Raw genomic sequence first — 72089 nt, 5'->3', positions numbered from 1 at the left:
TTGAGGAAGAATGAAAATGGACAACACAGATGGAATGTTATGGTAAGTACACAACTTCTTTATCTAATATTGTCAATTTTCATTCTGTCCTTAACTGATGGGACAGAGTCCCCAGAACTGGAATCCCAGGGTGGCCTCAAGGAAGGATATTCCTAAGCGCCATTGAGCCAAATGATGCCCTACTTCTAGAAACAAAGTCCAGTTTGTAATAAGAGATGAATGTGTGAGGTAAAGTCCAAGCTGCTGCTGCACAGAGGTTCTTGAATGAAAAGCTGTGGAAGCTCCTATCGATCTTGTTGAGTAAGCACGGAGTTGCTTAGTTAAAGGCAAGTTCAGCTTATCATTACTTAGTTATTTGTTTATTGGGAAAATCTGACTTGGAACGAGCTAATTTTCAGCGAAGGCCCAGGAAGAAATGCTCCAGACGCGTCTTTGTAATGTGGGAGGAAAGGGAGCACCCAGAAGAAACCCACATGAACACAAGGAAAACATGCAGACTCCACATAGAAGGGACCCCAGCCAAGAAACAAACAAGAGAACCTCTTGCTGTGAGGCAACAATGCAAACCGCTGCACCACTGTGCTGTTTGATGCATAAATGAAGGAAATGCAATTAAGTAAGCCATTTGGCTAGGGAAACTCTAGATACTGGCTTGCCCAATTTCCTTTCAGCAAAGGAAACAACTGATCTGAATTTCTAAAGTCTTTTGTTCTGAGTAAACAGAAATGCAATTGCCTATTCACATCTAGTGAATGCAACAAATATTCGCCGTTGCATAATTTGGGGAAAAAAATGGTAGATTGATTGACTGGTTAATGGATTCTGATATTACTTTGGGCAAAAAGGATGCATTAGTTTGGAATGCAACTCTATCCTTATGAACAATTAGGTATGGAGGTTTCACCGACAAGGTTTCAACTTCTGAAATTCGTCTGGCAGAGGTAATGGCCACCAAAAACATCTTTCAAACAGAAATTTTAGATTGCAAATATTTGAAGGGTGGAAGGACCAAAGCTTGCAGTATCAGAGTTAAGTCCCACAGTGGAGTAGAATCTTTAACTACGGGTCTCAACATACGTGTTCCTTGTAGAAAGGTCTTACAAAGTTTATGTGAAGCAAGGGAAAAGCCATCAAGACCAACATTTAAATTGGAAATCGCTGCTAACTGAACCTTTACTGTGGAAGAACTGGCCCCTTGGTTAAAAAGCAATGACAAGAACTCCAGGGTAGTGTGAATCGGTGCAGGAAAGGGGTCCTCATTATTTTGAAGTGCCCAGTGCACAAATCTTTTCCATTTGCTAATATAAGTTCTTCTTGTAGATGGTTTGAGGGAAGATAATTCGGTGCACAGAAGAAATCAGCATAGGCTGCCTGACTATTACTGGAAATAGACAAACCAAGCTGTCAGTTTGAGCTCTGGAAGGTCCAGATGAATCATGTCTGTCAGGTGAGACAGCAGGTCTGGAGCTGGATCCAGAATCCAGGGTTGATGGATCAAATAAGGCCACAGGAATGGGAGCCAAATTTGTAGAGGCCAAAAGGGTGCAACAAGAATGACCTTTCTCTTCAACCCGGCAACTCTCTGAAGGATCTTTGATATCAGAGGGATAAGTAGATATGCATACAGTAACCTGGGGAGACAATCGTGGAGAAGGGCATCCCTCTGGGACTCTCCCTGTGGGGGGGGGGTGAGGAGGGCAAAGTACCTGCTGCACTTGTTTAGGGGAGATGAAAAAGGTCAAAGCAAAGCTGGCCTCCCTTGTGGAAAATCATTTTCACTACTTTCTGGTGGAGAAACCATTCGTGAGGCAATAGAATGCACCTGCTCAGGTCTGCCTGCACATTGATCTTCCCCAGAATGTGCATTACTAAGAAAAAGCAGTTGAAAGAGATTGCCCACTGCCACACCAGTAGTGCTTTGACATAGGGGGCATGACTTGTTCCTCATTGCTTATGTACCAAACCACTGACATTGTCTGTTTATATTGCAATCATTCCCGATGGGAGAACATTCTGAAAGACTTGCAATGCTAAAAGTACTGCTCAACTCCACAACATTGATAGGGTCACTGCTTTGAACTGGCAGTGACCCTAAGAATTTCCTGCTTAATCTGTTTATTTTGATATGATCCTGGAGATCTATTGAGCACATCCAGTCACCTTTTCCAGAAATGGAAGAAAGGACTGAACCATGACCATTTGGAACTTTGTATTCCGAACAAAGTTGTTCAGACTGCTGAGATCCAGAACTGGTCTACAGTCCCGTTTTCTTTGGCACTAAAAAGGAATCGAGTAAGTTCCGGATCCTTTCTGGTCTGGGGGGACCTCATGGATGATTGTTTAGCAGTTTTTGTATTTGACTGCTTGTTCCCTCAGACTGGGTGAAAAATTGGGGATTTTCTTGGAATTTAGAGGAAGATGGGAAAATGGAATTATATATCCTCTGGATATGATCCTGTGCACCCAAGTATCTTTTATTTCTAGCCAGACACTCTGGTGCAGGGACAAATGACCCAGATTGCTTCCAGTGGGGAACAATTGGAACTTCTTTCAGAAGCACTGGAAGGGTTTGCCAAAGAAAGATTCTCTGGACCCTTGATGTTTCGGGCCTCCTCTGCCACATGGGTAGCGTCTACCCATTTGAAATCCCCCCTCTGTCACTGGGGAAGATCCTCCATGTGTGTCCTGAAAAGATCCTTGAGATTTCTTGAATCACATCTTTCCACCACCTCGATGATTCTTTGAAAAGGATCTTTGGGGGGGGGGATATATACCCACGGCAGATAGGGTCTTTCCATCCTTCTCACACCTGGACAATGTAACTTTTTACTTTGGGGCCAAAAACAGAAGTACCGTCAAAAGGAGCATTGATGAATGTAGACTTAAAAGGCTATGCAAAAATCACACAAACACATCTAGGCATGTCTCCTAATGGCTACGCCTGAACCCCACTGCCCTTGAGGATCCTTGTCTCATGGACGAGTTGGAAATAGATTCTAGTACTGTCAGCTGAGAAGTGACAGAATCTTTCACCTCTTCAGCCATGGTTCCTGGGAGGGTATCTGAAAGTTCCTTAATCAGATCTCTCTGAAGTCTGGTAAAATGTGCCAAACAGTTCAGAGACTTTAAGGTAAAGGTCGCTGAAGCATAGACATGTTTTCCAAATCAGTCCATCGCCCATGACTTGGGGGTACGTTCATTAGAAAGTTCCTTTCTGGCCACAGCCACGATGATGGCATCAACAGGGGGACCTCCTGACCAAAACTGTTTACTCTCTGGGGGGGGGGGGCATCTTGTCTGGCTTACTAGGAATGGGCTCAATGGTGTCTGGTTCCTGCCATGAGACCAATTCCAGTAACTCGGTGGTTGGGGTCACCCAGGAAGTAGATGGGACAGTACCAAAAGGCTCCAGTAGCACGCAGATTCCTCCGATGAAGGGTTGCTGGGCTTCCAAACACCTCTGTTTCAGGATCTCAAGGATGTCTCCAAATGAGACATCATCTTGAAATGACCTTGGGGACCCCTTGTCCTCATCAAAATCTGTCTCTTTGGTGACCAATTCAGGGGAATCTATATGCTTCCCCTTGCAGCCATCTGTACCTTAACAGTGGAGAAACTAGAACTGCTGTGGAAAGGTTCAGATGGAAATCCCAACACAGAATAAATGGGGACTGAGAGTCTCTATACCATTCAACACAGCTCAGAAATAAAATCTTTTTCACTTGCATCAGTAAATATTTTTTGTGGATTTGTGGTGCCTAGCAACTGTGGCTACAGTCAAATATGGAGGAACCAAGTGGTTAGTTTCATGGACTTTTGGTCTGGAGGTAGCAATCTGGCCAGGTGAGTTGAAAGATTTGGATACTGCTCCAATAGGTGTCAGGGTGCAATTACTAGTAGAGGCCACAAGAAATGGAACCATGTTTGTTGGAGCCAGAAAGGAGCAATGTGAATCACTCTAGACTTGCAACTTAATTGCACTTGTACTTAATTGTAATCAGGCATAACAGTCAGTATTATTCTTGCCGGGAGTGATAGATGCTGAAGTAATGAAGGGAGAACACACTGGCGTTTGGTAATTCTGTAATTTTGTGAAGATGTGTCCAGGTGGCATCCATTGAATTCTGTTTGGTGTGTTGGGACCATCTGATTCTTGGGCAAGTTTATTGCGATTCTCATGTTTTGCATTAAGTGGAACAGGAGGTCCAGATGATGTAACAGCAGATTCTTGGAGATAGCAATAAGGTGAACTTTCAAACACAAAAGTTACAAATGAACTCTCTCTCACTTGTCTGCATACCAGACCATGAAAATGCTGTCCAAGTGGATGGTACTTGTATCCTGGGGAAGAAATTCCTGAATATCTAGAGGGTCAGATAGACTGCTCATCAACAAAACGCTGATATGCATTTAAGCACTTGAAGAAATCCAAACACAATGAACCTTCTGTTCACTGCCCCCCCCCCCCAACGTTGACGTGTTCCACGGTTAATGTATCAGAGGGAAATTATGGGAAGAAGAAACTGCCTTCTGTAAAATTCAGAAAAGGCATTCACCACTGGAGGTGAGTTTTGCATGCTTTGGAAACACAATCATGAAGAAACACCAGGTCTGATACCAGAAACCACTGCACATGCAGTGTGCACTGCAATATTGATATGTAGCCTGCCATGAAATCATTGCTATTGAGGCTACCATGAGGCAAACTTTAGACAATATGATGAAAACCTGTGAACCTAAGATCGTAGAAACACTCGATTGTGGGATATGCACTCTATCTGCTGGTAAAAGTGCTATGCACGCAAGTTAAGTCCAAACTGCAGTGACCAAATGCAAGCAGCTATAAAGGTTTCAACTAAGACTATTACACCAAAGTATGAGAGATCAGAAACTCCTTTCTTCAACCAGAGTGCCTGAGCCACAGGTACAGCCAGAAACAAACAAAAGTATGGGAATAACTTCACTCCCAGCAATCTCTTAAGGATTTACGGATAAGGGACATACACTCGGCAAGCATCCTGGGAGCTAGAGTCTGAATGGAAGGTCTGGAACCAAATGACTGTGTCCCAAAATCTGAGATAATACCTGATATAGTGAAGACTCACAAAGCACATTCACCAGGACAGTCTCATGAACTTACCATAAAAATAGAAGTTATGTTCTTACCATAACGTTCCATGTTAGTTGTCTTCTTCTCGCCTTCTTCTTGCTGGATGGGTTCGGAGCCGACCTCGGCTCCGACTCGGCCACTCTAAAAGCTCGAGAGTTGGTTCCACCGGCTCGAGGCTCCCCTTATATCCCACAATGCTAGGCGAGAGTTACCTCAGATCTCGTTTGTAAGCTAACCCCAGCTTATAATAGTAACAGATAACTGTAAAACAGAGTCCACCTCTAACAACAGGAAGAAGAAGGGTGACCTATATCCTGAAACAGGAAATATGCATAATAGCATATGTCTAAGAAAGAGGTGGTAGAAAGAGAGGTCACAATCAGAACTCCTCTAGGTCTGTCCAGGCCAGGGGGAAGGAGGGTGGGACGCAAGAAGAAGGCGAGAAGAAGACAACTAACATGGAACGTTATGGTAAGAACATAACTTCTATATGTTAAGTTGTCTATCTTGCCTTCATTCTTGCTGGATGGGACTGCGTCCCTAGCACCTTGTCCCGGGTGGCCTAACGGAACAGACTCCTGAGAACAGTGGAACCAAAGTTAGCTCTATGCCTAGAAGCTAAATCCAACTTATAATGAGAAATGAAAGTATGAGGAGTAGCCCAAGTAGCCGCTGCACAAATGGTGTCGATAGGCAGTCTGTCTTGGAAGGCTAAAGAAGTAGCCAAAGCTCTGGTGGAATGAGCCTTAGGTTTATCAGGCAGCTTTTGATGTCTAATTTCATATACCAGGGAAATCAAAGATGTTAGCCATCTGGATAATGATACCTTTGAAACTGAAAGTCCCTTTCTGCTCTCCGCATAGGAGACAAACAGCTGATCAGATTTTCTGAACTGTTTAGTTCTATCCAAGTAGTACCTCAATTGACGGTGAACATCCAGGCAGTGTAATTTTTGTTCAGACCTATTGGAATATTCTGGAAAAAGACCGTAGATCAATGCTTTGATTCAGATTTGACGTCGAGACCACTTTAGGCAAAAAGGACGGGTTAGTTCGTAAGGATACTCTGTCCTTATGAAACAAAAGATAGGGAGGACGACAGCTGAGTGCTTGAAGCTCTGAAACCCTTCTAGCTGATGTAATAGCTACCAGAAAAAGAGTTTTCCATGATAATAATTTTAAAGAACAGGAGACTGCAGGTTCGAAAGGGGGAAGAATCAAAGAAGCAAGAACTAAATTTAGGTCCCAAGGAGAAGGAGGATTTCTTATAGGAGGTCTGAGAAGAAAAACTCCTTTCAAAAAAGCTTTGCAGAGCTTGTGGGACATTAGGGCAAATTCAGAAATACCCATATGAAAGTTAGAAATAGCTGCCAATTGAACTTTAAGTGTAGAGGGAGATGAACCTGCATGGAAGAGTTCAGCTAGAAAATCGAGGACTAGTTGGATGGAAGCAGTGAAAGGATCTATATCCTTTCCTTGAGCCCAATATGTGAAGCGTTTCCACTTACTCAAATAAATCTTTCGAGTGGAAGATTTATGGGAAGCTATCAAAATATCTCTAACAGAGTGAGATAATTGAGGAAGCCTGGCTAAGGTTGGAAGTGGAGGAACCAAGCAGTGAGGTTCAGCGAGGGGAGGGAGCGATGAAACTGACCCGACTGATGGATCAAAAGATCTGGAACTAGGTCCAGATTCCACGGTCGCTCCAAGAGAAAACGATGTAGAAAGGGGAACCACACTTGTCGAGGCCAGTAAGGAGCAATGAGGATCAATGAGGCGATAGCTTTCTGTATTACTTGAGAGATCAGTGGGAAAGGAGGAAATGCATACAGAAGTCCCCGGGGCCAAACTTGGACTAGAGCGTCTCTGCTGGGTTGGCCTGGTAAAGGGAATAGAGTGAAATATTCTCTGCACTTGCTGTTTTGGGGAGTAGCAAAAAGATCGCAGCAAGGCTGACCCCACTTGAGAAAAATTGCTCTGACTACAGAGTCTTTCAGAGACCACTCGTGAGGCATGAGTATAGCTCTGCTCAACTTGTCCGCAATTTGATTGGACTTCCCGGGAATGTGCGTTGCTATCAGAAACCGCTGAGAAGAAATCGCCCATTGCCACAGTCTGAGTGCTTCTCGACACAGGGGGTATGATCTGGTTCCGCCTTGTTTGTTGATGTACCACACTACAGACATATTGTCTGTTTGGATTGCAATCGTTCCCAAGGGAAGAGAGTCTTGAAGGGCTTGCAACGCTAAAAGCACTGCTCTCATCTCCAGAACATTTATGTGCAAGTGGCATTCGTTTGGTTGCCATGTGCCCTGGACCGTCCTGCCCCGATAATGCCCCCCCCCACCCGATCAGGGAGGCATCCGTTGTCAGAGTAGCAACCGGAGGAGGTGGAACAAAGGGTCTTCCCAACAGGAGCTGAGGGGAAGACATCCACCACATGAGATGATTTTTGCACGCCATGTGATCAAAATGGTGTGAGACATTGGAAGTTCCTGGTATGACCATTGAGTAAAGAGCATCCATTGAAGGATCCGCATGTGGTATCTGGCTAATGGAAGCAGAGGTATGGCCGCTGCCATAATTCCCAACACCTTTAGAACTAACCTGGCTTTGATTCTGTTGTTGTTGAAAAGGAGTGATACCAATTTGTGAATGTCTGTTATTCTCTGATGTGTTAGTCTTGCAGACATGTTTATTGTATCTAGATTTGCGCCTATGTAGGTAATAGTACGACAAGGCGACAAAACAGACTTTTCGCAGTTTATTGAAATACCCAGCTTTTGACAAACGCGAAAAGTGTAATCTCTGGCCATCAGAAGGAGATGCTTGGTGGGAGCTGTGATGAGCCAGTCGTCCAAATATGGAAACACCTGGAATCCTTGTCGTCTCAGGTGAGAAGCTACCACTGCCATGCATTTGGTAAACACCGGGGCAGTGGTGAGACCAAAGGGCAGGGCCCTGAACTGAAAATGACTGGTTCCCAGCCTGAAGCGGAGGAATCTTCTGGAGCGTCTGTTCATCTTTATGTGATAGTACGCATCCCGAAGGTCTATAGAGCACATCCAGTTTCCTTTGCCCAAAAGGGGAAGGATGGATTGCAGCGTGACCATCCGAAATCTTGTTTTCTTGACTGATTTGTTCAAGACACTGAGATCCAAAATTGGTCTCCAGTCCCCTGTTTTCTTTGGAACTAAAAAGAACCTTGAGTAGATTCCGGATCCTTGCTGGTCTGCTGGAACTGGCTGAATTGCTCTTTTTGCAAGCAGTTTTGAAATTTCCAAAACTGCTAGATCCCTTTGAGCGGGTGGCACATCTGGAAGGGATTTTTTTGACTGATTTGGAGAGCGAAGAAAGGGGATAGAATAGCCTTCGGAAATGATGGACTGTACCCATTTGTCTTGAGTCAGGGATAGCCAGGCTTCTGGGTACAGTGACAATCTTCCCCCGACTGCCTCCGAAGATGGGCAGTCGGGCAACACCTCAGGGATGCTGAAAGGGCTTGTCAGGAAAGACTTCCCGATTGCCCTGGTTCTGCGGACCCCCCCTGCCCCTAGGGCGACGTCTACCATTGTTATTTCCGCCTCTGCCTCTGGCGGGAAAACGACTCTGTGCGTCAGGCTAAGTCCCTTGAGATTGTTTACGGAACCACATCTTTCCACCTTTCTGGCCTTTGGGGTAAGGCCTGGAAGGAGTAGAAAAACGGACTCCGACGGCAGAAAGGGTCTTGCCATCAGTCTCGCACCTAGTCAAGGTTTCTTTCACTTGAAGACCAAAGAGGGATGATCCATCAAACGGGGAGTTCGTGAAAGACGTCTTGAAGGGGTCCGCAAAATTGCATAGCCGCATCCAGGCATGCCTACGTAAGGCCACACCTGTCCCTGGGGCTCTGCTCGCTCCATCAGCCGCGTAAGAAAGGAGGCGCATGGAGGAGTTGGTTATGGAATTAAGGGTAGCCAGCTGCGTGTTCATCTTATCTTGGAAACCCGCAGCTGTAGGGTCCTTTAACATTTCACTCGCTTCCTTGATCAAGTCCCTTTGAAGATGAGTAAAATGGCACAAGTAGTTCAGCGAACGCATGGTAAATGTCGCTGACGAAAACATCCGCTTCCCGTACCTATCCATGGACCTAGATTCCTTGTTAGGTGGATGGACAGGTACTGAAGGATCAGCTAGCTCCTTCTTAGTGGCAGCCGCTACCACCATAGCATCCACAGAAACTCCTTTTGTTAAAAACTGTTTGTCTGCTGGAGCTGTTATGAACTTGGAGGGTCTCCTGGGAGTGGGGTCCACTGAATCAGGAGCCGCCCATGCCTTCTTAGCAACCACCTGCATGAGGGGGTCGAAGGGGGGGGGACACCCAGGAGGTGGAAGGACGAGAGCCAAACGCCTCAAGGTACACAGACTCGTCCTCCGAAGGGTTAAGGGCTGGCCAATTTCCCCTCTGTTTCAGGATCTCCAGAATGTCTGCAAATGAGACATCTTCAGAAGGGGAACGGGGGGAACCCTCAGAATCATCCAAATCTGTGTCTGACGTGATGGACTCAGGTGAGTCAATGTGTTTCCTCTTACACTTCCTCTTCCGAGGGGGCTCTTCTGCCAAATCAGGAGAGGCCTCGAAAGAGGATGAAATCCCCACAGGGGGTTCCTGAGGAGCTGGCTCTCTGCGGTCCGGGATGAGGGAGTGAGTCGACTTAGCCTGAGGCACCATAGAGGGAGGGGCGGACGGAGCCGACTGTGGAGTAGAGCCAGGCTCTAACACACTCCGCATGACCTCGAATGCACCCCTGTCAGGCAGAGCCAGAGGTCCCCGCCCGAAGCTAAGAACCCCTCGGCACCGACAGTGATGGCTCCGAGGTCGATGTCGGAGCCGAACTCACCAGCGCCGAAGCACCGAGAGGGAGAGGGGGGTCGGACAAGGGTCCGATGCCACTCACCCCCTCGGAGCCGACGAGGGAAGTCCGGCGCCGAGATTCTTCCAAGGAAGAAGACGGAGCCGACGACGGAGCCGAAGACAATTGTATCGGCTCCGACGCTATCACAGTCTCGGTTCCGACACGACCCGGCTCCGAGCTCAAGAGAGTCGAAGGAGGAATATGTTGATGGACCGGGGCAGGCATCGACTGATGAGTCGGATTCTGAAGCATCTGGGCCAGTGCCTCGGACTTAAGTAGTCGACTCACTACCCTCTGAAGGTCATGATCCGACAGCCTCGATGACCTAGAGGAGTGAGATCTTTGGCTCCGTTCAGACAGCAGGGGAGATCCTGGAGCCGAATGAACGGAGCCAAGAGATGGTGACCTGGACCTCTTCCTAGTTGTCGGCTCCGAAGGTCTGGTCGGAGCCGACACGGGAACTTCTACTACCTCGGCTCCGCCCGGAGCCGAGGGGGCCACAGAAACTGTGGACTGAGACTTATCGGCTCCAGCCGGAGCCGATGAAGGCAGAGGTTGAGAAACCTTAGGTCTCAGCTCAGTTGCCGGAGCCGAAGACCTAGATGCCTTAGAGGGCTTCCCTGTTGAAACAGACAGGGAATCCTCTGGCTTGAGTAAGCCTCTGAGAATCAATTTATTCTTTCTTTCCTGCAGGACCCTGGGGCTGAAGCCATGGCACACAGCACAGGAGTCCTGCAGGTGCAAAGGCCCCAGACAGTAGACACAAGAAGTGTGAGCGCCTGTCAAAGACATTTTCTGACAGCACGCATCACACTTCTTGAATCCGGAGACCTTTGCTTCTTTAGACATTTTTTTGGCTTTGAACAGGTGTACACAAACACACACACAAACACACTAGTTACACCCTGTCAAGTTAAAATATAATAAAAACCAGTACTAGGATTTTAAAATAAAATAAAACACACACACTCCACTAGGGAAGGAAAGGCCTGTAGGCCCAAGGGAAGAACCTAAGGTTCTTGAGGGAAAAAAACGGGAATTTTTTTTAAAAAGGGGATAAATTTACTCTAAACTAAGGGAATTAAGTAAATATATTAAAAATAAAGGGGTTTTGAAAAACTAATCTCACAAGAAAAGTTACTCACCAGGAACCGGTAGAAAAACCAACCTCGAAGCTGTAGCGGCAAACGAGATCTGAGGTAACTCTCGCCTAGCATTGTGGGATATAAGGGGAGCCTCGAGCCGGTGGAACCAACTCTCGAGCTTTTAGAGTGGCCGAGTCGGAGCAGAGGTCGGCTCCGAACCCATCCAGCAAGAATGAAGGCGAGATAGACAACTTAACATCCCTTGTTTCTCCTCAATTTGCTCTCGGCAAACATGAACATATACAGTTACTGATTATACAAGTCTCTGTTGCACCACCTTTTTAATCTCAATGTAACTAAATGCTGTCTTTTACACATCTGAGTATACAACTGGTCACATTGTGACCAGTACCCTACTCCAGTAACAAATACAAATAAATGTGTTTAGGCCACTTGCGCCTACAGCTGGTCACAGGTCCTTCATATCTGTTGGCACTAAAAAGAAATGCTTACTCATCCATCTTCAGGATGGTCAAAAGTGTGTTCAAGGAACTCACTAGGGTACCATCTCTAGTCCAGAACAGTGATCACAGATATAAGTGTATTCAAACAGTGGAAAACTACTTAATCACGTTGAAAACAGCAATTGTATACCATTAAACTTTTTGTCTACAAATAAGCATATGTATAGGAACAGTTGGGGTATAAAGAAAAAACTCTCCATTACAGATGGCAGCTCTGCTCAGAGTACTTTCTGCCTTCAACTCCAGGAAATGAATTGGCCATAGGGCTTTAACTCAGAGATAAAAGACAGCTCGACATATAATCATATTTAAATAATCTAGAAAAAAACATTTATCTCTGAGTAGATGGAAAAGAAAACTAGTACATGTACAGATTACTTCAGCTTACTTTACTTAGATATTCAAAGCCCTAAAGGAAGAAGTAATGCACAAGAATGCTCATTCTTCATGACAGGTTCAATAACATGGCACATCTGAATGAGCTTACAATTCAGAAATTCTTTTAGTGGATGTTATGGCTATAGTGCTTTTCAGGACAATAATGTCAGTTCTGGTGATGAAATGTACTCAAATACTCAGCTTTTCTAGTAGAAAATATACACACCAAATACAGACACAATATCCTTGATAATATGAAAATGGGACCTCAAAAGAAAAGGCTTTGCAGACCTTTAAAATGGCTAACGATTGTGCACTTTACTTGGTGATTAAGGTCTGAACATTACTGGAGCTTAAATTCAGCCCTATTTAAGTAACTGGAGCTGACAAACGATTAAGGCCTTCTGATGAAGCCCACAAAGAAACATTGGTCCACTGTTCCTTTTACATTTTCAAAACATCAGATTTATGAGAAGATGCAATAAAGACTACCAGGGATGGGAAGGCAGGGTTATTGGTCAAGAATGGTAGGGAAACCACCCAGTTATATGATGCTGATGTCCAGAATAGTAGGGTCTTGAATGGACGCACAGAAGCTTCTCTAATAGCGGTCAACAGCAAGTGAAAAGATACATGTTAAGGCCAAAATAGGGCCATCAGAATGAGTCTGGATTTGAGCATTTTTGCTTTCTGGGGGATCACCACCAGCAAAAGTAATGGAATAAAAGCCCAGAAGAGCCCAAGTGAACCATTTATTGATGGCAAAATCCCTTGGACATTATGTGGAGGAATATCAAAATATAAAATGTCAACCTTTGTGATTGTTAGCAAGACAAGAAGATTGCAGCAAAGCTTGTCCAGTTTCCATGCTACTGGTGAGATGAGAGCCCGTAGTGTATCACCAACAGACAACTAAGCCTCTCTATAAGCGAACTTGTTTTGCCTGGAATTTGGTTGATCAACAAGTGGTTGGATGACACAGTCTAGTCATAAACCCTCAATAAATCACAACATTAAAATAGCAGCGAGCCCCCTCCCCACCTTCCTTTATAATATACTACACCTGTCACATTGTTGGAATGGATGGTTATCAAACCATAAGACAGGGTATACTATTAAATGTGCACAAGGAGTGCCATCTCCCGAGCACTATTGTAAAGCCTGACTTCTGTTTGTATTCAGAAATCTTGGACAATTTGCCCTTGACAATGCACCTAACCTAGGGAAGTAGTATCTGTGATGGCTGTGAGCACTAGAGTGGGAAGTTGGAATGGACCGACACATACTAAAGTGGGTAGCTGTAACCAATGTAGATGAGATGTGATATGCGGACTCTAGAAAATGACCTCTGCCACAGAATCTGTTATCTGAGAAACTGTGCATGCACTGTAATACTGTTATGTGGTACCTGGGGAAGGTCAGCATGGAAAAACTGTTACATTCAAGCCCAAAGCTCAGAGAAAAATATAGTGATGGACTGTAAATGAGAGTTGAGAAACTACATTCTAAAACAGCTGAATCTTTTCTAATGACAGGCAAGCACTGAAGACCGTCATTCAGACTACAGCCTATAAAACTAAGGAGCAACAGCAGCATCAAGACTTATTCTTGAGAACTGAAATGGACCAATCAAGTTCCTGATCAGAGAGGAAACAATTAGGAGCTAAGCATGGAAATACTTTGGCCACTGGTTCATGGTACCTACAAATACATACTTTGTGAACATTGGCAAACCCCAAACGCTTTATCCCACACATTTTTGTCAAAGGGAGATCATGCCTGTTAAACTTGGTCGCCTTCTTGGAAACAGTCACCAAAGCCACCAAAGCCATGGATGAGGGCAAGACAGCGCACACTGCCTAACCTTCACCTAGCCAAAGCCTTCGACACTGTTCCCCTCTCGGGCATAATAGATGAACTTTCATAACTCAGCATCAACTAATATATTCCCAGATGGGTAGCTAACTGGCAGACAAAGCTAACAAGTTCAGTCAACTGCTTTTAGTCCCATGAGTCAATGAAAAGCCAGGGAAGATGCAATCAATGCTGTGTTAAGAGACAACACTGCAATCAATGCAACACTAAGAATGCAAATCATCCAGTACAGAAAGGCACCAAATACAAGTGCCTAAGATGTCTTCATCCTAGCAATACACTTGCATGAAGCAGCACTAAACATGAAACAGCTCTGAAGAAAGCAAAAACACCACAATCAGCTTTAAAAACATAACAGCAGAGCAGAATGGATAAACTTCCATCAGACTAAACCCAATTCTGCATCTGTGAAGAGCTCATCCATTGGAGAAGAACACAAGGCAAAGAGCAGCAGAGAAGGGACCACATTCAGGTGAAATATTAATCTGTACCACATAAACCTACTGAAAACATTCTACTGGGGGCTAATAAATAAAAAAAATAATAATAATAAACATCAAGTTTGCCACAGATAGCATGTTCCTAGCTTAAGATGAAAAACAGTGAACCATGGTGCTGGGAAAATGTGTTTCATACAACATTCTGCACTGAAATTCTGACTGAAGTCATTCTACATAAAGTAAAAGCTCTTATAACTTTAAGGACTAATGAATGGCTTAGTACAGTACCTTCACTTTACGCACAATATTTATCCATGATTACCCATCAAAATGCATTGCACTTTTTATTGCACAAAAGGTTTAAATAAAGCATCTTACAGCTAAACAAAATCATGAAAAAACAAAGATCATTTATATAAAGTTAAATATTTATACAAAATACTATTATCTCCTTCTTTCCCCATCTCCATACTTTTACACACATGGATGTGTACCTTACACAAACCAAGTCCTTGGCTACAGATATAGCAGAGACTGCCACTGCAACAGCAGTGTACTCTCTGCTAAAGCTAGACAAACATAGATGTTGGAAAACTTGTGCAACACATAATACGCTCAACAATAACCACATGATTATTTGCTCACCAGAAATCTAAAGGTGGGAAATATGGGAACTCAGTTGTAGGGCACCCAAACTTGGTTGCTTACTGCTGCTGAGCAATCATTTGAGGGCTGAGAGAATACCGGTGAGTTAATGACATTCAAAATTAGTTGGGCATTCCTGAAAGCAATCCTCATGTCTGCTAGCTGTGAATCATTTATAAGACTCAACTTCAGGTTATTATGTGCTGCAAGCAAAAGGAGTGTTCCTTTCACAGCAAATTCATCCAAGGCAAATGAAATTGCCCATTATGGGCAACAATATAATGATACTGCCCTTAGGCAAAGAAACTGTTTCATACACTGATAAGCTGTGGGAAAAGTTCACTAGCAAAAGCATCATCCCATGAGTTGATATTTAATGGGGAAGAAAAGTCATTAAAAGGGGATGGGGATCCCTCATAACCAGAGTCACTGTATGTATCAAAAAGAACATTTGATTTCTCATGACTTTGATCACCTGAAAGCAATTCATCTATGCCCAGCTCTGGGACAAGTTCAGCTTCTGCTGGTTCATCTTTAATGCTGTCAGGTGAAAGTAGATTGTCCTCACTTGAGCAGAAAGATGCTTCCTCTGATTTTACTTCATCTGCAGTCTGGTTCCACTGCTCTACATCATCCTCCGTGGACAGAGGTTTTGTGTAGACGTGGTCAAAACGAATTAGTTCATTAATGGCTTCCAACTTGTCTGATGTGGTCCCCACAGTGCTAGAGGGGGAGGCTGGTAAGGAACTTTCCTCTGTTCCAGAGAAATCATCTTCAGCTGTAGACTGGTACCTTGGCTTGAAGTCTGGTGCCCAACTTTTGATGAACATTTCTGTGTTGAGACTGTCCAAAATACCCAGCAATATATCAGACTAGAAAAAAACAGGACAATAGAATTAATGAGTTATAAGAATCCACCTCTAGTACATCAAGCATTAGTTGACATATTTTTAATTGCAGTTTTTCTACTTCTTGATCCTTCTGTTGCATTAGTAATCCACCTACATAACCACATTTTCCACCCCCCCCCCATTTCCAACAATCACAGCCAATGGCACATACTGCTCGTTGCCTGTTCTCAAAAGGTTCTACTGCAGTAAAAAAAGGCATAAATTGACATGCACATTGGATCTTTTACTCATGAAACTGGAGTTTAAATGGAAAACAGGTAAAAGGATAATTGCATGAAACACTTTGAACATTCCACAGTTGGAAGTTTCTACCAATGGCTTGAGCCTCTGAATATCCCACTGTGGTAGTGCATCTCAGAATCGTAAAAACACCATTGAAAAGGGCAACAAACCAGCTTATCATATGTCAAATGTTTCAAAGAAAAATCAGACAATGGCTGATACCAGCCAAAGTCTAGAGTTGAAACCATAAAAGTATGGAAACGGGCAACTGGAAAGCGAAGCATGAATGATTAAAAGGATGACAAAATTTAAGAAACCACTGTACTCCAGACCTAAATTATCCATGTTAGTCTTCACATATGATTAATTTACACGGAGGGACAACTGACAATTACTACTTTAAGCCAATACCTGCAACATGGAACAGTGCATATCCACTTACAGCACTGACTGGTATTACACCTCCTATGCCTACAGACCATCAGCACAAGTTTGGGAACAACTAAGTAATACTTCTCTTTCACGACTTCAACTTAAGTGCCCAAAAAGGTAGATATATGACGGGTACAATTCATAGTGTACCACCTATCAGGCAGTACTTATGCAAATTATTTCCTTTCCTTTCATTCAAGGTAGAGGGTAGGTATAGCAGAGTAAGGAGAAGTTCCACAAAGTGAAAGACTAAACCACTACCTGCAGAGTAACTAAGACAGAGTCACATTAAGCATAGCTCTCAACTGTCCAGATTTTTGCAGTATGTTCAGATTTTTGACTATTGTAGTGTTCTGGGAAATCACTGGCAAATCATGGAGGACTAAAAATCAGAAAATAATGGTAGATATTAGATTTTCAAGCTTCAAAGCCTTTAGAAAATTCATGCTAATGCAAAACCTGTTATTCTACCAAGTTTTTAACTTTGTAAGAGCAATAGTTAGAAAGTGCTCCTATTTTTGGGCCTTTGGCCTCCCCAATTATTTGTCATTTTGTCCAGATTTCTTGTTCCAAGAGGTTGAGAGGTATAACAGTAAGAAAGAAGTGTGTACAAAAGAGGGGCAGCAATTTAAATTTTCTAATTTAAAGACTATCTACAGTAGATAAACTGTAATTTCAAAAGTATCTACATTAGATACACTGTTGCTAGTGCAACAATTCTCCAACTTCTGCTAGGAGGCCCAACAACTCTGGGCTGTTGGCTAAGAGCACTTAAAAATGGGCATCCCTGCTTACACTGCATACACACAAAATCAATTACCTGTAAATTCCTGAAAAGTATCCTAGCTTAATAAAAAAATGTTCCATTTAAATTTGAACTAAAAATGGTTTTCAAATTTTAAAACATTAAGACTTCACAAACAAAAACATTGCTGCAGAATTGTACCACTAGCCAAGACATGTACAATACATAATAAAGCATCTAACATAAAACAGAAATTCGAAATGCAAACTCGCAGCCCACTTTAAAACTACATTTTAGAGTGTCACAAATATGACAATGAGTCTGCAGACTATTACATGCCTAACAAATAACTAGACGGTGACTAAATACAAGAATGAAACCCTGTACATTAAAGTATATGAGGTAAATACCTTAACTATTATGCCAACTACAAACCATCCACAAGAAAAGGTAGAGCTGTCATTGCCCTAAATTTTTTTTTCGTTTTTCTTGGCATATGTCAGGCCTGAATGCATTCATTCACAAATCTTTAAAAGCTTCAAGGTAAAGGTGCCAGCCTCAATGTAGCTATCTACACACACATGCCATCATACTAGCTTCCACAGTACCAAGGACCATTTTCTTGGCACCCATCACTTCCCTCATGGTGTCAGTGGTGTCTATATACACACACACATTCATATGTGGGGGGGGGGGTAAGACCACCATTGCCTTACAACATGAAGGCTACAAATCCAAGGTTTCTATTACCATGACAAATTGGAATTCGTTAACCCCCACCTTACAGTATCCAATATTTCGTATTACCCTCCTCAGAATGCCAGTAGCACAGAATTGTAGCACGTGTCCTCCATTTCACTGGACAGCAGTAAATATTATGCATTTACCATAACTATTTGTGTTGTCCATTTTCATTCTTCACTGATGGGTCTCAGATCAGACTTGGCCGCTTTTTCCAGACTTATCTAAGTTTCAAGCTCCTCCCTTTTCTCATAATGCATCACAACTTCGCCAACTCTCTAGATCAAGTTTGCTGCCCTACAGGTCAACAGGTTATAGTAATAATAGTACAGAAAAATAGAAAAGAATTTAAGACTAAAATCCAGAACCTAAAGGTTCTGAATTTCCTCCACAAACTTCTCGAAGGCACAAAGCCGGGAGATGGCTAGGAAGGAGGTGAGGAAGAACGAAAATGGACCATTATGGTAAGTACATAACTTCTTGTCCTTTTCATTCTTCCCCATTGAAGGGTCAGAGTCCCAAGCTACGCAACTCCTGGGTGGCCTTTCAAGGAAGGATGTGCCGGAGTATGGTCAAGCCAAAGAATGCTTCTCCTAGAAACAATATCCAATTTATGAGAGACACAAGTGCGAGTCTTAGACCAAATGGCTGTGCCACAAACCATCAATTGACACTGGAAGAGAAGGCAGATGGCATAACCATAGATCTGGTGGAATGAGCCTTGGGTAGTAGAGGTAATAGAATACCTTTCTGTGAATAAATGAAGGAAATACAATCCGTAATCCATCTGGCTAAAGTAATCTTTGAAACAGCCTGACCTGAAGGGTTTGCTGCGAAAGATCCAAATAGGTGATTAAATTTTCTACACGTTTTTGTCACATTTTGAAAAAAAAGATAACGGAGTTGATTTGGATTCCATGGCTACCTTAAGCATAAAAGGAGGGACTTGTTCTTAATGATACCCTATCTTTAAGAAAAAAGTGAAACAGTTTCACAGTCAAAGCTTAAGCCTCCGATACTGCTCTTTAGCAGAAGTAATCGCTGCTGGGAAATTTGTTTTCCAGGAAAGAAATTTCAAGTTGCAACTTTCAGTTCAAAGGGCTTCTGGGTAAGGCCATGCAGCACTAACATGAGATCCCAAGGAGGGGAGGGGTCTTTAATTGCAGGCCAAAGAAAAATGCCCTTCAAGAAAGCATTGTATAACAAGGAAGAGAGGAAAATCCTTTTCTAGCATGAAAATTGGATATGGCAGCCAGCTGAAGCTTAATGGTAGAGAAACTGGCTACTTCTTGAAAAGGATTGCCAAGAAAAAGGAGAATAGCTAAAGTGAAAGCCGAGAGTGAGCCTCTAAAGAGAATATCCACCCTTACAGAAAATCTCTTCCACTTACTGCTGTAAACCATTGGAAGCTCTCTGAGATGTCAGGATTATATCACGGACAAAAGGGATGAGCCTGGACTTCCTTATAATTACTGGAAGTGGAGAAACCATGCAGTCAACCTCAAGGTGCAGCGACGGATGGGATAATTACTGAAAGTGGAGAAACCATGCAGTCAACCTTAAGGTGCAGCGACAGATGGGATAATGGGATACGAGATCATGTCTGGGATCCAGTATCCAAGGCAGACACTTCAGATGAAACCAAAGACAGGGGAACCATACCAGACGAGGCCAGAAAGCGACAATGAGCATTACTGAGTTCTTCAACCTGCTGGCTTTCTGTAGAAATGTCAGGATCAGAGGAAGAGGAGGATAGACAGAAAGGAGACCCGGTGGCTTACAACATCCCTCGGTGACTTCCTCTGTTTGGGGGGGGGGGGGTCAGAGCAAAATACTTGCTGCACTTGGAAGTTCTGAGGAGACACAGAGGCTGCAACAGCTGTAATCCTTTTAGCCTCAGGTAAGTTGCTACTACTGCCTAGCACTTTATAAACACTCAGGGGGAGGGGGGGTTGTGGTGAGTCCAAAGGGCAGTGCTCTAAACTGGTAACGACTGGCTCCCAGCTGAAAAGTGCCTTCTGCAGCACATGTCTGGTTTGATAGGATAGTACGCGTCCTGACGATCTACAGAGCACAGCCAATTGTCCTGGTGCAGGAAAGGCAGAATGGACAGAACTGTAACCATTCAGAACTTTGACTTCTTGACGAACTGATTCAGACTGCTGAGATCTAATACAGGTCCAGTTTTCTTTGGCACTAAAAAGAAGCGAGAATAAGTTCCAAATCCTCTTTGTTCAGTCGGGACCTCTTGGAGGACTCGTTGTAGAAATCTTTGGACCTCTTAAAATAGTGCAACTCTCTGACTGGGTGGTAAGTCAGGGAGTTTCCTCCTGGGACCCGGAGTAAGAAGGGAAAAGGGAAATGTAACAGCCTCTGGATATAACGTTTAGCACCCACGTGTTATGTTTGTACAGGTATCTAGGTCAAAGACAAATGACCCCGGCTACCTCCAGTACAACAGTCGGGCAGCGCTTCAAGAGCACTGGTAGGGTTTCAGAGAGGCCTTTCCTGACAGACCCTGATTTTTTGGACCCCTTCTGCTTCTAGGACAGTGGTCTGCCATTAAAACCTATGCCTCTGAAGTTGTCCCTGCACGGGTCCTAGAAAGATCCTTGAGACTTTCTGAACCAAGTTTTCTAACCTCCTCACTGATTCCTTAAGAAGGTCCTCTTGAGGGTAGAGACAAGTCTTCTCTTCTGCTCACTTCAGGTTAGTGTGTCTTTCACCAATGGTCCAAACAAAGAGGAAGGGGGCATTTATGAATGGCTCCACAAAGTCAAAGCCACACCCAGGCCTGTCGCCTAATGGCTATGTCTGCATCAGCTGCTTACGAGGTGCCTTCCGCTGTGTGTGAAATCAACTTCAAGGAATTTGCAGAGGAAGAAAGAGTAGCCAGTTAGGGAGAAACCTTTTTCCAAGCCCTCCTCCTAAATGGTCTCTGCAAGAGTGTTAGCTCCTTGAACAGATCTCTCTGTAAAATGGTTGAAGTGCACCAACGTTTAAATGACCTCAGAGCAAAGGTATCTGTGGTGTAAACGCACTTTCCATGTCTGTCCATCGTGCAAGACTCCTTGCTTGGCGATTAGACAATGGAGCTTTGTTCGGCCTGCTCCTTCATGGTTGCTGCAATAGCATCTACTGGAATACCTTTGCTCCAATGTGAACAATCAGAAGGTGGGCTGAGAATATTATCAGGGCATTTAGGGATTGGCTCGACTATGTCCAGTTCTTTCCTGGCCCAGTAGGAGGCTAAATCTATCACGGCATCTGCTGGGGGAGACACCCAGGACATAGATGGGACCACCCCGAAAACATCCAGAACACCAGTTTCTCAAGAGGATCAGTCACCTTTTTGCCCAAGGAGATGGTGATCAGGGATCTTTCTTCCTCATCGAAGATGGCGTCCTCCGTGACAGACTCCGTACAGGAGTCTATGTGCCTCCTTTTACAGTAATTAGTCTTCTGAGAGACCTGCACTGTGGTGTGTTCCAGAGAGAGGTATCGGAAGGGGAACTCCTGGAGAGGGTGGTCTGGAGGCTTCTCGGGGCAGGCTGACCTATGGCAGATGTGATGGGCTCAGTGCTCAGAACCAATGAAGAGCAGGGCACACCCTGGAGTGAGGAGACATTTCTCTAATCCTGGAGAAAGCCCTTCCTGTAGCCTGGAAGGCTGGATGACCCAAGGAAACCCTCTACCTCAGAGCCAAAGTTGCTGAAGGAGAGAGAGCAGAGCCAGTCACAGATCTGAGGACTAATGAAAGAACCAGACCTGAGCTGTCGAGGGCTGAAAATCCGAGAAGCAATGAATCTGATAGTCAGTACTGAAAGCAACCCCCCCTAGCATGAGTGCCAGCATCTTGGATCCATGGCTCACTCGGATCTGACAAGAAAAGAGCAGGGCTGGTCAGGGATGTGGTCAGAGTCAAGGAAGGGAGTTTCCTCAGATCCGACCTAGACTCTCTTGGGAGACTGGGGTCTTGGGTTTCTGAAACCAAGGGGAAGGATCAGTAAAAGGAGTCTGCAAAATAGGAGATGAACACTCCCAGATCCTAGATGGCAGGACCCCCTTCTGGATCTGTACCCTGAGAAACTCCCACATCATCCTGTCCACATCGGACTAGATGCCAAGAAAGCATGTCCGGATTTTGTTGGCATTTGAAAGACTTGCAAAAAGGGCTGGAGAAAATGGTTCTGTCTGGAAGGCTGGTAAATGAGTCTTAATAGCAGGATCTGAGGGTTTCTGAACTGAAGAAGCTGTCCCTGGACCAGGGGAACCTGCAACAAGGATCAGTTCCTGATCAGAGGTCCTAGGATCAGACATGGTCTTTGATTCGCTTGGGGCCAAAGCAACAGGATCCAATGAAGGATTTTTGACACTAGGATTCACAGCAGACTGGTACGAGGATTCTTTAGCATCCAACCATTTCTGGTTACACTTGGATCCAGGGTAGTCATATCAGAGGGACTGGATCTTTTCTGGCTTGGCTCCGAAGACTCACTTGAAGCAGCAGAAAGGGATCTTTTGGAGCGGACATGCTTAGAGGGGGTTTGAGCCCCTGAGGAAGAGGATGCAAGCAAAATGCCTTTCAATAACCAGGCAGTCAGTATCCAAATGCACTCGTCCTAAGCAATAGATGGACATAAGATCCCAAATTCAGGTGCCCACAAGAAGACAAGTGCACTATTTGAATCCTGTAAGTTTGTCGGCCATTGGTAATTTTTTTTTTGTTTTGTTTTTTTTTTTTTTTTTGTTAAACAGGGAAAGGACCGCCAACGGCACAAAAGGAAGTGAGACAAGATAGGTCCCACAACACCCTCAAGATCTAATGATAGGAAGGAAAAATAGAAAACTGTATAGTACATATTTATATATTTACAGAAAAAAAGTTTAGAAAAACTCAACAACTAACAGTCCCGAGACTCCAGAACCACATCTGTAGGCAAAGCGCGGCAAACAAGATCTGGGGCATTAGAGAAGGTGTGATGCATTATTGGAAAAGGGAGGAGCTTGATGAGCCTAAGTCGGGAAAAAGTGGCCAAGATGGATCAGAGACCAATCAATGAGGAACAACATCAGATGTTTCATTATACCTACCAAATAAAAAAAAAGGTCTGGAAAGTAAGCTACAAAATAAATGCTGCATTTCCAAATCTGGGGCATCAGCAAAATCATGGGAAACCTACTTGTACAAGACAGTATCAAGAAGTTATAGAAATTTACTCTAAGGAAAAAAAACAAGCTCATTCAGATTTTTCCATAAGGAAAGCACCACAGACTTGAACATGGCAATTCCAGCTGTGCAATTAGGGACAGGGACAAGCCAATGACGACTGGAAGATTAAATTACCAGCAAAAGGTGGAAGGCAAAATTTTGAATACAGCTTGCCTTACCTCAGAGTCTGAAGAGTCAAAGCTGTCAGAATCCACGTGGACTTCTTCAGGATGTCCGACTGCTGGGCCTGCACCTGCTGCAGAGGCACACGTAGTCTGAGTGCTGCGGACTCAGCGGACCCGGTCGACAAACTAAATTCATCCACTTCAGATTGTGAAAAAATCTAAGGAAAGGAATTCAACAAATGGAATAGTGACTCTCCAAGAAAGTTTTAAACATTAACAAAAACCCTTGCCTTGATTTAAATATTTGCCTCATGCATATTTTACATTCTACTCTCACTTCGTCTTTAAAACCTTCAAAATTAACTAAGGTGTATGATCTAAATCGTAAATTCTTCACAGCATACTTCATACATCTCATGTAAATTAAAATTACACAAATAAGGTTTTCCAAAAAGCAGTACATTTAACATAATTCAGAATGAATAAAGGAATTTTATCAATTAACTAAAAATGTTCAGCTAGTAAAAATTATTACATCTACATTTGATTAGAACACAATGGAAGCCCACTTGGCCACCTGTAAATACCCACAGATTAGGCAGAGCTACACAAAAATTGGCAGAAAAATTAGTTAGAACATATAGAAAACAACCAGAAGTATTGACAAGGTTCTGAACAAGAAGTGACAAATGTCCTAAAGTAGCCACCCCCCCACCCATGTAGCACCTCTGAAAGAATAAACTATAGCCAGGTTTTCAATGGCCATCTACAAAACAAATACGATATATCCAAAAGCTATGCTCCTATACATTTAATGACATATATACCCATGAAAAGCTACAGTTACATATTCAACTTACCTTTGTCTCTTCTGTAGTTAAAGTATCCAATCCTAACCTGTTACGGAGTTCTTTGTTTTCTGTTACAAGATCTTTTGTCTTTTCACGTAGAAGTCTATTTTCAATATGAAGTTTCTGGTTCTAAGAAATAAAAGTCCATCAACTGCTGCAATAAAATGCAACAAACTAACAATTACATAGTGACTACTGTATTACTTGCATGCTTCTCAAGCAAGAGCCTATGGCATTTAGAAACCGTACCGGACCTAACAGTAAATTTACATTAGTTTAATTTACTCATCTTAATTGGCTGAGTGGGCTGGAACAAGGACCCATTTTGGCTACAACACAGATAGAATGAAATGAAGGGATAAAACACCAAACCTTCCAAAGGAAGGTATGTATAAACACAAATGTACATAGCAAAATATGGCAAAAAATTCACAAACAATAACTCCACATAACCTACCCTGAAATGTGAAAAAGTAATAAAAGTAGGTCCTATACGGAGCTACAGGACCTGACCCTGGAAGCAATATGCCCAGCAAAAAATACGTACACCCAACTTTCTTCCAACTACAGCAACAAAGTGGAAGTATGAGGCACAGGCACAGAGACACTAAACTGCGGTCACTTTAAAATGCAGAATTACATAACTTATCAACCATATCAATGGCTGTGATACTTCTGTATATGTCCTTTTGAAAACTACTATAATGCCCTTATAATCTTAAATTGTAAAGCCTAACAGACCACTTCTTACATGAGGGTATTTCACTTTTGAGATACTGATTTCCATTTTGGAACCAACACTGCATTTTTACCTGAAATCAAGACCGCAGTAATGAAATTCATGCAGAAAGCAGTTTTGTACAGTAAATGTGGAGAAAAAGACGCTCCCTGTCAGAAATGCAGAAAGTGAGGTCTGCATCTATGCAGGAAACAAAGTTGAAGGCACAATCCTGTTGCGCCTGGGCCATTTCAATCCGCCATTGATCAACACTAATGCTTGGCTCCCAATCTGTCAAGCTCAACACGGCAGCATCCATGAAATAACTTATTGCTGGTGAAAACTGAAGAATTTAATTTCAACTCAAGAGCCACTAGTATGAATCATTCTGCTGCTAAGCAAAGCAAACTGCAATCAGCACAGTTAAGTCCATGTCTCAGAACCATTCTAAAAAGGTCTTACCCCCAAATCCATCCACCATGTTATCCACAAAACTGAACTGAGAAACATGCTGCATGTTTTCCAGCTAAACTTACTGGTCATAAAAGGTAAATCTACAGCAGCCTTACTGGAAAGCTCAGTGTCAAGACTCATAAGCTCCTGCTATTCAATGTAAATTGCAGTCATGCTCCGTATGTGTGTGAAATACAGCAGATGACATGAGCTGTTGAGTTACTTCTGCAGCATAACATTGGTCATACAGGCTGCAAGTGATTTCTTTGTGATCTTTTTTCAGAGGTACCCACAATTTAGGCTTGAACAGAAATATTTCCTCTGGCAAAGCGGCGTCTTCCTCCCACACCAAAACATCTATTGCAGCATAACTAGCAGAGATGCTAAACTTGTTAGGACACAAAAGCAGCATCAGCAACTTGAGACATCAGCCCTCTGCACGCTAGGGTTTACACCTCTGAAACAATTTATGGGGACTTGTGTGACAGTACGTGTGTGTGTGGGGTATAGCTGTCCACAAGTAAGTTCCACTGTGTTGTACACTTAGCTTTTAAAGACTCTCCAAGCACCTTCCAAACATCTTTAAATATCATAAGGCAACTGCTCACAGAGATAACTAAATTCCTAAAATCAATTACTCCTACCTGCCCAGGAAGGTGAGCAGTGAAAGCTTCTGCTGAGAAATGATTTACTGCAGCTGAAAGAGTTTTCAGGTAGCAGAGTGAGGCACAGATTCTTTTCCCTTCTTTTCTAATTCTTGTGTCCCATACTTTTCTTTTACTTCAACACACTGTAATTTGTATAAAAGTATTGACAATCACTATAGCTACCAATTTCACATACTTCCCACAATACACCACGCACATGCTCAGAAAAGTCACGCTCTTCCTTTCACCATGTTACAGCTTGTTAATACTTTGACCTTTACTTTATCCAATACTCAAAAGTACACTCCTTTAAGTATACCACATCTCTAAAGGACAAGAATGCCCACTCCCACCCATTAAAGCATTCCTCCTTATTCCTCTGAATGCAAAATGTTTTCCAACCTATTGACAGAAGTAACTCATTTAAGTCAGTGCTGCCTTACATTTCAGTGACTTAAATGTGTTACTTCTGTCGATAGGTTGGAAAACATTTTGCATTCAGAGGAATAAGGAGGAATGCTTTAATAGGCGAGGGCATTCTTGTCCTTTATTGGTGTCACTACTCAAATTACAGGCTGGTGACACTGAACCAAAACCAGGTCCTCAGTGCAACCTCTGCATCTCCACTACACTTTTTTTTTCCTTCAAGACTTGCAACTGCCTATCTTACTTTTAGAAGCATAAATAAAATATCACTCGAAGCAGTATTTTCAATCATTGCCTGACATGACTTCTGAATCGCTGAATGTGACACGTCAGTCCTACTCCTAAGAAGCAAGTGAAATGAAACAAGAATAACTGGTGGCCCTTTATTTCTCATTAAAAGCACTCTCCATGTAAGCAAACTAGAAGAGTCCAAACCTATACAAGGACACTGACCTATACCAGTTAGATAAACATACACAGTGTAGTATTAGCTCCAGAGATAGTTTATGAACCCCCCCACACACACACACACATTATTTTCCCTTCTGAATTTGCTTACTAAAAGTAATTGTGCTTTCCTTCAGGAGGGTTTAAGTATTACCCATATTGCCTCTTGTCTACTCCAACATATATCTGTTCCTTAATCAGTGCCATACTCCCCATACACCCTAATCCTAGTTCAAGAAATCAGTCTCAATTTTTAATGTTACTGATACAAATGGTGTATTACTAATCCAGCTCAATACTTAATTCCCTCACCAACCAATACCCTATACTTTCTTACTGCACAAACAGAGCTGTACATTTCTTACTGCCAATGAAGTTAGCTACACATTTTACCAGCATGCCAACAGTCTGCTATGATAGCAGTGAGGAATGGTCCCTGATGTCCTTTTTTTTCCAAGACTGGGTACTTCCAGATTACTTTTTCCACTTTCTTCATCAATGAAGATGCAGGCAAAAGCCAGAGGCAGGAATACAGAGAATGTCTGAAGCAGTTATGATTTACAAAAGTTCTGCCACCATCAAACTGACCTGCCAATGAACATATTACTGTTGCACTCACTAGACCAACATCACCAGTCTCTGTAGATGTTCCAGTCACAAACTGCTTTTTATTCTAGTTAACGTCAAGGATTCCTGCTGGAAAATGTGGATAATACTCTCAGTTCACAGCAAAAAAAAAAATCTTAAACACAGATAAAAGGATAGGTTTTGTCTCTGAAACAAGATGCCCCGGATTTTCTAGACAGTGTTCTAACTCACTGTAATGAAAAATACATTATCCAGTGATATATGTAGTCTATACATCTTCTGTATAGAAAGTACATACAGAAATTAACTACTAACCAAGAAGATTAAGATGAGATTTTTAAAAATGACCAATTCTATAAGAAAAGCATTCATTTATCTCCAAGCAACTCCACCTGAAGCAAAGTTAATTTAAATCTACTCAAAGCATCTGATTCTTTGATAAACAAGACGTGAAATATATCAGAGTGCATCCTAACAAAGACAAGCACCCACTAGACGTGAAATATATCAGAGTGCATCCTAACAAAGACAAGCACCCACCCACTATGCACATGTCTAAATCCCATCCCAGAAAGCTTATATTCTAGAATACTGTATTAGCGCCTGTTTTTCCACCCAAACTGTGGTCTTGACTGTGAAAGACAGCTAGTCACACTTGAATGTCCACCAGTTCATTCAACATTAAACCTTACTGAAGTGAAACTATGTAACATTCACAGAACTTTTTTTAAGCTTTGTTACTTTTACAAAAAACATCTAAGTCTGTAGCACGTTAACTAGATTCATGGCAACTAACACCTATAATACGAACTCAATGCCTTGCTCTAATTCTCCTTAATGTATCTGTACAGTTCATTTGAATCCTAACATTGTTTTCCTGTAAATCACAAGCTGTAAATAAAATCGGACTCTTAGTACCCTGCTACGAACATTAAAATACAGTTTGTTATATCACATCTGCTTACATTGACCCTTCTTGTAAATCACAAGCTGTAGCTGAAAATGGGCCCTTAGTATAAACACCAAGAAGAGTATTTGGAATCCAGTCATTTCAAATGTAGAGAGTTTCCATTAAGGTCTTACCTCCAATTCCAGTTCAACAACTTGCTGTTCCAGTTCTGACATTCTGGCCTTCTTTCTGTCACGAGCAGTCTGTGCTGCTACTCTGTTTTTCAACTTTCTGTAAAATACATTTTTAATTATTTCACGTTCACTAATTAAAATCTCCTAAACATTTAAAACTGTACAAACACAACACTTGCAATAGACAGTCTGCTTTCAAGTAAATTTTTTTTTTTTTTACAAAGACAATGGCATGCAAGGGTGCCGATTAAAGGAATTAGCAGCGCTGTATAGCTAAAGCAGCTCATGGACTTTTCCTAACAAATCAAGAGGATACTATCAAGCATTTTGCTCCACCCCCCCATGTTTCTTCCACCTGCTTTCAATAAAGCTTTATGCTAAACACTTTAGGGCTGGTGATAGCCTACGCTCTTCAGAAATTAGAACTTACTGTCACTTTAAATGTTACATCAGGACCTTATCTAATCAAGAAGACTTCTAGGAGATACCAACTGTACACCAAAAGACAAACAAAAGATGCACTGCTTTACACCATTGCTATTTAAGAATATAGACTAGTCAAAGGCTACCAAGCTTTACCCACCTAACTTGTCTTCCAAACAAAAATAAATGCATCAGAACAGATTGTGGGATGGGGAGGTTAGTTAATTCAAATCTAAAGCACCATTCAATTTTGGTCCAGAACAGGTTTTATAAATTATCTTTTCTACATTTTTAATCATTTGGGCAATGAAGTAATAATGCTTGTTACATAATAAATAACTCTCAAGATAGAGGACAGTTCTACAAGCAACCTAAACGCAGTACTGCAAACTTTTCCTCAAGAAGCTCAAAAACTCACACATACCTAAATCCTGGAAAACTTCTACTACTGTCCTGTTGCATAAAGGAGGCACATTCTACTTTTGATTTGACAGGGATGTAGCCCCAATATGCAGATCTGCCAGCCATTAAATGTCAACACAATAAAAAACAGTATTTGCTGACTTTGGCCAATCAAAGCACAGCTGATTTCCATTATCCTACTACATAATGATACAAATAAAGCACGAGGACACCTATACTGCATAAATAAATATTACACTATTAGGAGATTAGCAGTCATCTAAAGCTTGAGATGCACATTAAAAAGTTAGGGGTGGTGGGACACACCTGAGACTCCTGTATTTAATGAAGTTGCTAAAAATGACAAAAGCATGCAATACCACTGCAATCCTTACTAACCTCTACAGTTAACTGTTTGCCATACAATGCAGGCACCATATTTGTTGGCAATCACCCTAACAAAAAACTGAGTTCTCATCCTAATGTGGATATAGACAGCTCCTCGGCTGACCCAGCCATGTTACAAGGAATCATATTATCTATCATTCAAACAAACACCTTCTACTCAATGTAATCAACTATAGAAAAAACTTCCAGCACAAACTGGGAAAAATCCAGAACACAAATCTATTTAATACTTGACCAGCACAAACTGGGACAAAACCAGAACACAAATCTATTTAATACTTGATCACCAATCAAATATGTAGCTGCTCCACTGGCATCACTTTTAACTAGCCAATTCCATATCAATAATAACAGTTACAACTGCCAAACTCTAGATGGTCCATCTCACCTCCCCCATTTTCGCTGTTCCTCCAAACTATCACTATCACTTCCTAATTTCTGTAGCTCTTCTGCATTGCAACTACCTTTTTCTGTGCTCCCTTCCAATTTCTTTCATTCCTAATATCTTCCTTTTACCTACTTTTGTTTACAACCCACTTTTTTCACACCTCCATTCAGTGATAACTTCCCCCATTCATTTTTTCAGGCTTAGTCCAAAGCATGTGTGTGTGCATGTATGTGTATAGACAGACAGCTATATTATATAAAATCAATCAGAGCTAGGTACTGTAAACAATTACCCCACACATGGGAAAATATTTACAGTGTAAAATATTTGTGCAGAGCCAACACATGGCATTTGTCAACTGCAGTTATCTGCAGGGGAAAAAAATTACAACAAAGCTTTTTTTCCCCATGTAACACATCTGTGTTGCTCTTTAGAATAAGAACAAGGAGTAAGAGTAGAAGCAATAGAATAAATATTAAAGAAAAAAGAGGGAAGGAGATAGGTGAAGAGGAAGACAATGTTGAAATAGGGAAACTTTCATGAGACAGTACAAAACATGACACTGAATTTCACATATATCTACCATCACATGAGTAAAGCAATTGGTGGAGGAAACATTTGCATTTGGCAACTTTACAGGAAATTTAGTGGAGCAGAATTTTGTGCTACAGTCCCTCTCTGAGACAGGAAAGAAGAGGAGAAACCCAAACTTGAAAGGCTAATATTGGATTATGATCACTGTACAGGAATCTAAAGGGGGGTTGTTAAGATTACTCCTGAGAGGATGGGGGGCATATTAACCGGATGTTTGAATGGTGAGCAATTAGTGAAGAGCAAAAGCAACTCTAGCTTGAATAAGTTTTAAAATTAGAGATCCAAGGAGTATCTATCAGGAATATTTGCTTAATGCAGAGTTTCCTGATGAAGACAGAAAATAGCACTGGAGACAAGACAGACTAAGGGCACCTTTAATCATGTGGTAGGTGGATGAAGTGAGGAGCCTATCTGTACCTTAAATGAAAAATGGTGTCACTAATGAAATATACAGCAATCACTGTGACTGAAAAAATCCAGTCTTTGTTTCTAAATATGCTCTGCAAATCTGTTATGAATTTTTCCATGCACTGCCTAAATTAGGTAGCAGTTTCCAGTTTTATTCTAGGAAATTATTTTAGCTTTTTTCTTGTCCTAGATATGTTGTTTGTGTAGAGAAACATGATGATGCAGCGACAGTACCATGTACTCAGTGAAGATGCTGAACAATGGGTGCCGAGTTGGTCTCTAGCAAATCTCTCGTTTCTAAAATGCACTCCATAAATTTGTTGTGAATTTTTTTTTCAATCCTCTAGAGCCGGTAAAACAGAAACTGCTCAAAGATAGCAGTTTCTATTTTAATTTTAGGAAATTATTTTACTTTACCTCTTTCCAGATCTTAGACAAATGTTTCTGAAACGAAATGTGATGAAATCGAAGTAGCACGTGTCAAGATGCAGATGAACGACAGGTGTAAACCACAACTTCTGGGGGGGGGGGGTGTAAACTAGAATATTTTCTAACATTACATTTTTTTTCTTTATCTGCTTGAAGGTAAAATGGCAATGTGAACCTGAATGTAGCAGGACAGTTCTAATGGTGGTAGGGAAATGGGAAGTAGATGGTGTTTTACAGAATGCATTCAAGAAACCTTGGGGGTGAAGGGAGAGGGCCCAGTAGAGCTATGTACCATCTCTCCTACAAAATGGCCTTCAGAGACAATATCTGGCAACAAATTAACCACGTCAGATAATTTCTGTTGCTTGTATATAAATGTTAGAAGGATTAGGGGTGTAAAGATCTGTACCATATAGATGTCTTCTTTACGGAGTTTGAGGAGAATGAAAATGATTAAGTATTCATTTGTGGGTTTTCCTCCACTGCATCTAGGTGTACTGTACTTATACATAGCTTTGAATATGAATTCAGTCAGCACTCTTTTGGTCTTGCTGAGTCCGCAATACAAAGAAGTTTTGTCTTGGAGAAATAACAGTTTGAGAGGGTTGAGGTGATATTACCAGGACATCAATAAATTAGCATAGGGATCAGCATCTTTTAATGCTAAAATGCTTAAGATTGTCAGCTATAACGTGAAGGGTATTTTACCAGATCGGAAGTTGGGTCTACTAGGTTTCTTTATTACCTGTGTGAAACTACATTTTGCAAGAAAATAGAGTACAATTAAATTGACCCAACTAAAAGAAGACTGATGGCTGCACAAATATTTTTGGAAGAAGCATTGAGGTCTAAAACTGTCACAGTTGACTGGGCTTGAAGTAGGGTTGTCACTTTTTCAAATACCCACTATGGGTCATTTTTTATGAAAACCTTACACACAATTAGTGCAAAGAACTGCACTTTGCTACCAAAATAAAGGCTTATCATGTCACTTAGTTATTTTAGATATAAAATGATTGAGTGATGCAAATGTAAGGTCTTTGCCAAAGAAGCTTTGAACGTGTTCCAATCCTTGTAAAATGTGCTCTCACTACAACGGCTGAATACCAAAGCAACACCACCTCTCCAATTTTTACAGAGAAGGAAAACAAAACTATGTCTGACATAGTCCTGACTTTGAAGTATTATGTCATCAAAGGTGTCTGTAACGAGAAGAATCACACCAACCCACTGCCAGATACGACTGCGCAAGAGAGTCAACCTCGAGCTTTGCTCCCTATTGCATCACACTACTCTTTCCCTTTACCACTTTAAGTCAAGGATCAACAGCCATCTTGCCACGCAGGCACTTACAGGTCATATTTCAAATGAGAAGCAAGCCTGCAGTAACAGCCTAAATTACAAAAATCATTCCATCGCATCACAGTCACACAAATTCTGCAATAGCTACCAAACTGACAATTCTTCAAAAATGTGTAGTTATATACAGTGCGGAGTACACGAACAAAGTTTAAATGGCACCGTGGAAGTCCAACCTATTCATACCCTATCCCCAAAAACACTTAATCAGTAAACGATTTCACTACTTAATCAAATTGTTACACTACATGAATTACGTTATTGGTGGTATAGTACCAAAAAATGTCACAATACTTAATATAAACATTTAACATTAAGCCCTGTACCTAAAAAGCCTACTTGCTATTACCAGACCTGAACCTAAATAGCAAACATGAACATATAAATTAAGTCTTCCAGGAAATGTAAGTTTATTTCCTCCTTCCTATGCAAGACCTGACTATCAAGTCTGAAGGAATCTCGGGAATGTACAGTTACACTACGCGCCCTCAAACACGGCATACTCTGTCCTGACAAATAGTTGCAATATGCTATTACACAGGCACTGTTTTCAGCTAAAACTCGATAGACGGGAATAATGCTAACAAAACACAGTTACAAATACCAGTGGAAGGGACAGGAAAGACATCACCAGCTGAGCTGATCAATAACTTGGAAGTGCAGTACAGCCAAATAGGCGACTACCTGATGCACAAATGCCAGCGGATAAGTTACTATCAGAATGCAGAAATAACAGTGTTATCAAGTCATATACAATTAAAAATGCCAACTATATTCTATTATACCGAAGACCTTAGCAAGGTCTCTTTTCCATTTATAAATAAATACATATGACAAGACCCTCACAAAATCCTTACCTGCGCATAGCCTTCTCTTCGGGTGTCAAGTGCGTCAAGCGCTGCCGCTTACGATGAGGAGCACCGCTACTTGATTCTGGGCTACTACAAGGCGTCTGCGAAGCCGGTAACACCACAGGCACTGGAGGCCTGGGACTAGCACAAGCCATAGTGCCTGCTGCCTGTTTACCGGAGATAAGAAGCACCTTCTGGGCTCCTGTAGCCGTAGTTGTCACGACCACCATGGCTGGTTTAAAAAATGAATGCACACAATTTAGTTTACACACCTCTCATTTACTGCTGACAACGTCAAATCTTAGTCACCACCCGTAAATTTTGCGCACTATAGCCGTGGGCCGCCCACTTCCTCGCTGAAGATCAAGGATCGTGTTTGACAGTGATTGGTCAAAAAAACTCTAACGTCAACAAGTCAGAGTTTCTTATTGGTCGTCTATGGGGAGGAATACCGGCTTTGCAATTTGCTAAGGGGGTGTTTGCATTAATGTTTGTGAGGGGCGGGGATTTCCGGGATTTTAGTTGGGAATCCTGTTTATTTAATCTTAGAACAGTATAGATTTGGGAATGCGTTTGCGTCATTATTCGTTTTCTGGAGCATTATTTATGCTTCTTTCAGGTTATATACACTCCCTCAAAATACAAGTCCTTTAACTTTCCCGAATTTAGGGATTAGTTGCGCCAGTAATTCAAGTGTCCCAGTGTCTGGACCGTTTTCCTGTTTTATTTGTTTGCTTTAGTTTGGTTATTATGTAGTGGTTAAATACATTTGTACACTAGTAGCGCACCTACTTCTTAATTCATGTTTGGCAAATGTGTGAAAGAAACGTAGATTTGATGTCGATTGGCGAAGCGCTTAATATAATTTTTTAATCATTCAGAAATAAACGCGGTTCATCTTAAAACACGCATTATTTGTATGTTTAAAACTGAATTTAGTAGTAGCTCACATGTTTAGAAAACGTGAACTACTCACGTTACCGTAAAGAGAGAGACAACTGGGCAGGAGCACTCCTTACTAACGAGGTTAGGGGTTTCGCGTAGTTTCATAACTACTGGTTTGCACTTTGGATGGAACGTGCGTTACGAATTAGCTTCTCTTGCTCTGTATTTATAAAACGCAAATGCGAAGGGTCTGTAGTCGTCCCTGATTCTGACAATAACAAGAGTGGTTTCGTGTGTCAAAATATCTAATGAGGTTTATTCTAATACCCCCATGTATCGTGAATCTTCAAAGTAATTTGCATGAGTTTTACTAATGTAAAGAAAATGTATTCGTGCACATGTAGCGAGTCTTCTCACAAATTTTTATTTGCCTTAATTTCGTGTAAATTTAAGAATTACTGTATTGAATTTCTCTCTTTTGTGCACACGCTAAAGCGTTTCTTTATTTTACGTAAAACGTTTCTTTATGTTACGAGAAGCGATTTTAGTGTAGTCTGACAGCGATTTTTTGACAGTTGTTTTAAATATAAATAGTCTAAACAGAAAAAAATTGTACTGTAAATAGTGCATCTGTGTAATCTTATTTGTGTACCGCCTCTCCTCCCACTCCGTTCAGTTAGTATTTACCTTTTTTACTGTCAGTTTGTATAGGCCATGCATTTATATACATTCTATACTGTATATTCCAGTATATGCTGTTATAACCAAATGATATGTATTTCATATGCTTTATGCTTTTCTTATATTTGCGCCTCTAAATCGGGACATGCCTGAAAAGGGGTTATTTGATCGGCCCCTCCATACATTTGTCCAATGTGTACATATTTATTTTGTGCGAAGGCTGGTTATCAGATTAATCGAGCGAGACATTTTATTTAGGATTTCATCTGCAAGAATGGTTGTTGTTGTGTCTTTCGGCTTTTCCCGGTTAGGGGTCGCCACAGCGGAACTCCGGTCCGCTAATGATTGGCAGAAGATTTTTACGAGCCGAGTTGCCAGCCCTGACGCACAACTTTCACTACCTTCATGCCCATTCACGCATGTCTCCATACAGAAGACGCTGTAGCTCAGAATCGAACCGGACAGCAAGTAAAAGCCAAGTGATTAGGACGCCAGACATATAATTGTCCAGAGGACCAACCCACATTTACTTAGGGCTGCAGATGTCCTTGGGTATAGTGCATAAATATTCAGCGATTAATACAAGGTGCACTAGAAGCACATTTTTGCTTGGCAGATCTGTACATTCTAAGGGAGTATGTAATAGTGGTCAGCAGGTGTTTCAATCTTATTCTTCTAGACAGTTGGTCTGATTCATGACGGGAAGCTATTTTTATACTACCCCCCAACATAAAAGTAAAGTTAATAGGTGTATACATGCAATGCTTCTTCCTAAACGCCCTGTCTTTATGGGGGAACCAGTGCCACACAGGAGCTGCTAAAACATATTACATTAGTTTTATCAAGCAGGGCAATATTATTTTTAATGCACTGGAAGGTGTCTCAGTTCTCATGAGGACCTTGTGCTGCAAGACTTTTGAGGCCCTTCCCTAACCCTTCCTCTTCACTGCCTGTTCTCATATTTCATATCTGTTCTACCTTCTTAAGCTTATTTATTTATTTTACATTTGTTGACCGAGCTAGTCTAACTGGATATATGTCCATTTTCAGTAGAGGCCCGGGGAGAAAAGCTCCAAACATGAATAGTGACAATGTTAAACGTATATAAAAAGGCATGTAAAATCACATAAAGTGAAAGCATTGCTAAAAAAATATAATACTCAGGTTATAAACTCTAAAGATATTACTCTAAAAATTATACTAAAAAAACAAAATTATTAGAGTAAAGAAAACAATTATACTAAATACAATAATGGGTACGAGTACAACCCAATAAAGAGAGAGAAAGGGATTTATGTTATATAAAATTACTATGAAGAAAAGAGTAGTACCTAGATTAGGGGGCATAGGATAGAGGAGTAGGGAAAGGAGTAAGAGAAGGAAGGGGGAAGGATAGAGGAGTAGGAAAAGGAGTAAGAGAAGGAAGGGGGAAGGATAGAGGAGTAGGCAACGGAGTAAGAGAAGGAAGGGAGAAGGATAGAGGAGTAGGGAAAGGAGTAAGAGAAGGAAGGGGGAAGGATAGAGGAGTAGGGAAAGGAGTAAGAGAAGGAAGGGGGAAGGATAGAGGAGTAGGGAAAGGAGTAAGAGAAGGAAGGGGGAAGATATCAGTCTGGGTTAGCACATGGGCAAAGCCAATGAGTTTTAAGATGTTCTTTGAGGTGTTTTTTAAATAGAGGAGTAGACGCTACGATTGATAGTTCAGAAGGAAGTTGATTCCAGTTTTTACCTGCTGTGTTAGAGAAAAGTGAGTCACCAGCTTTGTTGTTGGATTTAATTGTGGAAACTAGGAGCTTGTTAGCAGAACGTAATGTAGCAAGATTTTTATATGGTGTAATCAGATTAGAGAGGATAGGGGTGTTGTTAGGGTGGTATAGGATCTTTTGAGTGATAAGTAATTGTTGACAGAGTATATGGTTTTCCAGTTCTAGCCATCCAAGTTGTTTGAGGTTGAGGCAGTGGTGAGTTTTGAAGGGGGAGCATGTAATGAATCTAGCTATGCTATTATAACAGATGACAAGTTTGGAGAGGTTATTTTTTGATAGGTTAGTATATATAGCAGAGGCATAGAAAAGGGTAGAAATGAGGTGGGTTTGTGCAATAGTTTTCCTGGAAGTAGGGGTAAGGAAGGGTTTAATTCTATAAAGGGTACCGAGTTTTTGTTAATGGACTTTATGGGGGTGTTGATGTGGTCATCAAAGTTGAGACGATTATCAATTGTAACTCCTAGTAGGCGGGTTGTAGAGTCTGGGGTTATGTTGGTAGCATTGTTAGAGGTTACAGAGAAGGATGGAGTGGGTGATTTATGAATAGGGGTAAAAAGGTAGTTTTGTTTTTTTGGGATTTAGTAGGAGTCAGTGTTGCATAAACCAGTTTTCAACATTATGAAGAACAGTTTGGGTGAGGGACTATGAGAGAGTCTATGTTCTTGTTTGAAATTAAGGTGGAATCATCTGCATATTGAATGCAGGTGGCTTGAGGAAAATTTATGTGTAGATCGTTAATAAATAAGGAAAAAAGAAGGGGACCTAAGATAGACTCTTGGGGTACCCCAATATTAACAGGAAGCAGTGAAGACAGATTGTTATCCCAAAGGACTGCTTGCTGTCTATTATTCAGATAAGACGTAAACCATTGTAATGCTTGTGGTTCAAGAGGAAGGATCTTTAGTTTGTCTAAAAGTAAGTTATGGTTAACCATATCAAAGGCTTTTGACAGGTCAATGAGTAGTGCAGAGGAAAATGAGTTATTGTTGCGATTTTTATTTATATAGCCTGTGAAAGATAGTAGGGCAGTTGTAGTGCTATGGAATGGTCTGAAACCATGTTGGCAGTTAGCTAATTGGTTATTTTGTAGTAGGTAGTTAAGTAGTTGTTTGTGAATACATTTTTCCATAATCTTAGCTGTTGGGGAGAGTAAGGCAATAGGCCTAAAGTTAGATAGTTCAGTAGAAGACCCTCCTTTATGTAGAGGGATGATGTGAGATACTTTCCATATGGATGGAATTTTGTCTTCTGAGATGGTTCTGTTAATAAGGATAGAGATGGGATAGGCTATAGCTTTTGCAGCAATTTGTAGGTATTCAGATGGGAGACGGTCAGCAGAAGGGGTACAAGGTTTCAGTTTTTGAAGTAGCTTACAGATGAGAGAGGTAGGTACAGGTTGTATTTGAAAGGTAGGTGATATAATCTTGGAAGAATTTATTGGAGAAGCAGTAAATGGTTCTAAAAAAGCTGATAGACACTTTTGCTTGATGCTGTCTGATGTGCAACATGCTCAGATTTCCATCCCTATCCAATAAGGTACTTTTAAGACAGTTTCTCCTATGTCCTCCAAATTTATCTGATAACATTTATTTTGCATGCACTTCATCCTTGTGCCATCTCCTGTATTTGCTTGTTGGATGAGGTTTGCTGATTTTTTTTCTTGAATCTTCTTGGGGCTTTTCTCACATTCTGTCTTGAACTTATTTTTTATAGGTCTTCCTGTTGAGTCAAGCTGATTACTGTATCATCTCATACTTTCTTCTGATGAAAGCCAGTTCTTTTTATTGCTTTATTGCCATGTAACAGGTTCTCTGTAGTTATTTCTGCCACCCATCTGCATTACGTATCAGAGCATTTCTTAATTAACTGATTCTGCCATCTTAAATCCCAAACCTCTGCTTCTGAGGCACATCTCATTATTGCTGTAGAAATGGCAAACCACACAGCTGTATAATTAGCAATGGCCAGTGGCTCTATTTTACCTAATTTGCTATCAAAACATCTCAGATAGTTAAGACTAATTCAGAGATACTTTTCTTTTAGTTTGAGAACCTCACTCCATACTGAAGACTAAACAACAGTTTTCACTGGCAGAAAAGTAGCCAGAAACTTACATTATATGCTGTTAACCTAATCTCCAAATGTTAATCCTTTCACACTTAAGGTATTACTGTATTTACCAGACATATTTGTTTTGTTATAATATTGCTCTCAAATTTAAAGTTGTAAGTGGTTTGAAAAAAAAATGAAGGTACTTGATGTTTTAGTTTCACTGTCTACTGAAATGTTCTATTTGTCAGTGACAAGGATTTGTAAAAGGCAGCAAAGCATTCTGGATTAGCAACAGCAATGTACATTTTTAGAAGAGCAGATAGATACTTATGTTATGGTTTCACTACTAAATGATCACATATATTAATTTTTAAGTGGGGTATTCCACCTACAAAACATAGTTGGCAATTTGTATTTCTAAAAACGAAGAAACTCGTGTTAATAAATAAATAACTCACAAACGCTAAAGGTGGTCTGTCACAAAAACAGTCAATATTGGCAGAAAAAAAAACAGAAAATCCACTCAAGGATGGCCAATCAACGAACTCCACAAGTGTTCCAGTTAAAATGTAGTCCTTTAATATGAATAAAACTTCGACTTGAAAATAAAATGAAAAATAGAAAGCTCAAAACTGTCCCTTGAAGATATCCGATAAGCGCTTTTGACTGTTGTCTTCCTCAGATCGTATCGTAAGAAACTCGTGTTGATGCATTTAGTATGGAAATACAGTATTTTTATTTATTTTATTTTACATTTGTTAACTGGGAAAGTCCGACTGGATACAGGTCCGTTTTCAGTGGAGGCGCGGGGAGAAAAGCTCCAAATTACAAAAACAAGTGTAAATACAGTGAAATTATTACAGTGAGTTATCACAAAACTGAGATTTGTTTAATGATATGTACACACAGGTACATGTTTCTCTCACATACACACAGCAAAGGTTGGAAGCAAATAGCTGAGAAAGAAAGAGTTAAAGATTTCATCTGAAAAAGGAAAACACATATATTAAAGGTGGTTATCATACATGGTGTAGTGTTAACTTTAAATCTTTCCAATAGGTGGGTGATACACAGAATTTTAAACAGTTAGTGAGTCAGAGTTTTACTCCTGCAATGAGGTTCTCATTTATGAATTATGTTTAAGTGGGGGTTAGTCAGGGTTTGTACAGGGACAAAACCACTGCATTTTTATGTATTTCCTAAGGGATTTTTTGAATTGGGATAAGGAGGGGTCAGTGGTGAGTTCAGTAGGAAGTAGATTCCAGTTTTTACCAGCAGAGTTGGAGAATAGCAATTCACCAGCTGAATTGTTGGTTTTAACAGTTTGCACTAGCAATTTTTTAGGTTACTGTAGCCTATATACTAATTTAGGTTATGAGGCATTGTGAGTTTAGTCTTTCATGATGTCATTATCAAATTCTGTAAGTCATCCTTATCGACAAAGTACAATGCAAAAATAACACAGCTTTTGCATCAACAATGTAGAATTCAGTATTTTACCAGTCAAGGAGGTTACACCCATCTCTAAAGGTTTGTTACACTTGTGATGGAAGGTACAGTAATATGATTTAATACACAAATGCATCCTTTTAGTTGTTATTCCCTATCCCCTGCTGCCATAAATTAATAAGTGATGGTCAGAAGAATGGTTTTGTGATCTGAACCACTGATGACAATTAATATGTGAGTGGTGATGGCAAATTCATACTGCTGCCTCAGGATATGACCAACACCAGTCACACCTAAATAAGTTTTACAATTAACAACAGCAGACAAGAGTTATAATCACTGACTTCCCAGGATTTCACCTACTTTGTTCTCAACCCAAATCTGTCCAGGATATCTAGTCAATAATAATTGAAATCGGGTCAAGATAGCTTTGCCAACAAACTCTGTCTCTCTCTCTCAAAATATTTTCCAAGATGGACTAATGATATTCTTTTAGTGCTGCCCCCTTCCCATGTTTATGATAACATGCTGCTGTCAGCTAGAGCAATCTAGAACACCAGTAACACAACTACTTTCCACTCTTTAAAGATCAAGTTTAAAGGAGGGAAATGAAATAGACTCCCAAATTCCATTTTGCCCCTTTAAACTTAGAATCCCCCTGGTCACTGCAACTGCTGCTCTTTAATTGCACTATTCCAGCAACCCTATTTTGTTGGAACCTAACATCTGTTGTATATGTTACCATACCTGACTGCTTTTCACTCTTCCCAGTATTATTATCTACTTGTTTCTGTACTGCAAAACTCATTTCTCTTCTTTGTAAAGTGCTCTTATCCCATACTTCTTCCAGCTATTACCTCCTCTCTGATTTTCCTTTAACAGTCAGCCTAACCTGCTTTAAAACACTCTTTAACCTTTTTCCTCTTTCTGTTTCTGGACACTATCCTGCTATCCCTGACTTCTGCTAAGGCACACACTACTCTCAGCACACTATAGTTATATATTTTTAGCAACATTGAACATTATTTGCTCTCTGTATTGTATGTTAAAATACAAATTTAACGCTCTGTGTCAAGATTTTTAGGAAAGCTTACTGAAAATTTCTGCCACTCACATTCAGGCACTGCACGCTCCAGACATCAGGCTTCCATGGCAGGGAATCCCATATGTGATGAATACTGCACCGGTGAATGTAAGGACATAGTACAGTTGTGTAAAAACTTACCATAACAGTAGATGTCTCTATCTTCAGCACTGCAGTATTCACTCCCTCCCTCCATCTCCCTATCTTTTTCCTTCCTGGATGTGCAGGTTCTCTTTGGTTTTTCTTGGACTGGTGTTCCTACTGGAGCAATCAGTTCTGAGGATGGTAAGCCTGAACGTCACCTTTATGACCTACGCTATGCAAGGAGCGTTTAGGTGATGTTTGGCATACCTTAAAGCAAAGGTAGGCTTTTGTAGACTGGCTGGACGTCAGGCTTCCATGGCAGGGAATCCCACTCACATTCAGGTACTGCAGGCCCTACTCTGTTCACCCGCGCTACACTTGGCCTCACTCCATTCCACTACCCTACCCACATTCCCACCCACCTCCCTCTTTTCCCAAAATTTATACTTCACTAAACTCTTCCCCTAGATTAATTATCGAATTACCATCTCATGCTACCATGCCATCCTCTCACCTACTATTTTACTAACCAACCCCCGCCCAAGTTAGACTTCACCACAATTCCTGCCTTATTAATCTGGAAACTCCTTTTTTTCACCCAAAATATCTGAACCATGCCAATTACGTTAAGAGTTATCATACTTGTAATAGCTCTCTTAACATTATTAGGCATTCTAATTCAAGCCACATCACTTACATGCCAGGTGCCTCCTTTTTACATAAAAACCTTTACGCTATCCGTGCTACAACAAACCCATGTAAGTTAGTTTTCTAATATAGCATCCTCCCTATTCAACCTTACCAACAGACACTTTGCCACCAAACAAAAGCTAACAGTCCACATAGTGCCTAAACATACCACTAAATCCAACCATTTCCATCTCCTTTTAGATCTTCTCCTAAATTTATCCAAGTGCGGGGATATTCATCCCAACACAGGACATGCTCATTCACAAACCTCCCTCTGAGCTCTCTCAACAAAAGAATTACTATTTATTACATTAAACACACGTAGTATCTGCAACAAAATTACAGAGTTTCATGCATGGCTTTCACAATACTTCTCTGATATAATAGCTGTAACTGAAACCTGGTTAAAACCTCATATTCTAGATACCGAAATCATTCCCCTAGGGTACAATATTTTGCAAACTGATAGAACACATAAAAAGGTGGTGGCATAGCCTTAACCTACAGTAACCATTTAACAATAATCCTTGCCTCTAAATCTGTCCCATCTTTTCAGAGCACTGAACTAATCATAGCAACCTTACAAATATACAACTCCAAACAATTAAATATTGTAATTTTCACAAGGCTAGAACAGCTCTATATTAGAAGACTTTCTTGGGCAACCCAAACTCTAGCCCACAAAACTGTCATTCTAGGTGATACTAACATTAACTGGATAGCTCTAATCTCTAACTCCCCTATAAATAGCATAAATCTGCATGGCTACACACAACTTACCTCCAGCCCTACATGAATGCAAAATAACCTACGCTGCTCAACCTTAATTGGATCCTAGTCACAGACCCCCATAAATATTCAGACATCGGTACCCCCTAACATCCTAAGTAATCATTCACAAAGATGTACCTATAGAGCCCCAGTTCATGACGTGAAACCTCATACTTAAAAAAAACATCTAGAAATCTAGCTAATGTTAACCAATAAATGTTCAATAATATACTAAAATCCGTGAACTGGATGCCACTAAAATATTACCCTTGGAAGAAGCAGTTAGTCACATTAATAAAGTATTCTTTGATACCCTTAACAGCCTGGCTCCCATCTGAATCAAAAGGACTGAGCTAAACCATGCCCCTTGGTTAACTAAAGCCACTAATCAACTACTACTCTCCAGAGACTGAGCCTGGAAAGAATGGAGCAAAAATAAAAATAAAGCCAACAAACTCAAATATAAACAGCTATGGAATATAGCAAAAAAATTAGTAATCACAGGCAAAAAAACTTACTTCTCTCAAAAACTATCCAGCCAAGCAAATAACCCTAACAAATTTTGGAAATCTATCTCCTCACTCCGTAATCCTGGAACCTCAGAAAATCCATCACCAGCCCCAGACAAAGAACCTCACAAAATAGCTCAAATGTTTAACTCCCACTTCATCGATACTATTCAAAACCTTATAAATCAATCTCCAACTAATTCCCACTCTAGTCTCACAGACATTTCAAACCCTATAGATATAGCTCAGGCAAACCTCTATACAAACAACTCCTCTCCTACAGGAACCTAAAAAAAAACCTACAGCCTCATCTTTCTCTCTACATGCAGTACCCACCTCACTAGTGCCTAAACATCTTACAAAACTAAAACCCTGCTCCCTATCCACCAACAACCTTCTCTCAGAATATCTCAAACTTGCTGCTGATGCAGTAGCCTACCTTGTCAGCATCCTCATTAATAGATCCATCATAGAATCCATTATTCCCAAATTCTGGAAAAAATCCATCATAAAATCATTGCACAAAGATGGCAAAACCAACAAACTAACCAACTATCGACCCATCTCTATCCTCTCCCCTCTATCCAGATTATTGGAGAAATGTATTCACACACAACTAATAAAATATCACACTGAAAATAACCTCCTGCACCGACACAGCATGGTTTTCATCCACCACATAGCACCACCACTGCTCTTCTCTCCTTTACCGACACTGTGAACAAAGCTTTGGATTCTGGAATACTAACATCAGTAATTCTATTAGGTTCATAGGTTCATACTAGGCTATCTGCCCTATGGCATTTATAAGCCTAGCCAGAGTGTGTTTGGCTTTCGCCACCCATTTTAAATTAATTTTGCTATGCCTTTTTTCGAGGTTAGTATACTGTGCCACTGTCTAACTGTGACACAGAAGTGATACCCAGGGTAAACCTACGATCTTCCATCCACTCATCAAGATTCCTCTTGAAGAGAGTCAATGAGAGACTCTGCCTAACCTGGACTGGGATTTTATTCCAGAGTGAAGGGAGCCTCTGTGTTATGAATCTGTCCCTCCAGCATGTCCTATTTATTTCAGTGCTGAGGTTCAAGTCTCTCAAGCGCGTAGCTCGATGGGATTTGGATTTTCTGAGGTGCAGCATGTCCATTAATTCCGGGTTGGATATGGCTTTATACGTCAGGCACAGATTGCCTCTGAGCAGGCGGTATGCCACTGAGTAGAGCTGGAGTTTTTTTAACCGGGCAGCATATGGCATCTGTTTGAGCCCTTTGATCCTCTTGGTGAGATACTTTTGGTGTCTTTCCAGTTGCTGCAGGTGTCTGGTAAGGTACATCCCAAAAGGGGCATTGTACTCAATTATGGGCCTGATGAGGGATGAGTAAAGAGGCACGATGACCTCCCCTGATCTAGATGTGAATCCCTTCATGATTAGGTGGGCTATATAAAATGTTTTTCTAACCACTTTGGCCACGTGGTTGTCAAATGAGAGATTGCTATCAACTTGGGTCCCCAGGACCCTAATTACTTCTTCTGTACTTAATGGATTACCACCTATGTGGTAATTTGTGGGCACTTTGTTTTTGCCAAAGGGGATGACTATACACTTTTTGGCGTTTATCTTGAGGCCATGGCTCTGGCACCAGTTGTCTGTTTCTATGAGGCCCTTTTGGAGGATGCTTGTGTCAGCTGGAGAGTCAATTATGGCGCCCAGTTTGCAGTCATCTGCGAACTTGGTCAGCCACAGTCCTTCCGTGTTGGCCTGTACTTCCGAGAAATATATACCGAACAAGAGAGGTCCCAGGACTGAGCCTTGTGGGACGCCACTTGTAACTGGTTTGGAATCTGACATGGCTCCAGCAATTCTAACCATGTGGGTTCTGTCCTTGAGCCAGTTTGCAACCCATCTAGTGACATAGGGGTTTATATTTAAGCTGGTGAGCTTATCTATAATGCCCAAGTGGGGTATTGTATTGAAGGCTTTTGCGAGGTCCAGGTAGGCTGTGTGGACCACCTTCCCCTCGTCAATGGCCTTGGTGACTGTTTCAAAGAAATTGACCAGGTTTAAGAGGCAGGATCTGCCCTTAACAAAGCCGAACTGGGTAGGATCCAGTGTCTGTAGGTCCCCAATATCTTTATTTATGAGGTCCATGATGATCCTTTCCATAGCTTTGCAGACCAAGCTAGTCAGACTTATGGGGCGATAGTTTCCAGGATCCATTGAAGCACCACCTTTGTGGAGTGGGACCACTGTTGCTGTACGCCACTCTTTGGGTACATATCCTGTAGTAAGGCTGAGATTGAACAGTAGTTTTATGTTTGGGTTTAGCTCTTCCTGGAGTTCATGTAGGACGCAGCCTGGGACACCATCTGGTCCCATTGATGCTGTGTTTTTTGCTTTGGACAGGGCGGCTCTTACCTGAGCATCTGAGATGTCAGGGGGGCAGCACTCTGCTGGGATAGAGATTTGCCCTTTTGGTGGGGAGGGGGGGGAGAAGTTTGCACTGAACCTGTCAGCTAGGATGTTAGCAATGTCTGTGGGTTCGGTGTATTTTTGTCATTTTGGACTAATTCTGAGCATATCTGGGAATTCCCACCCAGGTTCCTAACATAACTAAAGAAAGCCTTGTGATTATCCTTAGTGTCCTGTGCAATTTGTCTCTCGAAGCTGGCCTTAGACGATTTTATGAGTGCCCGTAGTTTTTGCTAATACTGATCAGAGATGCCTTCCCTTTTTGGGATTTTGCTCTATCATGTAGTAGCTTCCTCCTTCTATTGTATAGTTTGTTTATGGCTGGGATCCACCAGACAGGACGTCTGCCTTTGGAGGATTGGGTCTTGGTTTTATTTGAGATTGCATGATCCATGCATTCCTGAAGGTGTTCATAGAATGCATTTATAAAGGATTCTGCAGTCTGGGCCAGTTTTTCCACCGGCCCGGGGGCTTTGAAGGATTCCACTTCGGTTTTGAGGAGTGTGAAATTTGCTTTAGAGAAGGTTTTCACTGTGGTTTTCTGGGCAGGGGGTGGGGTCGGGATGTGAATATCCAGTGAGATTAGTTTATGGTCTGATCTTACCAGTGAGGGATACACTTCTGGTCTGGAGCATAGAGTCCCCATGTTGGTGATGATCAGGTCCAGTATGTTTTCCCCTCTTGTGGGAGTGGTAACAAGTTGTTCCATAGCATTTGAGTTTATAAATTCTAGGAACCTTTGGGCTAGGATGTTGGAGCTAGAGTAATGCTCCCAGTCTATGTTTGGGTAGTTGAAGTCACCCAATATAATGGTGTTTGGAGAGACCTTCATATTTTCCAGTGTTCTCAGGAAGGCCGAGTGGGGTTCCTGGGTTAGGGAATGTGGTCTGGAGCAGGCTATAAACTGGAAGGCAATTTTACCCACTGTTAGTTGCACATGGATAGTCTCTGATGCTTCGTGCTGTGCCACCAACCTGGAGGTTTGGGTATCTTTGACGAATATTGATACTCCCCCTCCTTTTGTGGTTCAGTCCAAGTTTTGGGGCCGAAAAGCATGGTATGAGGTATAACCTGGTAGTGCTGGGCTGCTCTCAGGAGCCTTGAACCAGGTTTCTGTTACTGCACAGATATCGATGTTCTCCATGCTAAGGAGAGTTTCGAGTGCGTGCATCTTGAGGTTTAGACTTCTGGCATTGAGTAGCATTACTCTTAGTTTCTTATCCCTCGTGATACCTATGGAGGTGGGTTTGTCTTTTGAGCCTTGCCTAAAAAGGCACTATGGGGGTAGCAAGAGCCTTTGCCAATATCCGAAAGCCCAGGGGTGACAGGTGTGAGCCGTCCCCAGTGAAGCATCGTGGCTTGTCGAGCATGTCATCCCGGGCTGACAGGCATTGGATCCCCTTTGAATGACACCAGTACTTAAGCCAATTGTTGAAATTGATCATCTTGTCTTCATATTGTGGCATCATTCTTGGTGAGGGTAAGATGCTACTCAAGGTCAGGGTCATACCGGCCTGGGCTACATGCTTAGAGAGCTCCTCTATGTCTCTTTTCATGTAGTCCAGGGAGGTACTTCTCAGGTCATTCACACCAGCATGGACAATGCCTGAGTCATATTTGTACTTGCCGTGGAGTGACCTGAGTGCTTGTGTTATGTGGCGGATTCTAGCGTCCAACAGGCAGCTCACCGTGACCTTCTCCTTGTTCAGCCTGGTGAGCGGGACGTCAGTGTGCCTGACAATAGAGTCACCTATTACAAATGTATCAGGTGTGTTGTTTAGCTTTAAGGACTGTGACTGTTCGGCACACTGGCTTTGTGAGCTATGTGTTGCACGTATTTTGTTTTGGGGTAGTGGTTGCTTGGGTGTCTGCTTTGGATGTCTCTGCTGCTTAGGCAGATTTTTATTTAGAGCCTCTGAGTATGTTTTTGTGTGTTTATGTGTTTGGTTTGCTGTCGTGGTAGGTCTACGTGAGACTGGAATTGTAGTGAGTGTGGTTTCCTTCTCCTCCTGACTGGTTACACCAGTACTGAGTTGAGAGAGCTTAGCCTCCAGTTTGGCTATATGGTTGCATCTCTCACATGTGTTGGAATTTGTTGGGAGGAGGAGAGGGTTGTCTGTGTAGATGAGGCAATTGTAACATTGCCTCAAGATTCCCAGATTCACCAGCTGGACCAGAGAGGAGATTGACAACTGACCTTTGGACATGCTAGAATAGTATTGGGAATTCCTTTATAATTGAAAAAAGGGCCATTGGAGAACAAGGTACTCAAGGGGAGTTTGTGAGGGTGTAGTGCTTTTAATTTTTTAGTGCTGACTTAGTGAGCAAGTGCCAGGTAACTTAAATGCAATGTGTTACAGGTAACTTAAATGCAAAAACGACAAGACAGTAACTTTCTTTCAAGTGAAACAAGGAAATAAGTACAGTAAGCAATGCAGATATCACTAGGGATCCACAGAAGCGCTGAAAAGCTGCATTTTAGGTGGAATTAGCATTTCAGGGAAATAACAAGCAAACAAACAACAAGCATACAAACAAAGCTAGATTCAGCAGGCCTGGATCTAGTCCATGCTACAGCAAACAAGGTGTACCAATTTCAGTAAGAAACAGTTCAAATATGCCAGCACTATAAGCCTTTAACCAGAAATTCCCAGCTCAGAAGGACAGAGTCCAGCCTCTCCTCCCACAAGAGTACAGACCATGAACCTTCTTAATGTAAAATAACTGGCCTGAAGCTCAAGTGCTTAAACCAGAACTAATACACTTTTCGAATAACAGACACTGAGCCCTCAATCAGCAGTTCCCAACTTAGAAGGATGTAAGCTACCTGTCCTGCCACCACAGTGCAGGCCACAAACCTTCTTAATGTAAAACAACTTGTCTGAAGCCCAAGTGCTTAATCCAAAAGACTTAGAATGATAGCTGCACTTTAATCAAGTTACTACCAAGCAGTAATAAATACAGTTGAATACTTTAAAGAATGCCTGGATTAGTGCTCAAGTTATACAAACAAAGCTAGATTCAGCAGCCTGGATCTAGTCTATGCTACAGCAAACAAGGTGTACCAATTTCAGTAAGAAGCAGTTCAAATATGCAGGCACTGTAAGCCTTTAACCAGAAATTCCCAGCTCAGAAGGGCTGAGTCCAGCCTCTCCTCCCACAAGAGTGCAGACCACAAACCCTCTTAATGTAAAATAACTGGCCTGAAGCCCAAGTGCTTAAACCAGAATTAATACACTTTTAGAATAACAGACACTGAGCCCTCAATCAGCAGTTAGACCCATCAAAGCCTTTCAACACAGTGTCACATCCCAAGTTAGTTCAGCAACTATCAATAGTAGGATGCTCTCAATCTAACCTGAAATGGTTCTCTAACTACTTAGCCGATAGACAGCAATTTATCAAATAGCAAGGTAGCCTATCTGAATATCTAGTTAATAAAGCAGGAGTTCCTAAAGGGTCTATTCTTGGGCCTTTCCTTTTTAATATTTTCATAAATAATCTGCATACTGCCTCCCTTCAAAGTACATTCATCCAATATAATAAAAAGTAGTTGGTTCCAAAACAGCACACCACCAGCTGCGAATTGAATATTTAATAAATACACACAGTATTTAGCACTTTCATCTCATATCAATTGAGACTTCATCAAAATACATTCAAACAAAAATCAAAAGCATTTAAATAACCTTGTCAATTAAAAATGTAAGTCACATGACAACAGTAATCAATATTTAAAGACACCATTACAAAAATCACATTTCTTTCTAAAATTACCTTACTTTCACTTAAAAATAATATTATAATATAATGATATATTATGTATACATCGTAGTATTACCAGCATAAATGTATATTCCACTGAACATACTCTGAAATGAAATACATTATATTTGACCAGCCCTTTCATGTAGTAAGGGTGCAATAGAAATAAAATAATTTAAACCCGGTGGAAACATGGCAGCCAACTTATACTGCCATTCAGTTTCCTTCTTTTTCAGCTTATTTTTCCAGTCACCCCCCCCCCCAGGTTGTATTTTAACTATTTCTAGAATTGCAAACATGAATTTACCAAAATTTTGGCAAACTTGAGCATGTCTATACAAAGCATTATAACCTTTTTTTTTTATATCATTAAATGCTCGTATATCCTATTCTTCAAATGACGTTCTGTTTTGCCAAGATAAAATGTTGGCATGTTGAACATATTGCCAAATATGCTATTCTACTTGTCAAACAATTCCCTTTCTGGAATAACACTTTACGCAGTTTATTATTCAAGGAAATCATTTTTTTCTTTATTAATATATAAAGTATTGTGGATGATTTTACAATGTTATTTGATGACATGGACATGAATTTAATAAGAAAAACAATGTCATATTATGAAAAACAGAGGATAGACATAAAAGAAGTTGATTTGTTGGATGTTAAAATGAGGGAAGATTTATTATTTTCACAATACAATGAGTTGTATTTTAAAATTTTAGATAAGGTAGAAAGAAGAAGTAATAATATATTTTTATAAAAAGCAAAGGAAGTTAGAGAGATATATAAAATAATATAGGAATAAGCAAGTATATCCCACAGAGAAATGTTTCACAAACAGTAATGAGATGTATGGTAATGGTAATGGTAAAGCTAGCTACAGTGAAGTAGTGAGAAACAATAGGGACAATTTGGATGGAATGGAATCACAGCAAGATTTTCAAGGGGTGATGTGCTCAGTAAGCCTGGCACACAGATACACAGACAAGGGAGAATACAGCAGGCCCTATTACCCCCATCTCCAGAGGAAAAACAAATACCTGGGGCGGACAATTAACAGGTTCACATGAACTGCAAGAGATAGTATGTAGAAGAGAAGGGTTTACTATCTACAATTATACGGACAGATTTAATACTGAAGAGTACTTTAGCCTTTTGTCAAAAGGGGGGAAATTTGTCTCAGAAAGGAAAGGCAATTTATTGGATAGCATTTTTGCATTGAAACTTTATGTCAGGAAACTCAATCTTGATATTCTTTTCACTGAACAAGATGACGTTTTGACATCAATACCCATGGAAAATTTATTAAGAACAGATTGTGTTAGTATGTAAGAAAAACAGTGTATATAATCCTCCACTGCACCCATTGTTGGATACTTATGAAAAACTAGTACTGGAAGATTTATATGATATACATTCGAATAAAAGGGATATTCCTTGGAATCTTACTAAACAAGAATATGATTTATTATTAGATTTAAGGAAAGATAAATCTATTTGTATAATGACCCTATATAAGGGTGGGGGTATAGTCTTATATAGATCAATGAACTACTCTAATGTAATGCAAAATCTTTTATTTGATTCATCCAGTTATGTAGGCATGTCCAAAAATCAGATTCATATATCATATACACGTATGGATTCATATTTGGAGGAATATTTAATGGATAAGAGAATAGACGTTGAGTTATATAATTTTTTACATAAAAAAGATCCAGTTATTCCTATTTTTTTTTGGGATTCCCAAGATCCATAAAAATGTATTAATGCCACCTTTTAGACCCATAGTAGCATCCGGTAGTTCAAAAACCTACTCACTGGCAGTATTTGTGGATACTTCAGTGCAACATATTATGGGTAAAGTGCAAAATCTCGTGAAGGATTCATGGGAGTTCTTGGGGCTTTTGAAACAAGAATTATGGAATAAGGATTTAAATTTTTTAACAGTTAATGTAAAAGACCTCTTCACTGTTATACCTAAAGAGGAGGGTAATTTATTAGAGGAAACATTGTTTGGTTTTTCAGATCTTGCACATGAACAGGTTGCACTGATAAGTGAGATTATGAATTTAATACTTGAAAATAATTTCCTTTATTTTGAAGGAGAATATTACCAATAAATCAGGGGTGTAGCTATGGGGGTGGTGTATGCCCCCATATATGCAAACCTGGTTCTCCTGGGATGGGAGTCCAAGTATGTAACAGATGGCCCTTTCTGGCATATAATAAGAAGTTATGCAAGATTTTTGGATGATATTTTTATCCTGTGGGATGGGCCAAAGAAAGAAATAGAGAAGTTTATGGTATATATGAACCAAACCACAGATTTCCTTGAATTTACTTATAATTACAATAGAAAAGGAATTAACTATTTGGATATATATATTTCTCATGATAAAAGTGGATTTAAATCAGTGATTTATAGGAAGAATACTTTCTGTAATGGATATCTGCATTTTCAAAGTAATCATCTGTTAGCACAAAAAAGTATCATCAAAGGGCAAGCTGTCAGAATAGCCCATATGACTTCACACCTGGAAGATGTGAAAGTAGAGTTTGATAAAATTTCATTCATGTTTCAGGAAAGAGGGTACCCCCAGGCCCTAATAAAAGAAGTTTTGGATGAGGTTTATGCAAAGTGGGATGTTGTATATAAACCATTATTGGGCGAAGGATTGGTCACTAGTAAGGCTATGAGCTCTGGTCATAAAAAGGAGGTTACATATGAAAAGGCTTGTGTGCTACAATATAATCATCTTTCAGATGAAATTAAGGTAGCATTTAGAGCTAAGTGGAACATCTTTAGGACATACCATGATATTCTGAATAGGGTGGGTAGAACACCAAGATATGTAAATAGTACAAGACCTAATTTCAAACAGTTACTTGCGAATAAGGTAGATTCTATAGATACGACATCTGTAGGTACACACCTTTGTGGAATGTGTAGCCAATGCCCATATATTAATAAATAAAAAATATTTCCTTGAATAATAAACTGCGTAGTCAAGTGTTATTCCAGAAAGGGAATTGTTTGACAAGTAGAATAGTATATTTGGCAATACGTTCATCATGCTAACATTTTTATGTTGGCAAAACAGAACATCATTTGAAGAATAGGATATACTAGTATTTAAATGATATCAAAAATAAAAACATTTATAATGCTTTGGATAGACATGCTCAAGTATGCCAGAATTTTGATAAATTCATGTTTGGAATGCTAGAAATAGATAAAATAAAACCAAGAGGGGGTGACTGGAAAAATAAGATGAAAAAGAAGGAAACTGAATGGCAGTATAAGTTAGCTGCCATGTTTCCACCAGGTTTAAATGATTTTATTTCTATTGCACCCTTACTACATGAAAGGGCTGGTCAAATATAATGTATTTTATTAAAGAGTATGTTCAGTGGGATATACATTTATGCTGGTAATACTGCAATGTATACATAATATATTACTATATCACAATATTATTTTTAAGTGAAAGTAAGGTAATAATTTTAGGAAGAAATGTGATTTTTGTAATGGTGTCTTTAAATATTGATTACTGTCGTCATGTGACTTGCATTTTTAATTGACAAGTTTATTTAAATGCTTTTGATTTTTGTATGAATGTATTCTGATGAAGTCTCACTTGATATGAGATGAAAGTGCTAAATGCTCTGTATTTATTAAATATTCAATTCGCAGCTGGTGGTGTGCTGTTTTGGAACCAACTACTTTTTATTATTTTTACAAGTTTAACAGTGTTGTGAATTCTAACATTCATCCACTATGCAGATGACTCCACCATCATCTCCTCCTCCAATAATACACTAGTAACCAAAAATCAGCCAGGCAGCACCAGCAGTAGTCCAATGAAGGTCTATCCCTCAGCAGTATACCAGGATAACAGGAAACACACAGCTCCCAACAATACAAATTGAATAAAACTTTATTTGATTGAAGCGCTTTTCGTTTCACCACATGAAACTTCAGAATAAATAATCTTCTCATTGTTGTTCTTAAACACCCATGGTGGGTTGGTACAAATTTAAAATCAATCATTTCATTGGATGCTAGTTCCAAACAATTAACTTGAGTAACCATAGAAAATCAAAAGTTAAAGTGCATGTTTTTTATATTACATAAAACAACCGCTTTAAAAATATACACTTTGAAAAGATGTATACTCATAAATGCTGGTTTAAATATTTTGTTATTTTGTGTTCTAGTATAAACAAGAAAAACAAGACAAAACAAGAAAAAAACAGTGCACAAAAAAGGCATATAATAGTTCTATTTATATTCCTTCATTTACACCAGTGCTCTCATTTTTAAAGTAGGAACAATATAGAGGTGGTCATTTAACCCAGGATTGGTGCAGGCGTCAAGTTGGAGTTGCCATATTAACTCCCGAAGCTCTAACGGGGTCTCCCAGCCTCCCCCCCATTCATAAGGTTTCACTTGCTCGATAACCCAAAATTTAAACTGTGCGTTGTTACATAAAATGCCATGTCTGTATAAGGCATTAGTTCCTTTTTCTTGCTGATATTATGGATGTGTTTGTATATCCTATTTTTAGACTTCTTTCAGTTTTGCCTATATAGTAGCCATAACATATTGAGCAATAAACCAAATAAACCACACCCTTGGTTTGACAGTTATAGTAACCCTTCGCTAGCATAACCTTGTTTCTGTTGACATGACTGAGGCTTGGAATGGAAAGCTCACTTTTTTTGACAATAAATCTGCATTGGGAACAATGTCCACATGAAAAAGTTCCTAGTTTCCTTCTAGCCCCTCCAGTAGTGTTGGTTACCTTATGGTTACGCTCAAACACCCTTTTTAAATTTGTCCCCCTTCTAAAACTAAATCTTAGGGGGGAGTAAATACTTTTAAGCTAAACATATCCCAATATTTACAAATGGTCTGTTTAATTTGATCGTATCTTGGTTATATGTAAGTACAAAAAACTGGTCACCCCCACTGTTGTTGTTCCGGGTGTAATTCCTCACCTCTGATATTTTATTCCTATTCTCTGGTGGCACCCCAGGGGGTACATCTGGAGTGTTAACTTCAGAACTCAACAGGGGTATATATTTAGTACCCCACCCAACACACACAATCTTTTATGGTGTTAACCAAGTCAGGAGGGGAACCCCTTGTTATAAAGAAATGTTTTATGGTTTCGATCTCCTCAAACAGATCTCTAAGAGAAGTCATTCAAACTGTCCTAACCATCTGTCCTTTCACAATGTTTTTTTTTTCTAGTGGTAGGGATGATTGCTTTCAAAATGTAAGTAGGTGTTAGAATTTTTTTTTTTTTTGCGATAAATCTTGGATTTGAAACATCTTCTTTCACTGTCCTTTGTAATCCGGACATCAAGATAATCAATACTAGTGTTCCCTACTTGGTGGGAGAATTTAAAATAAAAACAGTTGTATTCTGAATATATTCCATGAACTGGTTTATAACTCCAAGTGGTCCACCCCAAAATAATATTAGATCATCCAAAAAAATCAGAAATACCCCATTAATAGGGGCATAATAATCAGAGGTAAATATGTATTGTTTTTCCCAATACAGCATTATGAGGTTTGCATACACTGGGGCAACACCATCTGGTTGTTTGTAGTATTCACCTTGGAAAAAAGGAAGCTGTTTATTAACACAATTTCCATGTTTTCCATAACTAGCCTAAAATAAGAAACTGTTAAGAATCTCAACTCAATAAGTATGTATTCAAATCATTCTAAACCAATAGTTTGAGGAATAACAGAGAATGGGTCCCTGAGATCTATGGTAATAAATACCATACTATCCTTGTATGCTAATTTACCAACCTTATATAAAAAGTCCCATGAGTCAATCAAAATATGGTCGACTAGATTGTAAAAGGGCTTTAGTTTGGTATCCACAGATATAGCTAAAGGCTGGGTTTTTAAACCACCTGATGCAACAATAGGTCTGAGGGGTGGATTGTATGCATCCTTGTGGGTCTTTGGTATCCCAAATATCCCTTGTATGACTGGTTTATCCACCCACAAGAAATTAAACAGTTGCTTATTTTTCACTCCTTGTAGTAAGCTGTCTTCCAGTACTCAGTCAATTTGCCTGTAGGCCACATCAATTTCACCCTAGGATACCTGGGAATACCTTTCCCCTGAATTCAATAATTCAAGCATCTTTCCACAGTAATCTAGGTGTTCTATTCTTACCCCCCCCCCCCCGCTTGTCGGGTTTCATGATCTGAATATTTTCTACTTAATCCTAAAATATCTAAGCTACTGCTATTCTCAATAAACCAGTCTTACAAGACATCAACATATACTCACAAGACAAAAGACAACACAAGAATTGAAATAGTAACACATGCCAAACTATTAGGCATTCCTATAGACAACAACCTTACCTCTGAGCAACACATACTTAGTACAAAAAAAAAACACACACATTAAACTTGGGAGACTCTATAGACACAAACTTTACCTGGATAAGCCCACCAAAAAGACACTTGCCAACAGCCTTCTGCTTCCATCCCTCTTATATGGGGCCCCCATTTTCACCAACCTCCACCAGTCTCTTAAAAATAAACTCCAAGCATGCTACCATAAAATTGTCAAATTAAAACTGGCATACCTTACTGATCACACCACTGTAATCTGTTCTCTTTGACCTTGTCTGCAATTGGAGCTACTTTGGCTTTTGCTGTGATGTTCTTATTTCTTAGTCTGTCCCACAGTGAGCACCCTACCACCTTTCTCAGACATTTCATCTCTGTTTTGCCTGTAACTTCTTCAACTGCTCTACCTTTACTGCCCAGGTTTCTGTACCATACAGTAGTGCTGGTCACACCACTGTTTGGTGCACTTTACTTTTTGGCTTCTTTGGCATTCTTCTGTCATGCAGTACCCCTGCCACTCTGTGCCAGTTGGTTGAAGCCTGTCAGATTCTAGCTTTGATCCTCATTCAGACTTCTCTTTCACCACCCTTCCCATATACTTGAAGCTGTTAAGTTGTTTCACTATTTTTCCTTTTGTCTCAATTTTCAGCTTCTGATTTCCACATTTGCTGACATTATAACTGTCATATCTGTACTCAGTTTCATCCAATGTGCCATTAGTTTTGCATTCTATTCCCCTATCATTTGCTGAAGTTCTTCTCAGAGTCTGCCTGTAATTCCACATCATCTGCATTCAGCAACTTTGTCAATTTGTCCCCTCCAACCATTTGCTGATGTAGTTCATCACTAGTATTAACAGCAGTGGGCTCAAAGCTGAATTCTGATGCACACCCACTCCCTCTTTGAGACCAAACATTGTTCATACTTGAGTCATTAGGTCCTTGTACATAGCCTGCATTAATTTTATCAGTGATTCTGAGGCATAGAACCACCACATGACTGCACAAATCAGCTTTCTTGGGACCTCATCATATACTTTCTCTAAGTCTAGGAAAGGTAAGTTGGACTTTTTCATTGTCTCTAGCTTCTTCTCAACTACCTGTCTTACTGCAAATATTGGGTTGATTGTACTGCATCCCCGATCTGAATCCGGAGTGCTCATCTTCCATCTTACTGTCTACTACTGTGCATATTTATCAGTCACCCTGTCCAGAACTTTCATCCAGTGTGATAGGAGTTTGATACCTCTGTGCTGCCCACAGTTGTGGATGCCCCCTTTCTTCTTGCACACTGGCACTAGTATGCTTATTCTCCAGTCATCTGGAATATGCCTTTCTCCTCATAGTGCTATGAATACCCTCAGTAGTCATTTTTTCCCTATCCCACTCAACATCTTGATCATATCTGCTGTAACCCCATCTGAGTCGGATGCTTTCCTATATTCCAGTTTCCTTAGTGCCTTTCTTACATCTTCTAGGGTGGGCTCCTTCTCTTCTTTCATCATGGGCTGTGGCCATTAGCTCAGTACTGCTTCCATGGGATTTTCTTCATTCAGAAGCTGCTGAAAATACTCCTTCCATCTGCCTTTTATTTTCTGTGGGATGGTTGTCATTGACATGTCTTATGAAGGGTATCTAATTATATTCTTTATGTCTTTGCCTTGCAAGCTGATAAACTTTCTTTGTGCCATCTACCAAGTCACTTTCCAGAAGCTGGTAGTGTGCCTCTGATCCATTGTTCTTTGCTATTACAACTCCTGTGTTAGACTCTTTGTTATCCAACCAGTATTCCTTCTTAGTGTGGTCCATCTTTTCTATCTCCCACTTTTCCTGCATTTTTTCTTTCTTTTGATGACTTACAGGACTTTTGCATGCTATCACCAGCTTTCCTTATGTACAGTCCGGCCAGTAGCTTACTGATCCATGGCTGCTGGACTTTCTGTAGATATATATATATATATGTATGGGTTCCTATCAGCTGACCGAAGATGCAGGTTAGCGAATGCGACTTGGTCGAACTGTAAATGCCGAAACGGCAAAATATCGAAGCGGAATGTAAGCAAATTCTTTCCCTGGGAAAGAATTTGCTTGGCCACTTCAGTAGTTTGCTATTTTTGGCATTTTAGTGCGGTCTCAGAGTTGGTATATGTAAGTAGAGTGGTGTGGGGGACGAAGCTCCCCACTTAATATCATGTATTAAAGTGTTTTCTTTGGAAAAAAAAAATCGCTGTTCTGACAGTTCAGTTTTGTAAGCTTTCACTTACATGGGGTCGATTAATCACCGTTCGCTAACCTAAGCATTCAGTGATCTAATATAGACCCATATATATATATATATATATATATATATATATATATATGTATCTTTATATATATATATATATATATATATATATATATATATATAGACATAGATATACATATATATATATAGACATATAGAGAAAGACACACACACACACACACACACACACATCAAACCAAAGGGTAAGACGGTGACAGAGACAAGACAAACCATTCAGTAAAAACTGAAAAAAAAAATAAAAAAAAAAAAAAAACAGCCAAGCTAAAGATTTCCCGGTGTAATTCACCTTCCTGTAAAAGGCCCATGAAATATATGCAAATGCCCCTTAAGTACATGGTTTCTGTATGCCAATGACTTTTTAAGTCTTTATGGGTATGGTACATTCAAGCTAATAACGCCAGACCTCACTACTGTGAACATGCATGTTTCAGACTTTTTTAGTGACTTCATTTGCAACACATAAGCGGATTCTTTATTTAAACTTTGGAAATGCAGGGCTTTAAACCAAGCTGATGCCATTAAATATTAAGATGACTGCAAAATATCCCAACTAACATCCAAACCAAAGGGTAAAAAGGTATTGGAGACAAACCATTACTTTAAAAAAAGCAAGAAAAACCCAGCCAAGCTAGAGTTTTTGAGTGTGTGATACCTTAAACCTCCTATAACAAAATCTCATTGGATATATGCAAATGACCATTTAAAGATATACAGTGTTTCAGCTACATGGCTTCTGAATGTCCATGACCTTTCAGTTTTTATGTCTATATGGGTACATTCAAGCCAGTAAAGCCCCTTTAGACAACATTTGCATTTACCCCATTGGTCTTCATTACAGGAGGTTTAAGGTATCACACAGTAAAAAAAAAAAAAAAAAAAATATATATATATATATATTTATTCATATAGAGATATAGATACATATATAAAGATTTATATATACATTATATATGTATGTGGGTATATAGAGAGATTTATATATACATTATATATATATGTGTATGTATATATTTCATTCTCTCTCTCTTTCTCTGTCTCTGTCTTACACATGTAGAGAGGCATATGTTGGCACAATTGCTTACACACATGTGATACTTTGGCTGGAATACAATAAAGCCTACACAGAGTGAAAGACCGTGTCTGAATAGTGCAGCAGTTATAGCATGGAATATGGCTGCCAAGCGATCCAGTAAACAAGGCTGAGGGTGTGCACGAGCCTCCCAGCACTATTTTGACACGGGCACCACTGAATAATGCTAATTACCTCATTTGCTGGTGAAAACCATGCAAATAAAGTGAATTAGTGTTTCAGTAAGCAGACAGGCATTGGTGTCAGAGCAGTGTCCGCTGCAGAAATGAATTCGATTACTAACCATGTACATTTCTGCAAAAATCAAAATGGCATGACAGCTCAAAGTAAAGCATGTATTATGACTATTAGGCATGTCAATGGCCAAAAATATAAACATTGGCATGGAAAACTGTTTGAAAATTATAAAAATCAAAGTTTATTTTTTGTTTGGCTAATTTTGGCCGTTTAAGCATAGTGCAGCACCGCGCAAATGAGATCATGCAGAAAATAAAAAAAATGTAAAAAGACAATTTTATGTGAAAGATGAATGTTGCCATTATAGTGGGTAGCATGCAGAACTAAAACAATAACAGGTAACAGTGGTAGCTAAGGGCATAGACTCTGGAATAGTGTGGTAACAAGGGAGTAAGGCAGTGGGGTATGCAAATGAGCTAAAGTTATTGAATAGCAAAATGGGAGACTGTTGTCTGCATGCACCTAACCATGTAGGAGCTATAATGCAATGGTGTAAGCAGGAGAAGCAGCTGACATGAAAATGGAGTGTGTCATGCTTGGTGTAAGCACATTGGAGGTCTGCAGCTCCTATTTGTGCTCATCTAAGCAAGGGGGTGTGTCTGAGGCTGCTTAGCTGTGCTTAGCTATATCAAGAAATGAGTGTGTTCACGTCCAGGGGAGAACCTTTTCTGCTCAGCAATGTTTACACTTGCTAAAACAGTTTGCACGGTTCACCACAGGGCTTAAACAGTGCGAAAAAAAACAGGAAACAGCAGAAGTGTTTACATCTGAGCAGCAGGTTTTCTCGGTGCACTGTGGGGCTTAGAAGGGGCAGAAATAGGAAGAAAAAATGGGAAATAGCAGAATAAAGGCACTTGAGTACAAATAATATAGCTGGCAGTTGGAATGTGTCATAGTCAGCCAATCACACATGCAGCATTTGCAGCCCAGCAGTATAAAGTATGCAAACACCTTTCAGTCTGTTTTTTTCCCACAAACCCTGCACCATTGGTGTACACAGTTGGGAATTTTAACTGACAAAATGTTAGGGGCTGCTGTCGCTTTGATACATCAGTATGTGGTAGAGACTGAGGGCAGTGAGGAAGATAATGCTGACAATAATCCCAAACTGAGGAGGAGGAGAAGAGTGTTCAGACCCAGGGTAACCTACTAGGGCTACATGATCTGGAGATACTAAAGCACTACAGGGTGGACTGGGACTTACTTCAGCAACTCAGTGAGCTGTGCCGGCCTCACCTCAGACCTAGAGCCAACAGAGTGGAACTCATCCCAGTTGAAACTAAGGTATGCGTAGCCTTATGAATACTAACTACAGGTACCTTCCAAAGACCTACTGGAGACATCATGGGGGTCTCACAGGCATCTGCATCCAGGGTTCTCCACCAGTTCCCTGATGTCATGCGAACACATGCTGGTGAGCACATATATTTCCCCAGCACCCATGAGGAGAGGACCAGCAAGATGCGTCTCTTCCATCATGTACCAGATAACCCAGAGGTACTGGGTGCCATAGTCTACACATACATCTACATAAAGGCACCACCTGGTGAAGAGGGTAGAGTCTATATCAACCACAAGGGCTATCACTCCATCAACTGCCAGGTCATGTGCAATGCCCAGGGCATTATCATGAATGTGTGTGCTGGCTGCCCTGGTAGTTATCACAACTCCCACATCTGGCATGCCTCACAGCTGTACCAGACATTTGCCGGTGGGACATCCCATATGGCCATCTGGTGGGGGATGCTGGCTATGCACTGGAGCCATGGATGATGACACCCATCAGAAGTGCGCAAATACACACACACACACACACACACACACACACACACACACACACACACACACACACACACACTGAAGAACGCCATAATGAGGCATACACACAAACCAGGAACATTACAGAGCACGTGTTTGAGATGCTCAAGTTATTGTTCCACTGCCATGACATATCTGGTGGAGCCCTGCAGTACTCTCCAGCCACATGTGCACACATGTTCATAGTATGTGCCATGCTACACAATATGATCCTGCGGAAACAGCTGCAGTGGGAACACCACAGGGAAGGGCCACACAGTCCCCCACCATTGCCAAGACACCCACAGGCACAGGGGGACTTGGAGTAGGAACCCCCTGAGCCTGCTCCTGTAGGCAGATGGAGGCATGCCCAGTATCCCCAGGCCTTGACAAAAAGGCAATGCATAGCACAAGCACACACACTGACACTGTAGGGACCCAGGGACTGACACCTCTCTCTGACACACACACACACACACAGTAAAATGGATGTCACACATCACACTACCTGTATCTTACCATGTATAGGCTGTGTACTGTATACATCCGACAGAGCCAGCTCTCAAGCACCGTCCTCACAACTGCCGCAGGCACAAGGTAAGTCAGTCTTCTTAATAATAAATGAATGGAGTAATACATTGTGGTAGCATAGCTATGGTATCACTGCATGCATGCAAGGAAATGGGTTGGCCTTCTGGGATAGCATCAGACAACTGACAGCTATGTGGGAAGGAAATGTTCTGCTCAATACTGGCTTCCCCAGAGTATGCAGTAGTCCGCTAGGTAACAATTCTCACTGCAGTATATATGTGGGGGAGCTAACTAACTGGGGCGTCATAGGTCACATGCACGGATGTCAATGTGGGGGTCCCATACTCACCCCTCAGCCTCACCCAGCAAGTCAGCTGTGGAAAAATATAAATAAATATCTGGCAAAGGCCCACAAATGGGGACACTGATGAAATATCCCCACACAGACTTACACAGTGATATCACAGCAGGTCTTGCAGTTGCAGTAAGGTTGTGAAGGGTAAGAAGTCTGAAACACAAATGTCTGCCATTACAATCTAACCTGTGGTCTTTAATGATATGCCTGTAGTCTCCAAGACAGGCACAATACTATGCTAAATCCAACCAAAATGTAAAGGGAACATCAGCACAGTCTGTGCAAATGTGGACAGTTGACAGGTGTGCCCCCCACACACATCCATGTTCCCATAGAAATGCAGTAACAGTAATGCTTGTAGGGTATTAACAGCAGAGCACACATTCCCAGGGCTGTCCCAATCAACTTCATAACTTGTTGCATGTCCGCAATATGCAGGGGTCAATGAGCTATGTATATGTGTTGGCAATACTGTCAGTATGTTGCCTGCACGTACTCCTGGCTGTCGTGTATTAGTGACCTAGGTATAGTACTGTGGTTGACAGGGTCCGTGTTCCAAGAACTGCAGTGCAAACTATTTTGCATGTCAAATACAGCTACAATAGGAGTTGTACACACTGTCCAGATGTCAATATCTGTTATTGCAGGAAAGCTGGACTGGTCAGGGAGAAGGGGCCACACATATGGACAGTACACAGCTCAGAGTAACCTACACAGTTCCTAGCATACCCCTCAACTGTACAGACTTTTGCAGAATGTCCAGAGGTTTGCATCATATTTATGTTCTCCTTATCATGAAATTGTGGTTTTCTGGCAAATCATTGGCAAATCACAAAAGACTAAAGTCAGAAAAAAATGACAGATTGTAGTTTCAGACTTCAGACCCATTAGGACAATTCATGCTAATGCAAAACCTGTTATTGTATCACCTTTCTAGATTTGTAAGGCCAATAGTTAACAATGTTCCCTATATGCAGACCTCCCAACCGTCCAAAATTACTCGGTTTTTATCAAGTTTTGGGGTCCAAATGAAGGGGTGCCACGAATCCCGAGTGGCACCCCTTCATTTCCGCTTTCTTTGCTTTTGTTTTTTTTATTTTTTTTAATTTTCACGCTGTCATAGCTGACGTCATCACGTGCGTGATTACGTCAGCTCCGTCAGCACTACCAGCCAGTCAGAACTGAGCTCAAGGAGCTCACATCATCATTTCCGGTTGGCTGCGAGCACTAGCTGCCAAGAGAAGCAGGGAGGAAGTGTTTTGAGCTAACTGTTGCTGCCAAGCCAAGAGAAGAATTGCTGGCTTTACTTTAGCCTAGCCGAAATGACTTTGGTGCTGCTGCTGAGCCGAGAGAAGGGCTTTGCTTTGACGCTGCTACCGTACCGACTTAATGGAACGTCTGCTGTATTGTAAATCTGCTGCCGTTTTGGAAATGACTGTGGATTAGGTAAGGAATAAAGGGTGTGTGTGTGTGTGTGTGTGTGTGTGTGTGTGTGTGTGTGTGTGTGTGTGTGTGTGTGTGTGTACATAGAAGATGTCCTTCACTTACAGCCATTAATGTATGTTTTATGACTTTGCTAAATTATAATGATGACCTATGCATTATCAGCACTTAACGCAGATATTTTCTAAAACATTATTTGGAAGTAGCAAATTTACAATATGAAACAGCATAAAGTCCTTGCTTTTATGGCATAAAAACTGCCAAACAAGTCATTCTTATATGTTCAGAGAAACTATTGCTTAATGGAGTGGAAAAAAGCATAAAATTATAATTTATTATGTTATCAGCCAAAACAGGATTACATATTTTACTCCGTTAATCTTTAATGGATTTTGGTAACTGATATTTCACACTTATTAGAGTTTTAACATAATCATGTTAGACTGCATAAAATTGAGGTTTATATTATATTTGACTGTAGTAAGCAGTTCAGCTTACCAAGGTAGAACATTTTCTTATACTAACAGGCAGGTTGGTCTATATCCATAGGGAGCAGTGTCTAAGAGATCTACCACCATTATTTAGTGGTTGTTGGCCATATTAGGAATGCATTCATAGTGATACTAATCTTATCTCTCTAGCAGTTTGATACAAGTCCAGCAAATATGATAGGCCATGCCATGGTTAATTACCTGTGCATGCTTAAATTCTAGAGTTAAATGGTTGCACATTACATGATGGCTAAGGTTAGCAAAGAATATTGATGTTAGAACAAACTGAATGTATTGATTGGTGCAGTGATCTTTATAGATGGATAACCTCAAATGCTGATAACACTGTTTAGTTTATAGCTAGCTTCACTTAACACAAACATATATAGGATAATTCACTGTAATCTTTGATAGAATGTCAGTGAAGCAGCCACACCCTTGGCACAGAAGGATAAAGTACTGACTGTAGCCCAACTGGAGGGTTAACCAGCTGCTAACATAACACTCTTATTGTATGTCATGTGCACACCATTATAAATTTCTGAAAACAGGCATAGGTAGATCAGCAGAAACAGAAGGAGGTTCTGAATAGTACTGATTTTTTTGTATTAATCTGTAGTAGTCAGTGATTTACAAGAGAATATCCCACTACTTCTTCCTATTTCTTTTTTTTTTTCAATCTGTTGAGGATCAGGAAGTGGACTAAGGCTAACAATATATCTGTTTGTAAAACTGCAGTGCTATGCTGTTAATTCCTTAGTGCCTGCTTCAAATGATTTGTACTACAAGGTCAATAATGTAAAACTAACTGCAAGTCACATACAGTCTGTGTGTGTGTGTGTGTGTGTGTGTGTGTGTGTGTGTGTGTGTGTGTGTGTGTGTGTGTGTGTGTGTGTGTGTTTGTAAAAATGCCCCCAATGTAATACACCTGGTGGTACAGGTATTTAGTCTCAAACCTTGGTACAGGGTAAAAAGAGACTAAAGTCCCTAGCCACCAACATTTCTCAGCTTTGCTCAGATTCTTTTTTTGTACTAAGAGTTGAGAGCTATGGTGACAACAGAATTTGTATTCCCCCATTATTGGCTTTGTTGTTTGTCCAGGTTTTTTGTGCTAAGAGGTTGAGAGCTATGGTGAGAAGTGAGAACTGAATTCACTAAATGATATCCATTAAGTTTCAGTGTTCCTATTGTTTAAACTGCTGATTTAGAATAGTGGTATGTTGCACTGACTGTAGTGTATAGTGTTTTGGGTTCAAGACTTGCCAGTAACATGCATGGTGGTAACACAGCACTTTATTCTAGCAACTTTCCAAAATTATACAAGCAATGTTTAAAATGTGTCCCTGGTTTTTGACCTTTTGCCCCCCCCCCCGCAAAAAAAAACTGAAATTGAAAATTAATGCGAGAAGCTGTGCAAGATGCCTATGTCTTTCACTACTGTCATTCTGTTTATAGTTTGGGTGTGGAATTAGACTTTTATGATGGAAATGTTCTGAATTGGGCAGTTTTGTAACTATTGGTTCATGCATTTTCTTTCATTGCCTACAGTACAGCCTACTGGAAAAATGTTCATTCAAACAATACATTTAAAATGTGCTCTGTCTAACAAGTGTGCTGTATTATACAAGGACTATAACTTAATAAAGTCAGGAAGGTATATCAAAGAAAATAACACATGTATGTTTCTTGTTTTGTGTGCAAGGGGCCAATGATTTGAAAATAGCCCAAAGGTAATCTTTATCCACCACTGGCCAGATGCATTTTCTTTGGATGTGGTGCAGGTTTTAATGCTGTTTCAATGAATGTGAGTTTCAAGGGCAGAGAAGTTTTAATGCCAAGTCTGTTTTCATTGTGAGACAGTGCTGCTTTGTTTATCAGATGTCTGTTAGTGTTTGTGATTGATGTGCTGCAAAATGTAAAAATAAAATCCAAATAATCATTGTAGAAGTAAAGCAGTATGCACACATTAGTGTTTATGGTAAATGGGGTGAAATTGCCAGGTCATGGGACATTTAAATGGCTGCAGGGGGACTCTGGTGCCATATTTTGGTTGTCTGTTCTTCAGTTTGTGTTTGAAAGTTGGTATCCCACAATTCCATTGGAGTGGGTGGGGTTATGTAATTATGTATGCAAATTAGATGTTAATCATCGTACAGATTTGTACCTATTTTTCATGGCCCTTGTCCAGATTTTTGATGTTTCCAGGTTGAAAGGTATGCCTATATGTAGTCCTTTGTCCCCAAATTACTTATGGTTTTGTCCAGATGTCTGTCTCTAAAAAGACAGGAGGCATGGTGCCTAGTAGCACAGCAGGTACCTGAAGGTCAGTATACTGCCAGGTTATAAAAGGCTGCCAACGTACCATGTCAGCACTGACAACATGACACTGGCCAACATCCATACCCTGGAATGACAGGTTGTCACTGAAGGAGCACAAGTATGCCTTGTATATCTGTTCTGCTTGTCCTAACATTGCATTTGTCTGCCAACTATTTGCAAAACAAGAAAGGGTCATGTCAAAACATCAATGGCAGACAGTGGGGAAGCAGATGTCATACCCGTAAGAGAAAGCAAGCAAATACCAAACTGGTCTCCCAACTGTCTGTGTTTGGCAGAACAGTATTAGCCTGTCTCCATGTGTGGGCCTTTATCTGACTGTCATATATGGGCCTGTTCAGATGTCAGTCTGTGGCAGTTTGACAGCTAGGCTAACATGTAGCCTCATAATAACATATAGCAACACAAAGCATCTGAGGACCACAGCAGATGTAGTGGTGCAATGATGGACAACCTGCTAAATAGTGAAATTCAGAGGTGTCAAGTCCATAACCTTGTGTTTGATGTTACAGCAGTTACCTCGCTCACACCAGAATTACAAATACATTACAGCAGCCACTGTGGGCAAAGCCTGTGACTGGACTACAGGCGGACAAAGAGACACACATAAGGGGAAGGGGAACCACTGGCCAGACAAATGGGGAATGTGCACACCAGAACAAATTGTGCTGTAACATAGGTGTCATGCAATGTATGGAGTCAGTAAACATCACCTGCAAATGCACAACACACACTCATGTAAGTGGAGGTCCGCAACAAAACAAAAACACAAACAAAGGACATCTCAAAGGCAAACACACATGAGCACTCCAAAAACCTATACACCACAGATCATGTAGACTCCACACTGGGGTCTTGCAAACACTAAGACCTTACTATACACCCAACATATTACTCATAGAAGACTCCACTGGGAGACACACAGATGTGCCTCTCACCAGGCAGGATAAGTAGAAAGTCACAGTTATTTGTTTGTCAGGTGCCATAATCTGCCATATCACACATGCACTAAAGTCATCTCACAACGGGTACAGGTATCATTCTGGCCTGGTCCATGGCGGTGTGAATGATGCCAGATGTACCTCCCTGGACTATAGGAAGACAGATATGATTCAGCTTGCTGAATATGTGTCCTATGCAGGTATGTCTCTAGCCTTAAGGAGCAGTCTGCTGTCACCCAGAATGATGGCTCAATACAAACAGAAAATGACTGTCAGTAACACTTGGCTCCTTCACTGGTGTCATCCCAAGGGGATCCACTGCCTGGCAGCCTGGGAACATATGATCATCAGACCACACTGCCTTGCTAGAGATGGCCTGCATCTGTTTCACTTGGCCTTCAGGCCTCTAGCAAAGGGCCTTGCCTCCCCCATAGTCCCTTTGTAGGGAAAGTCATGGGGTCCATACTACCAACATAAAACACTCAAGAAAACACAAATTAAAGGTCATGCCGCAAAACATTAGGAGTCTAAACAGGAAAATGCACTCATTGCAAGCAGTCATAACCCTGGAAGATGGTGACATTTGTGCACTCACAGAAACCTGGCCCACAGCCACAGAGAGAAACCCATCCTTACCTGATCACTCATCCTATCCCACAGTCAGGCCCCAAAATGTGGGCAGCAAAGCCAAAGGAGGTGGAGTATAAATATATATTAGACAGAAACACACCTCCAGGCTGATCAAACAGTCTAACATGCACGAGACACTCCAAGTGCAGTCAACTATCAGCAAGACCCCATATGCAAATTATACGTAGCTACAGGCCAACATATCTGATTCAGGACACCCACCCCACATATCTTGCCCTCTACAAATCTATCAAGATTCCACCCATCACCCTGATCCTGGCTGAGGTACAAAACATTGATTGGGAATCAAACCATGCCAGAACAGAAATGCAAAGAGATGCCCCCATCTTATCAATGCTACATCCTTAGGACAGCCACTTGATACTCCCAGAAGATGTAATACCTCTGCCACTGCAGCATCCCTACAATATCATCCTCCCTGGCTAGATCTGACAGAAAAGCAGTCACATGTCTTATCACCATCTCTCCTGACCCACCTCTAGCCTTGGAAAAAGGAAAATGTCCCACAAGCTGATCACAACAACCAGAGGGATGGTATAAACAGCTGAAGAGCCACCTACCCCAATAGATGAACAGGCACCAACTTCCGAATGTACACAAAACTAGCATGCCAGCATATAGATAGAGATGCACAGAATCAGGAATACCTGACAATACAACATCACCATCTGCAAGAGAGAGTAAACCTGTCCACAAACATCTGCATAAAGTAACTATATACCAAAAGGATGACATTGCTGTCCAGGACAGAGAAACAGCAGGTGCACAATTGGAAGTAATCACCTCTTAGCTTGAACAAACAAATAAGAGCACAAGTGAAATCCACTAAAGGCAACTCTGAATCCAAATTTCCCACATCTAAGACAGACAATCATAAAGCCTTCCTCACATATGTCTGCATTCCCAAAGGAAGCTCCCAGATCTGTGCAGAACAGGGGGTCAAGGACACCACATACACAAATGCTGTAGATATAGCCACTCCAGTGGCTGACAGATTCAGTGGAAATGTCTCCCCTCTACCCCCCTATCAGGAAAGCAGGACATCCCCAGTACCTGAACACCCAACCCTCATCACTAGGGAGCAGGGCATCAATGCCCTCTCAAAGTCAAGAGGACAGCCTCCATGGGACCTGAATACATCCCAGGCTGCAAAGTACATGAACCTGGACATGAACTGGCAGCATCATTATGCACCCTACACACCCACAGTCTGAGTACTGTCTATGTCACAGCCAAGTGGCGGATGGCCACTATCATCCCTTCACACCAAGGAGGAGTGTTCACCGATCCAGGAAATGAAAGACCCATCAGCCTAACTAGCCTGATCTGCAAGGCCATGCAATGGATTATTGTGAATCACATTAACAGGGACATTGGCAAAATCCAAATACATTACCCTGCACAGTCTGCCATCCTCAGGGGAGGTATGTCAGTGAACTCTGGATGACTTCCCTGAGGCAGCCAACAGAGGCATGGATGAGGGAAAGATGGTGCACTCTGGCCACCGTGACCTGGCCAAAGCCTTACACACTATTCCCCACTTGCCCATAGTACATGAACTCTGTTAACTAGGCAACAATCCATACATTACTGGATTTGTATCAAACTGGTTTATTGATAGAACCACATAATCATAATAGGGGTAGCCAGCTCAAACAGTACACCCGTAATAAGTGGCATACCCCAGGGATCGGTCTGGGGGCCTCTGGTATACAGGATATACCTCCCTGAGGTGCAGGCAAAAAACACTGGCCCATGGCTAAACAAGTTGGTAGATGACTGCAAGCTGGGAACAGTCATCAATACCCAAAGCAATGTGGACGTCCTACAAGAGGGTCTCACCAAAACCAATGCCTGATGCCAGAAACATGGCCTTAAGATGAATGCCTGCCAATGCATCATCATCCCCTTTGGGGAGACTGACATCCTGACATATTATCACAGTAACAACAATGTTCTACATACGCAGTCAGTAGTGAGGCAGTTGGCCACCCAGATTGATAGCAACCTGATGTCTGAGCACCATGTTGCTCCTGTTGTACAGAAAGCTTCATAGATGGGACAACTCAAATGTAAGGGTATTCCATCCAGGGACAAAGAGGTCATAAGAGCCATTCATGCTAACCTTATGAGGCCAATTATTTTGCTCAATGCCCCCTTTGGCATATACCTCACAAAGCACATGCAGCAGCTGGAGAGACCACAGAGGTTCCCCACTGGGAGAATGCAGAACTAAAAACATCTACCCTACATAGATAGGCTAATAGCACTGTCCCTCTACTCCATTCCATACAGACTCAGCTGAAGTGACCCCTGTCTGGCATACAAAGCAATCCAGACCCTGCATTGATGGGACTGTTGCACATCTGGAAGTCAAGGCCCACTCGATCAACCTGTAGGCACAACATCAACATGGTCTGTGATATCAGTATGGCTTGTTGGTGTGACAGATACATGTCCCACACACTCCCCCATCTGTGAAATACACTCCCTGTCCACATCAAGCCAAGTGCCTCAATACCCCTAGTGATGTGCTGCCTGTATAAGTGCATGGGAAACAGAAAATACAGTCCTGTGATTCCACCTGTGTCCCTACTGGACAGGGGCTCTGGGTGCTGACATGTCTTAACATGGGCTACACTCTCATCTGTGTGGGTTTTAAGGGCTTCAGGGCCAATAGCCAACTAACATCATATCAACCTATACACAACTGTCTGTCAGTGGTTCCGCACTCTGTACTGCTCTGCCATTGACATACCTGAAAGTCACAGTGCTATGTAGAATATACCACACATATAATGGACATTTCTGCTTGGTAGAATGCACTGTGTACCCACATCCATACCTCTCAATCTCTGACAGCAAGACATCAGGACAAGGTCATAAATAAAAGTGGGACAAAGGCCCAATGATAGGCACGTGTTGTAAATATTGCTCTTACAAATTGAGAAAGTTGGTAGAATAATGGGTTTTGCATTAGCATGAATTGTCTGAAGGTTATGAAGTCTGAAACACTAATGTCTGTCATTATTTTGTAACTTCAGTCTTTAATTATTTGCAACTAATGTGCCATAAAAACAAAGTTTATGCAGACTGGACAAAACTTCTAGTCAAACATCTGGACACTCTGCAAAAAACTGCGCAGTTGAGAGGTATGGGTCTACACCAGGATATGACTTTTCAGGTAAGAAGAATACCACACAAGTAGGAGATCCCCAGCCAGTATATCACCAAGTTGCTGGAATGTTTACACAGCTTCATCAGTCAATAGGCTGTAGCCACACCTCTCAACTGTCTGGATTGGGGAAGAATGTCTATAGTTTGAATCATAATATTGTTCTGTGCAACATACATCTTATATTTCTCTGGTAAAGCACTGTGATGATCTGAGGATGTCTGTCACTAGGTAATGACAAAATACATTTCAGTGTCAGATGTCAGATATGTCAGAAAATGTCTGCTAAAACAAGCCTGTAACTTTAGCAACTTCCTGTTTAC

General features: G+C 41.0%; 1 protein-coding gene across 1 annotated transcript; it reads right to left on the bottom strand.

Annotated features, from left to right (window-relative positions):
- Positions 1–15488: 15488 nt before the first annotated feature.
- Positions 15489–34166, bottom strand: XBP1 (X-box binding protein 1). Its single transcript, XM_044068318.1, has 5 exons — positions 33821–34166; positions 28553–28649; positions 24200–24319; positions 23394–23557; positions 15489–15823 (listed from the first exon to the last, which is right to left on the bottom strand). The coding sequence occupies exons 1-5, from the start codon at positions 34042–34044 to the stop codon at positions 15628–15630; spliced, it is 801 nt and encodes a 266-aa protein (XP_043924253.1). The 5' UTR covers positions 34045–34166; the 3' UTR covers positions 15489–15627.
- Between the last annotated feature and the right edge of the window lie 37923 nt (positions 34167–72089).

The sequence above is a fragment of the Protopterus annectens genome, chromosome 4.part0 (assembly GCF_019279795.1).
Source record: "Protopterus annectens isolate FY-2018-M chromosome 4.part0, PAN1.0, whole genome shotgun sequence".
NCBI lineage: Eukaryota > Metazoa > Chordata > Ceratodontiformes > Protopteridae > Protopterus > Protopterus annectens.
Note: the sequence above shows the minus strand (reverse complement) of the source record. Positions and strands in the feature narration are given on the sequence as shown.

Bases quoted from the DNA above. Each gene is read 5' to 3' on its own strand.
- XBP1 (XM_044068318.1), bottom strand. From the start codon at position 34,044: ATGGTGGTCGTGACAACTACGGCTACAGGAGCCCAGAAGGTGCTTCTT. The intron at 28,650-33,820 runs GTAAGGATTTTG...TGTATTTTACAG, and splicing joins GAAGAGAAGGCTATGCGCAG to AAAGTTGAAAAACAGAGTAG. The intron at 15,824-23,393 runs GTAAGGCAAGCT...GTTTTTTTCTAG, and splicing joins TTGACTCTTCAGACTCTGAG to TCTGATATATTGCTGGGTAT.